Here is a 71,520-nt window from a genome sequence, read left to right on the forward strand (position 1 = left end):
GTTTATCACTCGCCTTCTTTTAAGCTAGCTCTGTGTCTTTGCGCGGCTACTCAAGCGGCTTCTTGGAGCACTTGGCCTCATCCGAGAAGGAATGCTTTTCTGCCAAAGTATAAGAATCTGCCAAGGTCAAGTTCTAGCCCATGATCAACTCTCTGAAATATGGGTGATCTGCTGTGAGCCCATTTTGGAAGGCTGAGCTTGCAATGTTATCATCTCATCCGACGATTTTCACCTTCTCCGTTTTGAACCTCTTGATGTATGTGTGGAACGACTCATTCGGTTCCTTCTTCATGTTGAAGAGGTGGTGAGACTTCTTCTTGATCGAGCGGTAGGACGAATATTCCTTAGTGAAAAACAAGGAAAGTTCGCTGAAGTTCTGGATTGAGTGTGGTGGCAGGGTGTAGAACCAATCTTGGGCTGCCGTGGTCTGTGCTTAGGTATGGGCCTCCTACCCTAGGCCCGCTATGGCAACTAGTGTGGACTGGGCCTCCTGCACGTAGCCCATTGGTGCCCTAGCAGCGCTGTGGGCCCTTGCAACACACCTAGGCTGATGCTGCTATAGTGGTCTTTACCGTGAACTGCACGGTGATGGCCACAACAGTGGGGCTCCTCCCGCCGTCGCGCGTTAAGTCTTGAGGATTGCCGTCATTGGGCTATGTCCTCGTCTTCGCTCTCTGGTCCAAATCCTTGTACGTACAAGGTCTCATTCATCGTCGTTTTCGAATTTCCTACCATTGTATCCTTTCTCCATGGATTGATCAATAAACTTTTCTAGGAAAAATTAATTGATACGACGTGTGAGAAATTCAATGTAACAGAAAATTCAAGAAACCAAATGCAAGAGGCTTCTTCAAGTATTTGAATCGGCTTTCAATGAAAGCACCAATTGGTCGATGCAAATTTTCACCATCTCTAGCTTTAACAAAAATGTACCTACAAAACAAAACCTTTGATCAATGACCTAATCCTCACGCACCCACGAGGTGGTTGGGGGGGGGGGGGGGGTGGGTTAGGCCAATGGATCTCCGATACCTAAGTTAGTTTCTCTGAGAAGAGTAAGTGTTTAGGGCTTTTTAAGGTTGTAAAAGCTTACTGAAATTTGGTAGAATAGGGGTATATATAGGGGAGTGGCCGGCCATGGCATTAAGGTTTTACTCTACACATGGCGGCATCCTACTGGCCAAGGTTTTATGGAGAAACATTCTCAAGATATTAAATATGAAATAAAATATTTTGAGATAATGGAGTAATTATCCCTAATTGATTTAAATAGGGATTACTTACTTGAATGGAGTCAATCTTTAATTGCAAAGTATTAAAGATAGGATTTGGGTAACTAATCCTTATCTTTAATGCTTTAACTTTTCCTTGCCAAAGGCAGGTGAGCTGTGGGCAATCGTATTCAACTACAGGGACCTTCCGGGGTGTAAGTTGCGCGTAGGAATAACTGAGAAGCCTGCCCATTTAATGAGGGTAATCTTATCTTTCTTGGGCAAAAGTCCACATGTCAACTCCAGAATATTTGGGATTATTTTAGGCTCCACAGCTATGACATAACTTTTTTGTTCTCACCAGTAGTCTGGGAGCCATGCTCTTCTCTTAATCCTCGACCCTGCTCTTCTCTGAATCCTCGTTGAATCCTACGGTAAGTGTTTGCTATTTCACCCTCTTTAAAATGTTATCACATTAATCTTGAAAAAGCATATATGATGTTTTGATGCTTTGTGTCAATTAGAATTCATAGATAATAACAGCATATATATAAATATGAATTCGAATTCGTTATATCACTATGTCTTCTTTTATATGGATTCATAGTCCATGTCAATTAGACTTCGAAATATCAATTAGAATTCATAGTCCATGTCAATTAGAATTTGAAATACAATTATCACTAGTCATTGCAGTTTTACTTTTGATGCTTTATGTTTATATAAGCATATGTGAATATGATTACATACTTATCCATGCATTTTTCAGTTCTAGTCAGAGAATAGATGATTTGTGTTACTGGGTGTGCATAGTTTCTACTTTTTATTTTATGAATTGGGTGTGCATATTTTTACATATTTTAATTGGGCATTGATTGATATGAATTTGGTTGTCTATTGCAAAGATCATATATGTCTATTAATTTGATTTGGTGAGCATAATTTGAATTAGTTGGTTAATTATGTTTAGGAAAAATGAGTAATACCAATGATGATTTGTCTTCCCAACCTCAATTCTATGATTATAATGCTCCTCTATGGAAATATGTTACAAAAAAATTAATCAAGTGTGGTGGAATGAACCTAAGCTTCAAGTGTAATTATTGTAAAGAAGACTTTACTGGGTATACTCTAGAGTCAAATATCATTTTTTGAAAATCAAAGGATGTGTGGGTTAGACCTTTTTGCCACAAAGGAATTCATGGAACATGAAACGAGTGGTTGATGAGGCAAGTGAGGGTAAAAAAATGTCAAAGCTAGAACTGTTTCCTTGCCTACTGAAGTCACCACTTCAAGCAAAGTTGGCTCTTCAAGTGCTACTGCCTTTGATTTGGAATTTATACATTGGGTTCCACAATGGACAATGGAGAGAATTTGGATGCTCTCATTGCTAGAATGTTTTATACAAGTGGGTTGCATTCAATCTTGCTTGGAACCCATATTATGTCGAAGCCTTTACATATGCTTGTAGGTATCTGGTTTTGGGTTATAATCCATGAGGACTACACTTCTCCAATGGGAGAAGAGTCACATTGAGATGAAATTAAATCCAGTAATGAGTTCATGGAGAGAAAAAGGTGCAAGCGTGTGTAGCGAGTGTAGCAATGGATGGTCAAATTCTCAAAGAAGACCACTTATCAATATTATGGCCGCTTGTGAAAGTGGACCTATGTTAATTGCGAAGGTGAGACGAAGAATGCTCAATTCATTGCTAATTTGCTCGATGAGTGCATTCATGAGATTTGACCACAATATGTAATTCAAATAATCACAAACAATGCAAGTGCTTGCAAAGCGGTGGGACAAATAATAGAGGCCAAATATACACACATATTTTGGACTCCATGTGTAGTGCATACATTAAAATTTAGCTTTGAAGAACATATGTACATTGACGGCAAGTTCATCTAATGATGTGTGGGATCAATGCTTTTGGATTGCCGATGTTGTGATGAGTTTTTGGCGACTAAAAATTGTATTATATTTTGAACCACCAAATGAGGTTGACCATATTTAATTCTTATTTAAAGTTAAAGCTTCTTGCAATTGCCTACACACGCTTTGCTTCCATAATTGCGATGATGAGGAGATTTACGGAGATAAAGCATGACTTACAAAGAATGGTGGTTAGTGAGGAATGGGATTCATATCAATAGGATTGTGTGGAGCTTGATGAGCAATCAAAATTCTTTGATGCCGTGTATGAGATGCTTATACAAAGATGGACCAAGAGTAGCACACCACTCCATTGCCTTGCACATTTCTTTAAATCCAAATTGTGTTGATGGTGCTCCAAATTGTGTTGCTCCACATAAGGATAAAGATATCTCAATCGGAATAAAAAGAAAAAATGTTTTGAGCGATACTTTGCTAATAATGTGGAGAGAAGAAATGTCGATAAGGAGTATGCTGCTTTTCGGCTAATCTAGATGTCTTTTCAAGTAGTGATGCTATGAGAGATAGTTTTCCAATGAAACCGGTGAAATTGTGGGTTGTTCATGGAGCTTTCACTCCAACTCTTCAAGGTTTGGTCTTGAAGCTTCTTGGACAACCTTATTCCTCATCATGTTGTGAAAGAAATTAGTCAACAAATAACTTTATAGATTCCTTGATGAGGAAAAGGATCACACCACAAAGAGCCGAAGACCTGGTATATGTTCATAATAATCTTCATCTTCTATCTAGGAGTACCAACCTTTATAAAAAAAAAGGTCAATTTAAGATGTGGGATTGGGGTGGGGATGGATTGGATTCTTTGAGTATGGAATATGCAGGTGTGCTCCAAATTGCAAACCTTTCACTTGATGAACCGGATTTGGAGGCCGTGACCTTTACTAATGACGATGATGAAGTTCAAGAGGAAATATAAATAGAGATTTGAAGATCATTGAGACTTGAATCATGTGTTGCTTTAGTTATAATGTTTATGTTTCGATTATTATGTATGGTGAATGTATTTGATGAACATGAGTACTTTATTATATTATGAATTGGAAGTATTGTTTTTAATAAGATGTAATATTTGTTATATTTTAATCGCCGTGTCCTAGCCGTGTCCGTGTCCTTATTTTTTCAGTTTTGCCATGATGCCATGTGGCCGTATCCGTGTTTGTGTCCGTGCAACCTAGCCATCACCAATGCTTATTCCAAAACAGTTGGCAATTTTCATGTACATCTTAAATTGCAATTTGCTTTGATTTCAATTCTCGTTCTTGCGGATCTTCCCTAACCATCTCAAAGCAACCAGGGGCTTAAGGTTTTGAAAGATGATTTCGTTTTCTCCTTGGCAGCATAATTAGCCTTCTTTGGCGATAACTTGAGAGCTTTGCGCAAAGCAATAAGTGTGCGTTTTCGCAAACACTCACGAACCCTGTAAGCTTAATGTGGTTCTTCATCATTCTTGTATTCATTGTACCATGGTGTGTAAACATTCTCTTTGCGATGTTTTCACATATCAGAGTTGCTCTCCGATATTTGATCATGCAAGTTCCGACAATCCAAATCGTTTTGATACTTCTCAACCACACTTTTATCCCTCACAATGCGAACATCAGAATCATAGCCTTAGCACGTTGGATTCTTCTTTGTTTTGGGTAATTTTATCGAATCCTCTAAACCCACATAAAGTCTTTGAACCACCCTAAATCCCTAAAAAACCACGGTATTCAAAGATAAGTTAAAGGATGGTTTTTGTGCATCCAATACAAGGATTTTTGAAACCCTTCTTTATCAAGCTTCCCCTCCATTCTAAAATCACATATGGTTTTGAGATTGGTGAAAGGATTGTGGGACCATGATTTTCCAAGGCCGGAGTAACGGGATTGGAATACACTTACCTCAAAAGTTTAGAATACACTTACCTCAAAAGTTTAGAATATAATTGTCTCAAAAGTTTGGTCATGGACTCAACAGCTCTAATTGAATTGACCTGCACAATCGGGCTAGCGATGCCACCACCATCCTGCGCTCCGGAAAGGTAGGTAAAGTATGCCAACTTCTATGAGATTGGCCATTCTTGTTCCGCTAGAACGGAAACCTGATCCAATTAGTTATAAGTTTCCCATATTCTTAGAGATTTCTACAATATAGGAATTGGCATGCGCCGCAAGTAATTACACTCCTAGCCTAGATATGCTTTAGGATTCTTCCAAATTTAATACGAGGTTTCATATCCTACAAGTCTCTATCCCGACTAGTATAATACCCTTAGTTAGGGCATAATAAGCTAAGAACTTTGTAAATTAGCCATACTTACCTTGTATGTAAACACAAAAATCCTTGCAGGCATCTCCGCGTCCCTTAAAGTTTTCTGCGATGGCAAGGTGCAACACTTGGCTGTAAATTTTCAAGAAATCCAACTTCTCAGCACATTCCATCTGCCTCATGAACTCACATTTGGTGCGAATATTGTCTACTTCTATCTTGTGAAGCTTAGGAGAATCACCGAATGAGAATACTGTTCATTTCCATGGTTTGTTACTCAGTTCCGAAATTAATAACCCCATTGCAATACAAACCTTTTCCTCCAATATCCCTATGACGCTCTTCGGGATATCGCATACTACAACACAATTCTGGAGTTTCCCTTTGTTTGAAAATCTTCCAGTAGTGTTTCAAGGCAATCAGAACCTTACGGTTTTGCAATGGTTGCTTCTTCATAGGCATCAGCATCGATGATGACTCCAAGGCTTTCTGCAGCGGGACAAGTACTTGTTTCCTGAAACGATCACAAACCCTTTATGCGTAATGAGCTTCTTCAACATCTTTGTACTATCTGAAACCATGTCGTGGGAAAACTCTCTTCGCTATACTTTCACATAGCAGGGTTGCTCTCGTATTTAGAATCAATTTGGCAGAATATGGAAGCAAAACTGATTTTTTTTTTTTCAATCTCATTGGACTTAAAAACTTGCGATCTGATGTCAAAAAACTCCGCAAACATCTCGGATATTCGGTCATGCAAGTTTCGGTAATCATGGTCTTTTTGGTACCAATAAACCGCGCTTTTCGATTATCATCCTCCTCTTCATCCTCTTCCTCCTTATGCTTAATTTCTTCCCCATATTTCCACCGAAACCTTCCCCATCTCGCCCTCCGGGATACTCGCCCACCATCCTAAACCCCCGTAAATTTTGACATTCAAATTCAGGTTAAAGGGTGATTCTTGTGCACCCACAACATGGCTTTGCAAGACTCATCGTTATTCCCCTTCAATCGAAGACTGCATGACCTTGAAAGTGGTGAGAGGATCAGCCATCCAGGCCTTCTTTGCATGGTCATCCACATTCCTCGATCAATCATCGTTGCTTCTTTGCATCGAAGTAAAAATTAAGGCATGGGTTTAGTTCATCAGACTGCAGATCTTGATCGCGTGGTAGGTGCTTATAGGTTGTGAATCTAATAAGGCCTTGGTGGTCTGTGGAGGGGCTAGGCCGGTGGAGCTCCGGCAGGACTAATAGGCAAAGAGGAGACATCACTGGGGTTTTGAGAATCAGGATTAGATGCGGTCTTGTTTGAGCTTTACTTATAGGATGCGGTTTCTTGGGGATCAAGGTAATCACTATGAGATACCAGAAGATAAACTTGCATCAGGTTACAAAATCAAATCATAAACCGCCCTACAGCATTCAATTTGAAGAGAATCAAACCTGGAAAATAATCCGAACACTTTACCCCACCTCATTCAGAGATTCTTTCATGCAATCTACTCATACTTCCATTGGCGTCACCAGACCATCAATATTTGTCAAATATGTATAAAGGCGAACCAGCAGCCCAAAAAGGACTTGGTGAAATAGTGACAAGAAAGTATCCCTCCATCCAATCACCACTTGCGCTAACCTCAAAGGCTTTATATTATTTTGCTTAGTTTACGAGTACGATGAAAACGCAATATTTATATTGAACAATTTACCTACCGCAAACATATGTTATGAAGGCTTTAGCAGTTTTCAAGTAAGGAAGACATCCAGCTGACCATTTCACATGCCTTGCAACTGCTGTAGGGTTACATAACACAGATTATAAGCATCCACCAGTATACAAGCCAAACAAAACGATGATGCATCGCACCCAATTTGAAAGCATCGCCATAATTTGGCAGTCGAGTTTCAAAACTTTTCCTATAACACGAGCACAAGGCAATAAAACATCTCAGTGGAAACTATGGAGTCCTTTTAGCATTTTGACCATCTACAACTATTACTCTCCGGCAGTATGGGCAGTCTCCTCGAATAAGAGCCCAGGGACTCAAGCAGGCAGCATGGAATCTATGTTCACAAGGCAAGCAAATAAGCTTATCTCCATCAGTAAAACTCTCCAGGCAAATACTACAATCTCCGGAAGCCCTTAACACCAAGCCATCAACACCCACTTCTGCGCTGCTGAAAATCTCAGTGCTCAAACAATCAAGAACCTCTTGACTAAGACCTGGAGGCTTCTTGTTCGCTTCTTGCAAGAGATGTAGCCTTTCAATTTGGGAGCCCAAGTTAGTCGAAGAGTAGGCAGTGGCTGGCTGACTTGTCAAGATTTCAGCGTCCCAATCCCTTACAAGGGGACTCAAGTCATCAACATGCAGTAGCACACCTCCGTAAAGATGCAATGCTCTATGCCGCCTAATAAAACCAAAGTGAACTAGGTAATTTCAAGAGTTGATATTAGGGGCGCAAGTTTTCAATTCAAACAAAGACTTTGTTATCATTGCTACGTGGGTAATTGACGTATCGATGGTTACATCAATCATTAGTTCAAAGTGCTCAGTGCATACGACTAACAGTTGCTAATTAGTGTGCACCAACCAAAACCGAAACCCAATTCGTAATTGGTGGTAACTTACGGAGAGTATCTTAATTTCATGTAATTGACATACACAGCTTAGAATATCCAATTTGGTAGAATTTCACAGCTAGGTGATAATTATGAATATAATCTGAACTCTGAATTCTCTGATACAAGTTTTTGCAGAAAAATCACTGCAGGCATTAATGTGAAGCCAGCATCCAAATTCACAACTCCTAATTACATATCTAATCAATCAAACTGCTAATTCAATTACTAAGCAAGTGATAAAGCCAGCTAATTTCATCAAAAGATAAACAATTTGGAGATATTAAGACGCAGAGCGGTAGGAAACTGACCTGGTTTCTGAAGGAGGCATCCCTCTCAGCCTCTCCAGCAGCCTTTCCCTGGCGAGCAAAACAGACCCGGGAAGCCTCTCGTTCCCGCTCAAACCAGCACTGCTTCCGGCGACCCCATTTCCAGAACCCTGGTGGGTCCCACCCTGCTCGAGCCCAACCGCCGCCCGATCCTGCAACCAAACCCAAACGCAAGATAAGCCTAAACCCAAACACACGATTCAATCAATTACCGAATTGAATTGCAAATTACGAAAATACCGGGAGGGACGCGCGGTGGCGGAAATGGCGCGGGGTTCGGCGGAGCAGGGGATCGCAGCCGTCGGAATTTTGGTGGCGGCGACTGTGATTGTGGTTGTGACTTCGGTCAACGGTCGGAGGAGGAGGGAGGGAGTCGAACCCTAGATCGGTGGCGGTTCGGCTGTTGTAGCGAGACCTCCGGTTGTAGAAAAGCTCCGAAGCGCTCGTCATACACACCAATCGCCTTGGTTTTTTTTTCACCTTGTCCTCCTCGAAACGTGTCTATTTGTTTCGGATTTTTTGACGAATTTACAGTGCTTTTTCGCAGAAACGGTTGGGAAGGGGGAAGGGGAAAGGGACGGGCTCGCAAAAGCTGTTACAACTGCAAAACGCGGTGGGTGATGAGCGACCGAAGTGCTTTTTCTAATAGTGGCTTTTGCTTTTTTGTTGGAATCACTTTTTTTGGACTTTCGGCTTTCTGGGCTTTTTTTAGTGCGTTTTTTCTGATTTGGGACGGATTGGGTTGAGATGTGGACGCGGACAGCGAGGATGTTGGGCGTTTCTATTTTTGGTCGAAGATATTTTCTTTGTTTATTTACGTCAATTCGTCACTCGTCAAACAGTATTTATTCTCCGGGAGAATTTATTCGGTATGTTCTGCAGAAGTTATTTTTCATTATCTTTTTTGCACGCGTATTTATTTATGAGCGCTGCGCTTCCCTTTTTTAAACGTGTTCGACAAACTTATAACGAAATTACGTTAACTTTTAATTGTTGTTAACCTTAAAAATTACACAATTTACTTGGCGCGCAAGCCGAGTAACTAATAAGCGAACTACGTCATTCGATTGAATGCGGGACGTGCCAACTCGTCGGCTCGGCCGAGGAGTAAAATTTATTGATGTTGCGTTGAGCGCGTTGCTAACTTCTTTATCTTGCGACTACGGCCGAGGAATGAACAAATCTCGGCCTCTAAATTCTCTAGCCTGAAGACAAGGCTGCTAATTCTGCGAAGTTCACAAATAGTCGACGCCCGATTCGGTCATCATGATTATATTCGTAAGAGTATAAGCACGTCGAATTGACACCAGACTATACGAACACAAATATTCAAAGGTGATGTATGTCTTGATGGTGAATGTAGTTCGGCAGTCAGAATGCCGAACTCTGAAACTCACTCGGCGTCCAGTACGCCGAATGTCGTAGCTCGTAACACCTTACTTTGCCGAGAAGGCTAATAAGATGATCTCTGCCAACAAGGATTCAAAAACCCTTCTCGGCCGAGACTTGGATAGGTAACCAGTCAGCCTCGACGCAGTGCTGTTTATCCAAACTGAAGGTGCTCCTCGGTCGGCTGATTCTATGGCAACAATGTTGTTTATCCAAACTGAACCAAACTGAAGGTGCTCCTCGGTCGGCTGATTATATGGCAACAATGCTGTTTATCCAAACTGAAGGTGTTTGCCGGTTACCTTCACAGTGCTGTTAATCCAAACTGAAGGTGTGTCGGCGAGAAAAAGAAAATAAAAATCTCAAGTTGTTTAAGAGGTTTTGCACAGGGCAGTTGTGTGTTGAATTGAAGGTCCCCAATTGTTGCATGATGTCTTGTATTTATAGCACCAACTCCTCGAGATTGAATTAAATTCATATCCGGACTGAGATTCCTTGTTTTGTTCCAACTTTGCTTCGAACAATCCTACTTCCACTAGGACTTTGAACTCACCCCTTTTCAGGGCTTTATTCATTGTTGGCCGATAATCCTAATTGCACTAAGATTTCCTCGACCCCTTTTCTTATCTGAACTACTCCTTCTTATGATAGGACTCGACTACCTCTGCTGAAGGGCTCGGAATCACCATAGCCCATAGTACTTCTGACACGACTTTGGGCCGAGCACAAATTTGCACTCGGCCCAACAATATTATTTTGGGCCTAAACATTGCCCCCTCGCTTCTGAGGTCGTCGACTGCCATCCTTTGGTCGGATCTCGACCTTGAAGAAGCGAAAACATCTTTTTCCTTTAGACTTAACTGTTCTCAATAACCACTACCATGCGCATTTATGGAATATGATTGCACGATCCTCGTTACTCCCGACGTACTGCCACATGTCAATCTTTCGATAAACCTAACAACTCTCAATCATGGCCCTCGAAAACGTGCGCCCGTCGAAAGATCTCTTCCTCATTAATGCATTAAAACCGCCGCCGCACGCAGTCGTGCGTCTCAAATCCCCGAACACCTCGATCCTATCCTTGAAGATTCCCAAAATATCCGAAATGATTGGACATTTCCAGGTTAATTTTCCCCCAAATTCAAAAATCTAGTGCTTCCGAATACCAAACGTTTAATCTTCCTTCTGAAACGCATATAAATACCTGAATTCCCTTTATTTGCATTCACATTTTCTAAAAACCTTCAAAAACTCTCTCAGCCATTTTGCTTTCTAAATCCCAGAAAACAAACTCCTGCCCCATAAATCCTCCCAAGCATTCCTCTAAATTCCAAAATAAGTTCCAGTACCTTCATTTCCAAGTTCAGCCACGAATATAGTAAATGCAAGAGCTTCATCTATCGAAACGCTATCAAAACTCTGCGTTTCGAAAGTGACCTAAGCACTACCCACTAAATCCTAGGGCCGCTCTTCAAGGATGCAGTTCCTTCGTCAATCACTACTCTCTTCAAGGTTCACTGCCTAACACCCTTGCTGCAAGGGTTCGACTAGTCAAAATAGGACCTATCAAGGCCCCAAAGAGCTTGGCCCACGACCAATGCCAACTGGGTGGCTTGGGTCGTCCGAATGGAAAACTTCTTCGGCCAAGAGTGGAAGGTTCTTGGTATTTACGACGCCATCAAGCTTTTGACCATGGAGCTAACCATGGATAAAGAGCTCCTCATGGCAGCGCTGAGTTTCTGGTGTTCGGCCACCAACACCATGGTCCTTCCTTTCGGCCCTCTCGACCCTACTATCTCTGACGTCTCGGCTATCCTCGGAACTTCTCCATCTGGCATCTCAATAGATGCGGCTCTCTTTGGGCACCCATCGAACCTCAACCTTAAAGCACTCTTCAAAGATCGCGCTGTCGAAACATTGAGTCGAGATGGTCGAAAGCCTTCGAAAGAAGAGGTTCAGAAGCTACACAAGAACTTCTTCAACTACAACACCCTCATCCTCCACTTCGTTGGCCGAGGCAAGGAGAGTCTTAGGAAGGGAGAACATGAAGCCTTCCTATTCTACTGGTACAACAAATTCATTTGTTGTACCCGGTCGAACAAGTGTTTGGTCGAGAACATGCCGGTGGCCGAGGCCCTGGCTAGTGGTCACCCCCTGGTGCTTAGCTCAGCCGTTCTCACCAATCTTTTTCGCTACCAGGCCGAAGCGACCATTGGAAAAATTGACCCAAACCAGAATGGTCCCCTCTAGGTCTTCCAACTCTGGCTACAAGTTTATTTTACCACACTTCAACCAGATGTCTCTGCCTTTCAACATACTACTTCGCTCGGCCTTCAACTGGCATCTCAGTCGTTACCTCCTCACCAGGCCAAAGAAGTCTTCAAATACCTCTTCAGCCTAGAAGTCCTCTCCGACGACTAATTTCTAGTATATCGTCGTCGAGAGCACCTTCACTCCATCAAGCTTCCATCATCAGTCTGGAATGATGGTGCAAATGCTACCCTCCGCCAGAATTGGTGGTCGATCGTGCTAGCACGCGACCTTCCCCTTGGCTGTGATCCTTGCTGAGCAAGTTGGGAAGTCTACCACCCCTACTTCATGGCCCGTCAACTTGGATACCTTCAAGGTTGTCCGGTCCCTCTACTCACTTCTCGTTCTCTCCTCAATCGAGAGCCCATTTCCGGCTCATCGGAAAGGAAGTGCAGAGATTCCGATAAGGAGTTTCAGGATCGGTGCAAAACATTTCACCTCCGACCAGCTCTCCCCGAATCTCTCGGCACAGACATCTTCGGTGATTGGTAGGAAGAATACAATGGAGCCTTCTTTGGGGTTGTGGTCGAAAACATCACTGATAGACTTTTCGGCGATCAACCGAGGAGAATCTCTGCCTCTCAATCCAAAGAGTCGACCCGAGGTAAACGGCTACCTTTTTCTCCTATTTCTTTCCTCAATTGTCACTACCCATTTTCTAATGTGACCTTGTTTTCTCAGATGGTCGGTCGTTGAAGAAAGCGGATGTGGTCGCCGCAGCGGCAGCCAAGAAAAAGTCGGTCCCCTCTTTGAAGATTAAAACCACCGAGCGAACTCTACCGACCAAACGACCCTATCAGGGCATTGAAACGGTAGATAACGCTCCTCGCCCTTCGAACGCGTTAAGAAATTAATGAAAAATAGGGAGCGGGAGATTCACGTTATCTCCAACCAGACCACGGGATAGACCGTTCCTGTCGTCTCTCTTCTCGTCCCGGTTATCCAAGCCTCGACGGATTAACTACCCCCGGCCATACCGACGATCGGGGTTACAGCCGAACCAGCCGTTGCTCCAGTTATGGCTTCGGAGCTGGTCATTGTGCCTGTCTTGGAGGAGACGGCTACACCAGTCGAGGCATCCCCTATCCAGCGACCGACGATTATTCTGGAAGAGGTATGATTCCATTGCTAATGATCTTTGTTTATCTGATTTTCAAGTCGTAACAGCTTTTTATTTTAGGATGATGAGAGCGACAAGAGCGACGAAATTCCGCTGGAGCGTCGCCCTTGACCAACCAACCTTTCTTCAGTCAATTTTCCTACTGTGGTCAAGGCGGCCGTCCATCTGGATCCTTCTATGGCCAACCGTGGGAAGAGGCCCCTGGTCGAGCCTGAGGCGACGGCCGAAATGCCGCTTCATCCACAAGATGAAAACCTCAACATTCCTCCACACGAAGTTACCTCGGCCTTTGTAAGGCTAACTCTCATTCCTTCATTAATTTTATTATGATGCATCTGAACTTAGGATAATATTAAATGTCAGGTGCCCGAACGTTCATTTCACCGACAATTTTATGCGCCGAAAGGTGTTGTCTATATTTCTTGGCCGCCTCAGTGGCCATCAAATGTAGATAACCTTCATCAGCTGCGTGAATTGCGAAGCAGTCTTAGGCACTGGGCTTGGCCATTAAGTTCTCTAGGTTCGAGCAATGAACTAAAGGGCATGGCCGAGGTCTTCTCCCGACAGGTCTAGAAACACATTCCATCTGTTATGCATTCCATCTAATTTTCCTTTTACTTACAAATTTTTCTCTACATGCAGCCTTCGTGGGAGGTCGAGCTCGATGCTCTTCTTTAAAGCACTACTGGCCTGGCCGGTTCCTCTGCTGTCCCTGTCGAACCAGTAGAGGCCGTGGCCGAAGCCCAAGCTTTTGTTAGGCTACAGGAGCTTCTATCCCTCTCTGCCTCTCAGGTCCTCCAATGCAAGGGTCTTGACTCCGTTGGGGAGTGCCTGAATGACCTTGCAAATGGCGGTTTTCTGAGCACGGAGAATATCGCTTATCTAACTACCCTTCTGGAGCGGACTCGGCAACACTTCACTATTTTTTAACAAGCTTTACGGGCCGAGGACGACCTGAAAGCGGCCAAGATTACGCATGAGGCTAGCCGGGCAGAGGTGGAGGCGATAAAAGCGAAGAAAGTGTAGCTAATCGAGTTTGATTGTCGGATTTCTGAGCTTCAGCGTCAAATTGCTGAGCTTCAACAGCAAAGGTCAGCTAATGCTTCAAAGCTTAAGAGGGACTTTGAGGCGAATAAGGCTCGGCTTACGACCTTCGCTGCTGGCGTAAAGCACATCCAGCAGCTGCAACTTAATAAGAAGACGAGGCAGGCTGAGATAATTCTGAGCGAAGTAAGGTGGCTGGAGTTGAAAGCTGCTCTCGAGACTTTCCTCCCTTTACCCCTTAGAATTTTTAGGAACATTTTGAATGTATTTGTTCGCCCTTTTCATGAGTTTAATACAATGATATTCATTCTTGCATTTCCCACGTGCCTAGATAATACTTTTTTTTTTTAATTTTCCATTAATCGGCAATTTGTGAATTAAACCGGTCCGATCTCTAAGATGATATACCCCCTTACCGAGAACTTTGTGGACGATGAATGGTCCTTCCCAATTCGGCGACCATTTGCCGAACCTGGGGTCTTTAATCCCTACAGGCAACACCGTTTGCCAAACCAATTCTCCTTCGTCGAACATTTTTTGTCTGACGCATTGATTATAAGCTCGCTTGGCAATTTTCTTCTGCACTATTAATAAATTACTCGCGTCGATCCGATTTTCTTCTAAGTCTTTTAATTCTTGTCGCATAGCTTGACTATATTCGGCATTAAACAAACTACTCTGCTCGATCACTCGTAATGAGTTTATACTTAGTTCGACTGGTAACAAAGCGTCGTGTCCGTAAGTTAACGCATAAGGAGTTGTTCCGGTGGCAGACTGGGGTGAAGTTCGGTATGCTTATAATGCTTCGTTTAACTTTAAATGCCACATCCCAGGCCTCTCTCTTACAGTTTTTTCGAGAATGCCGATTAATACTTTATTGCTTGCTTCGGCCTGCCCATTCGCCTATGGGTAATACGGCGTAGACTGCTCAAGTTGGATATTCAGACTTGCCGTGTATTCCCTAAACCTGTCGGGCGTGAAGATTGTGCCATTGTCGGTTATGATCGTTTCTGGCACGTCGAATCTGGTCACAATATTTTCCTCTACAAAACTGCAAACTTCTTTGGCTGTTAATTCGGCGTATGATTTTGCCTCGACCCACTTAGTGAAGTAATCGGTTGCTACTATTATCCACATGTGTTTTGCCGCTCCCGACGATGGTGTGATTTTGCCGATTACGTCAATTGCCTATCCCCTGAACGGTCATGGTTTAGTAACTGAGTGGAGTAATTCGACCGGGGCTCTCTGCACTGGTCCATGAATCTGGCACGATATGCATCCCCGTGCGTATTCGATGCAATCCTTTAATATACTTGGCCAGAAGTAACCGTGTCGTCGGAGCAACCAGCACATTTTGCGTCCTGATTGGTGAGCTCCACAAATTCTTTCATGTACCTCGGCCATTGCTTGGATAGCCTCATATGGGCCGAGGCACAATAATAGTAACCTATCCTCACCCTTTCGGTATAACTCATTTTGGTATGACACGTAATTCGGGGCGTGGACCCTCGTTCTCCGATCGTGTTTCCCGTTAGGGTTATCGAGATATCGTAGAATCGTTTTTCTCCAATCGCCTGATAATGTCTCGATGGCACATACTTCTACAAGGTCTCCTTGTTCTAGTAATGATGGTAACGACATCAACCTCATGCATATCATGTGATTGCGCTGGAGAATTTGCTGATTGACCAAGGCTGGGTATGATCGCAAGACTGTGGGTGTTACCCGGCTTAGCTTGCCCCCTGTGAGTTGTGCTCCGGAGGCGATTTGGGCAAGTTCGCCGGCATCAGTGTTCCGAATACAAGAAATGTGCTCAAATGTGATCCGTTCAAATATCTTGGCCAAATAGGTGGCGACCATGTGATAGGGTACCAAAGTATAACTCATGCAACGGAAAATGCCGTTGAGTTGGTTAATCACCAGTTCAGAATCACCAAAGACGAGAACATGGGTTGCTCTTAAATCGTGTAGGACGTGAAGACCGATGATAAGAGCTTCATACTCAGCTTGGTTATTCGTACAACTGAAATCTAAATTAAGAGAAAAATACCAACGGTAGTGGTCGGGCGATTGAATGGCAATACTAACACCAGCCGAGGTCGAGGTACTGGAACCATCAAAATGCATCATCGAGTGGCTGTCACGTGTTGTGATTAAGCCGATGTCGACGTCGCTGCCCCCAAAGCCATAAGGAGAAGGGTGTTAGGCCAAAAAATCGGCGAGAGCTTGGCTTTTGACGGCCTTTTGGGGTACGTACTGCAAACTGAATTCTAATAAAACCATTGTCCATTTCCCAATTCGACCTTTGACGATAAGCCGAGTGAGCATGTAACGAATAACATTTGTTTGGGTAATGACCTGCGCGATTGACGGAAGCATGTAGTGCCGAAGTTTTGATGCGGCAAAAAATAGAGCTAAGCAAAGTTTTTCGACGGGTGAAAAATTGAGCTCAGGCGAATTCAGATTACGGCTGAGGTAAAAGATAGCTTGTTCACGCCCGGCATCATTATCTTGTGCGAGCAAACAACTGATGGATTCAGCGGCTGCCAAAATGTATAGTTTGAGAGGTTTACCGTGACAAGGTGGAACTAGTACCAGTGGCATGGAAAGGGACACCTTGATTTGCGTAAAATCCGTTTAGTGTTCTTCGTGCCACTCAAACTTGTCGAAGTCCTTAAGTTTGAGGAGCGTAGAGAATGCTTTCATTTTGCCTGCCGAATTAGCGATGAAACAGCGAAGAAAATTTTTCTCGAGCAATAACTAGAGTTGCTTTTTGGTTGTCGGGGGTGGAGCGCTAATGATTGTGCGAGCTTTATTCTCGTCGACTTCAATGTCGCGATGATGTACCAAAAACCCTAAAAAATTACCGGTCGATACTCTGAAGGTGCATTTGGCCGGGTTCATTTTGAGATTATGTTGGCGCATGCAGAGGAATGCTTGCCAAAGATCATCCAAGTGTGTTCGGCGGCTTTTCGATTTCACTACCACATCATCGATATAAACTTCTACGACCGTACCGATCAAGTCGTGGAATATCGTATTCATGGCTCGCTGGTATGTAGTGATAGGAGCATATTCATGCGACTTAAATGGCTTGTTCTCGTACATTTACGTTATGTTTCTTTAGTTATTTTAGTCCTTTATGCTTCTTTTGTGTGTTTTCAGGATCATAAGACGTGTTTGACGAAAGGATGCATTATGGAGTGTTTTGGGGCCTTTTGGAGCACTATTGGGCTAAGGATGGATAGCTTATGCTTGGAGCCCAAGTGTTGGATGAAATTGAAGGCCTTGTATGCACTTGAGGACACAAAACAATGGCCCTAACCCAATTACATTCACCTTGTCGTGGGCTTAACACAAACACCATTCCTTGCCATGCAAGGGGGAGCAAATTGGGTCCATTTCATGCACTTAAACCCTAGCCCAATTACACAACATTGCAGCCACATGCACCAAAAACTACTCAATGTCGTGGCTACCCATCCCATTTCCAACATTCCACATGCTTTCACAACCCAATTCACATGCACATTCATCCACCTTTCTCCCAAAAACCGTGCATGCATTCATTATTCATTCACTTTGCATTCCCTTTGCATTTCAACCCACATGCAGCCACATATTCATTCACTTAATCATTAAGCCACACATTCACACACATGCAACCAAAACAATTCCATGTCGTGCATCCCTTTGTTCCAGCCATTTCCAACACACATGCACCCAAACAAAGCCAACCTAGCTAACCCTACATGCATTTCTTTATTCACTCTTCATCATTGCATTTTCACCACCATTTACACACACATGCATCCTGAAATCCTTGCCGTGCCTTCCCCTTAGATTTTCAGCAACTTCTCTTCATCATTACACCACAAATCACCCACATGCAATCTTAATCATTCATCCATTTCACCACAAATCCTTCTTTGCCGTGCACATGGTCTTCCCTTTTTCAATTCCAGCTTACACATGCACAACAACCTGCCATCATTCACAAAACACATTCTCCCTTCTCTTTGCCGTGGGTTTCCCTTGCCTTTCCAGCATCCCCTTTTGCATTTCTAGCTGCCACTCACATGCATTCACATGCATTTCCAGCACCAAAACAGCATTCACATGCATTTGCAGCATCATTAACACCCTTGCCGTGGCCTTCAAACACCATTCCAGCACATACACATGCACACACATGCAATTCCAGCTTTCACATGCTTTCCTAGCTGTTTTTCCACCACATTCCAGCCACAAATGCTTAAACAAACAGCCATATACACCTCCATTCTTCCTATAAATACCCTTGCATTCCCATTACAAAAACATCTCATTTTCATACACAAGATACCACAAACACATCCAATCTTCCCTCATTGCCGTGAGTCCCCTTCCATTTCTACACAATCTCTTCTCGGCTTCATTCCATTCCATACACTCTCCCATTCGCAGAAACCATTCAACCTTAGCCGCTCCACCTTCATTTACAACACACTTGGAGCACCAACACCGAAGGCAACTCTTAAGGGATTTCGACATCAGTTTTGCTTCAAGGGTTCTTTCTCCTTAATTCTATGTTCATTCATGTTGTATATTTTTATATCAAACATTCTGTAAACATGAAGTGTAACTAATTTCTTTCTAGGGATTCGATGTAGCCTTGCAAGATTGCCATGTAGTTATTTCAGAATGCTCAGTTGATTCATCTATTTCTTGTTTCATTCTCTGATTTAATTGTGACTTTGTGTGTTGATTTTAATGTTTGATCACCATTTGATTTAACCACAAGTTGTTTAGCCAAGAGTAAAGCACACATCATGCATACTCTTGGTGGATATGTGAATGAATGAAGGGAATGCTTTGCAAACAACCTGCCGAGTGTTTCCTTTGGTTTTATGAAAGTTTCTTGTGCGTGTCATGTTCTTGATTAGGGACCAAAGTTGCACATCACACTTAGGTTCATGATTAGGAACATTTGATCAAGTCCACACATCATATGGTTGATCATATCTAAGTGAAACAAACCCAAGAAATAGGTAGATGGATGAGTATAATCTGATTTAACAAGCATGGACTTGGCTTAGCAATGGTGAAACCGAATCCCTAGCTTCATCTCCATTTGTGCTATCTCATTTTATTAGTTGTTGATTCATTTATTTGTGTCTACTTCATTTTCTTGTGCTTTCAAGTTACAACAACAAATCTGCCTAAGTTGATTAGTTTTATTTCTCTTATAGAGTTCTTGCAAAACAAGTAGTTGTATAGGTCCAATTAGTCCCTGTGGATTCGACACCCTTACTTGTGCCATTATACTAAACATATTCTAGCACGAAGAAGGAAAACATCAATCAAAATGGCGCCGTTGCCGGGGACTGATTTCAGTCCCTTATAATTGCTTGTTTTGATATTAAACCTTGTTCTTTTCATTTTAAGTAGATTTCTGATTTTTATTCAAACTTGTTTTATCTTGTTTCAGGTAGTATATGTCAAATAGACTTGCTGAATTAGGCCAAAGAATTGAACGGTTAAAGGGCAACACTTTGGAAAGCTTTGTGCCAACAAGTTCCTCCATTGTCCGTGAAGATGAGGAAGGGAAATCGTCTAGTCCAACAAGTGAAGGATCTGAGCACTTTAATTGGGAAAGAGAAGAAGAGATGGCGGGCAACCAAGATGATCTTCGAGCTTTGGAGGATTTTGCTCAACCAATCATACCAAATTCACCTTCATGCATCTTGCTGCCCACAGAAGCTAGAAACTATGATCTTAAATCTTCACATTTCCATATGTTTCCTTCTTTTTATGGCTTACCTAATGAAGATCCTTTAGCTCATATTAAAGAATTTTACAATGTTGTGAGTGGTTTACCTTTACAGGGAGTAAGTGAAGCAAATCTGAGGATGAGAGTGTTCCCTTACACCTTGAAAGATAGGGCCAAGGGTTGGTTAATGACTCTAGTACCTGGTTCATTCACCACATGGGATGCCGTGGCTAAGAAGTTTTTGGAAAAGTTCTTTTCCACTCAAAAGACAGCCACATTAAGGGGACAAATCTTCAACTTCAAACAAGATGATGGAGAACCTTTCAATGAGTGTTGGGAGCGCTTTAAAGGCCTTTTGTTGCAATGTCCACACCATGGGTTACCTCTTCACTTACAAATGCAAATTTTCTATGATGGACTAACCCAAACATGTCAATCAACTGTTGATAATGCAGCAGGTGGAGCTTTGAAGAAAAAGAATGCTCAAGAGTCATATAACATTTATGAGATGTTGGGATCTAATGCTCAACACAAAGATGTAGGGGTAAGAGAGTTGGAGTATATGAAACAAGCTCTAATCATGATCTTTCTTTGCAGGTAGCTAACCTAGAAAAGAAGCTTGAATCCGTGCTCAACATGGTGCCAAAAGCAAGTGAAGTGTGTGCCATTTGCAACATACCAAGCCACCTTACTCATCAATGTCCATCTAGGGAGGCTTGCCCCGAGTATGTCCAAGAGCAAGTGAACCTCATGAATTCTTACAATCAAAGGCCAAGGAATGATGTGTATTCCAATACATATAACCCAAGTTGGAGAGATCATCCCAATCTTTCGTGGAAGAACAACAATCAATTCCAAAACTTCCAACCAAAACCTACTCTTGAGGATACGGTTAAATTGTTAGCCCAAAATACCTTGCAATTCCAACAAACCACCAATAGCACTCTCCAACAACATTCGGCGGCTCTAACCAAAATGGAGACACAATTGGGGCAGATTGCAGATGCCTTGAGCCAAAGAGAGGTTGGAAAGTTTCCAAGCCAACCTGTGATACTCCAAAGGAACCAAGAGCAAGCCAAAGCAATCACTACACTTAAAAGTGGTAAGGTTATCAATAATAGAGTTGGCAATGAAGTTACTAATAAATCTGATCATGTGAATGCAGGGGTTACTCAAGGAGAAAATGAGAAACCAAATGAGGAACCAAGCCATGCTACTCCCTCGTTTGAAGCACCAAATCTTCACAAGGCCGAGAAACCTTACACTCCACCAATACCATTCCCTGGAAGACTTGCCAAGAGCAAGCAGGATAAGTCATTTAAAGAGATTTTTGATATTCTAAGTAAGGTAAATGTTAACTTACCTTTGCTTGATGTCATTAGGAACATGCCAGCTTATGGGAAGTTCTTCAAAGAGTTAAACAACTACAAAAGGAAGTATGGACCACATGAGAAGGTAGTGGTGTCCGAGAATGTAAGTGCCGTGTTGCAAAGAAAACTTCCACCAAAGCTCAAGGATCCAGGAAGTTTTTCTATCAACATCACCATAGGAGACAAGAAGGTAGAGAAGGCGATGCTTGACTTAGGTGCTAGCATCAACTTAATGCCTTATTCCGTATACCTTCAACTAGGTTTGGGGGAATTGAAAGCCACAACCATCTCATTACAACTTGCGGACAGATCCGTGAAATATCCAAGAGGTATAGTAGAGGATATTATAGGTCAAATTGATAAACTAATCTTGCCTGCGGATTTTGTAGTGTTGGACATGGAAGAAGCTCCTATACATGACCGAGAATTGACTATTTTGCTTGGGAGACCGTTTATAGCCACGGCCAAGACCATCATTGATGTACAAAATGGACTCCTCACTATGATAGTGCTAGGAGAGACCGTTCAATTCAAAGTGTTTGAGTCTCTTTCACATCCTTCTTCATCTCTTGATTGTTATGCCATTGATGTGCTTGATTCGCTTGTTTTCTCTAAGTTCTTGCAGGCACAATCTAATGAACCATTACAAACTGTTTTGAGTCAATCTCAAGATGAGTTTGATGAAGAAGATGCACTCATGGAAGAGGTAGCTGCCTTGGAAGCATTGGCACCGTATCCTTTGAATATTTTACCTCTTTTAGAGCCTTTAGAACCATCGAGGTCACATTTAACCCCTTCCACTGTTAAGGCACCAAAACTTGAACTTAAACCACTTCCACCACATCTAAAGTATGCATATCTAGCTGAATTTGAAACTCTTCCAATTATCATAACTTCTGACCTCACCCCAAATGAAGAAGATAAACTAATTAGGGTGTTAAAAGAGTTCAAATCAGTTATTGGTTGGTCTATTGCAGATATCAAGGGAATAAGCCCTACCCTGTGCATGCATAGGATTCTTTTGGAAGAAGGAGAAAAGTCAACCCGTGACCCACAAATGAGGCTCAATCCACACATGAAGGAAGTTGTGAGGAATGAAGTGTTGAAGTTGTTAGATGTGGGGATTATATATCCCATTTCTGATAGCAAATGGGTGAGTGTTATTCAGGTGGTACCTAAGAAGGTGGGAATCACGGTGATGAAGAATGAAAACAAAGAGCTTGTGCCCACAAAGCCCACGGCTAGTTGGCGTGTTTGCACCGATTACAGGAAGTTGAATTCTAGCACTAGAAAAGATTACTTTCCTATGTCTTTCATAGATCAAATGCTTGAGAGATTGGCAGGTTACTCACACTATTGTTTTCTTGATGGTTACTCAGGTTACAATCAAATTGCAATTGCTCCGGAGGATCAAGAGAAAACTACCTTTACTTGCCCGTTTGGCACATTTGCATATAGGATAATGCCTTTTGGACTTTGCAATGCTCCAACAACATTCCAAAGATGCATGTTGGCAATCTTTTCTGACATGGTAGAAAGATTTATTGAGGTATTTATGGATGACTTTTCAGTGTTTGGTTCCTCTTTTGATAAATGTCTTAACCATCTCTCTTTAGTACTTCAAAGATGTCAGGAAACAAATTTGGTTCTCAATTGGGAAAAGTGCCAATTTATGGTGAAACAAGGAATTGTGTTGGGGCATGTAATCTCTAGCCAAGGAATGGAGGTGGACAAAGCCAAAATTGACATCATCACCAATATGGCAGCTCCCACAACTGTGAAGGGAGTAAGAAGTTTTTTGGGACATGCGGGTTTTTATCGTCGTTTCATTAAGAACTTTTCAATGATCACTCGTCCATTATGCAATCTGTTAGCTAAAGATGTTGTATTTCATTTTGATAAAGCTTGTATGGATGCATTCAATACTTTGAAACATGAATTAACCTCGGCCCCTATTATTATGGCACCAGATTGGTCTTTACCTTTTGAATTAATGTGTGATGCCTCTGACTATGCTATTGGTGCATTTTTAGGGCAAAGGGTGAACAAACTCCCACACGTGATCTACTATGCAAGCCGGACTCTAAATGATGCTCAACTTAACTATTCCACAACTGAAAAGGAGTTGCTTGCTATTGTTTTTGCCTTAGAGAAGTTTCGGTCATATCTTGTTGGATCTAAAGTTATTATGTTTTCTGATCATGCAGCCCTTAGGTACTTGATGAAAAAAAAGGATGCTAAGCCACGCTTAATTAGATGGATACTCTTACTACAAGAGTTTGACTTGGAAATTCGAGATAAAAAGGGAAGTGATAATGTTGTGGCTGACCATTTGTCACGGCTCAATGAAAACCATGGAGTTAGACAACCTTTGCCTCTAAATGAATCATTCCCAAATGAACAACTCCTTGTTATTCAAGAAAAAGAACCATGGTATGCTGATTTTGTTAATTATCTTGTTTGTGGTATAATTAGAAATGACCTTTCTTTTCAGGAAAGAAAGAAGTTCCTTGCCATGGTAAAGCACTACGTTTGGGACGAACCATATTTGTTTAAATATTGCCCTGACCAAATCATTAGGAGGTGTGTCCCAGAGAGTGAGCAACAAAGCATTCTAACGTTCAGCCATACATTGGCATGTGGAGGACATTTTGGTGCCAAAAAGACATCTCTAAAGGTTTTACAATCTGGTTTCTTTTGGCCTACTTTATTCAAAGATGCTTTTGATTTTTGTTCTAAGTGTGATAGGTGCCAGAAAATGGGGAACATTAGCCGAAGAAATGAGATGCCATTGAACAACATTTTGGTGGTGGAGCTCTTTGATGTTTGGGGAATCGATTTCATGGGACCATTTCCATCCTCTTTTGGTTACTTATACATATTAGTGGCAGTAGATTATGTATCCAAATGGGTTGAAGCCATTGCTACAATAACTAATGATCATAAGGTTGTTTTGAATTTTCTTAAAGATGTGATTTTTTGTAGGTTTGGAACCCCAAGAGCTATTATTAGTGATGGTGGCAGCCATTTCTGCAACAAACCCTTTGAATCCTTGATGAAGAAGTACAACATCAACCACAAAGTGGCAACCTCGTACCATCCTCAAACCTCAGGACAAGTGGAGATTAGCAATAGGGAGATCAAGAACATTTTGATGAAGACCGTAAGCCCTACAAGGAAGGATTGGTCACTGAGGTTGAATGATGCACTATGGGCATATAGAACAGCATATAAGACCCCCATTGCCATGAGTCCTTATCGCCTTGTGTTTGGGAAAGCTTGTCATTTGCCAATAGAGCTTGAACACCGTGCATATTGGGCCATCAAGAAGTTCAACTTTGATTACAAGGATGCTGGAATAGCAAGGAAGCTCCAACTTAATGAGTTGGAAGAACTCAGAAATGAAGCATATGAGAATGCCAAAATCTACAAGGAACGGACTAAGCTCTATCATGACAAGGCCATCCTACGGAAGGAGTTTCACCAAGGTATGAAAGTACTGTTATATGACCCACGTTTGAGACTTTTTCCAGGTGAATTGAAGTCTAGGTGGGTAGGACCATTTAAAGTGCTGCAAACATTTCCCCACGGAGCTGTGGAGATAGAGAACATGAAGAATGGCACCTCTTTTAAAGTCAATGGGCAGCGATTGAAACCATATTTGGAGAAAGTGGAGGAAGAGCAAGTTTATCAAGTTGTAGATTTTCTTGAGTTTACAACACCGTGAACAAGCTACCATGTCTTGCCTAGACATTAAATAAAGCGCTTACTAGGAGGCAACCTAGTGTGGTTTGTGTTCTTTCCTCATTTTGTGTTTATGTTGTCACCATTCCATATTCTTTGCCTACTTGCATTACATACAATTTTAAGCATCGAGGACAATGCTTTGGTTAGGTTTGGTTGTGGGATGGAAGGTTTGTGTTTTTTTTTTTGTGTTAGTTGTGTTGGTTTGGTTAAGTGTGTTTTTGCTTACTAATACGAATGTATATGAGGGCTATGTTTGTAGACAAACTATTGGGTTGCTATGAAAAAGGGTTTTATGACACGGGACATGTCATAACTTTCGAAGGGGTGTTTATTTTTAAGTTTATGTCGGAGCGCAAAGGTAAGCCGCCTCCCCGAATTTCAATTTTCTTTTATACTAATATGTTGTTAATGATTCAGGCATCCACTCTAGAATTTAAACCATTACCGGATCATTTCAAGTATCACCCTCCATTCAAAGATCAATTCCATGCCATTTTATTTATGTAAAAAAAAAATAAAAAAAAAAAAAACGAATAAAGGTCTAAACATGGAGAAAGATGGAGCCTTCACAGAGGTTGTTTACGTGAAGCCCCACTACGAGGCGTCGGAGCGGAAGGCATAGAAGCGGGAGGCATCGAAGCGGGAGGCATCGAAGCGGGAGGCATAGAAGCGGGAGGCATCGGAGCTAGAGCATTCCAGACCTCAATACTTGGCCAAGCGCTGGATGACCCAGGAAAAAGGTGCCTCTGGAGATAAGCCGCAAGCCTTTGACGGTCACTGTGAATTCGACCCTCAGATTCTTGCAGCTCATCAAGCTTCCTCTTCATGCCCGACGAATAGTTATTTGCAAGCACATGCAAACTTCTATTCTCGTACTTAAGCTGTTTGATCTCCTGCTTAAGACTTTCCACCTCTGCCATCAACGATTCCACTTGGCGGGACCGAGCAAGCAGGCGTTGGCCCATGTTGGACACAGAGCCTGCACATTGAACGCTGAGAGCGAGGGACTCTTGAACGGCCAACTCATCGGACCGTCCTGAAACCAGCCTACTGTCCTTAGGAGTAAGGAGGTTCCTAGCTACTATCGTAGCTGTTGTTGCATCTGTCATCATGGAGTCTTCACCTGAAAGAGGACCATTAGAAGATAAAAAAGAAGGGCGTCATACATTACCTTGACGGGGCGCAACCGGATCGCTGCTGAGACTCAAATCTAAGCTAAGGTTCGATGAGTTAGTCATTTTTCAAAGGTGTTCAATGAGAAGGGGTGGATGGAGTTAAATCTCAAAAGGCCGGAGTTGATTTTCAAGAATGGGAAATCTTCAGAGTGTGTATGTTGGGGTGATTGATACCTCTATAAAAAGCCAAGGCGACGCGTCCATTGATTCAAAAAGCCGGAATTTCCGGCGTAAGTTAGGCGACGCTTTCTCGGCTTTTCTGAAGACGCGTTCAACTTTGTCAAAAGATTTCTTCTTTTCAGAAAACACGTGGAGGCCATCATCGCAACTACACATCTTTAGCCGACAAGCGCAAAGTTCGGCGATGCTTTCTCTGCTTTTCAGAAAACGCGTGCAGCTTTGTCAAAAGAAGCCGCATCTGCACTACTACGTGTCGTTCAGAAAGCGAAGGGGCATCGTTCAGAAATCGAAGAGGCGTATTCAGAAATCGAAGAGGAGCTCACTATTTCAAAAAGCCGGATTTGCGGGATCAAAACGTTTGTCGACAAGGGTAAAAGAACAGTACTACCACTTGATATTATCTCTATATATGTCGACCTTCATCTTTTATGGCAAGGCAGACCTGAAGAAAATGCCCAACTCTTTCTCACCTCTGAGGGCGCACTCCCAGCAAAGCCTTTCGAACTACTCAATTTTTTCTTCTTCCCCAAAAATGATACCAGATGCCTGGAATACAGATGACCCAGGAGGAAACGGCGAATTGAAGCATGTGTTGATTCATTCACCGCTTCTTCAAAAGCAAAGGTATCTCATATCATCAAGGTCAAAAGCAAAAGTATCTCATATCATGCTCTTTCCCTGTCTTTTTCTTTGTCCTTGTTCTTACTCGCATGGCAAAGTGAAAGAAGCAATCAGCCGGCACTTGGAGTCAATCTTCTGTTCTGGAGCCGATTGCCTGGAATCTATTCCTGGTTGCTTACCTAGCGTTGCTCTCGAGTAGTCATCTTCAACGGTTGATACACTTCCAAAGAAGGGACCACTTCTGCAAAGATTGAACAAAGAAACAGACAAAAAGAGTAAGCTCAGACCTTCGGGGAAGACCAAAAGAATCCTGCTGCCCAGTTCAAGAGTAGCACAAAGGAAAATCAATGATGGGCGGAAACCAGTCCAGTTCAAGAGTAAGCCTGTGGAATCACCAAGATCATGCCTCAATACAATCACCAAGGAGAAGAGGGAATATACACTCCATAACCAGATTTGCGTCCCTAAACTCTTCTCTTTGTTAGTTACATTCTGCCATGTTTAGTATGTTTAGTTGCTTTTTGTGTGTTTACTTATGTTTTGTGTGAATCTATCCTTAAAACATTGAGGACAATGTTTGATTTAAGTGTGGGGGGGGTAACTAAGTATATTTAATGCAAATTTGTTGGATTTTGTCGCCCATAACTTCGAAATGTTGTTCCTTGCTGTTTTAAAGTGTTTTTAGTGTGTTTTGATGTGTTTTAGTGTCATATAACAGAAAACCTTAGAAAAATGCGAAAAAGTTTGAAAAATACCAAAAAGAGTCGTTTTTGAGTCATTTTTGTGTGTTTGTGTCTTAGGGTACCTTCCAACATAAAAATGACATGGATTTGGTTTGTAATTGCATGACTGTTAAAGAGAGTTATAAACATGGATGAAAGTTTGATTTACTCTTGGTATATGCTTGGTTATGGTTATAATGTATGACTTCACATGCAATCATAAAAGAAAAATTCGTTTTTGTAACATGCTTGAAGGAAGGAACTCAAACAAACGCTACAACCCTGTGAAACTCGAGCCATTACCTTATTTGGAGAGTTATTTTCTGTGATTCTTTGTTTTCTAAAGTTGTTGCATGATCTCATTATTCCTTGCTTGGTTGCTACTTAGAATGCAATTGTATCATGATAGAACTAAATGCTAGAACTTATATCCGTTTCATTCAAAGCATGATATTGAATTGCATAACATATGTTAAGATGAAGTTGTGTAGTTGCCACCATAGCCAAATAGCCTTACTTCCCATATTTCGTATTTGTTGTAAGTTTTAACCCCGTTGAGCCTCGTTTAGCCTTTATTCTTTGTTAACCCACATTATCCTTACCTATCCTAGTTTAGGACAATCCACACCCTTATTCTTAAATGATAGTGAGCATGACTTAAATGAATTCCTTTTGAGTTACATTATGAAAGAAAATGAGTGTGGGGGAGAGAATGTTTTGTTCTTAAGTGTTTATGTATGTTTTGAGAGTCAAAAGAAAAGAAAAAAAAAATTTGTGAAAAACATATGAAAAAGAAAAACAGAAAAGAAAAGAAAGAAAGGATAAAGAGCTTAGTCCCCCTTGTTGTTCAAAAGATTGAGTTTTCATTCAAAAGTGAATTCTACGTTAATCCAATTGCTTTGCTCGCTATTTCTTTAAGAACCTTTGTTTTCCATATCCCTTCTTTGTTAGCCAAACACCTTTAGCCCCGTTTCAACCCTTATGCTTCTATCTTGATCGTTATGTGTTCAATAATGTGGAGTTTGGAATTGATATGAGCTTATGGTGTCACTGGTTCTCGCATCTAAGTAGTAGCATTCCATTCATGAGATCATATCTAAACATGCTTATTAACTCCAGAAATTGCTTCCTTTGAAATACATATATGTGAGTGTTCGTTTTTATGTTCACATCAATCTTCTCACATATAACTAGTTTAGGGTGTGTAGTCAGAAAATCTGAATGAAAATTGAGTGCATAACCAGTGAGGAATTGAGGGAATTCTCTAAGGCATGTTACTACATTCAAAACATGGTTTTAAATGCTTAATTGTGAAATAGTATGTGGTGACTATGATTAAGAATGTACTTAAGTGTGAAGATGACTAAAATCTATGGGAATGATGATTTTTAACTTGTCATGTGCATTGGAAATCCCTAAGACGATTGTTGGAAGGTTTAGGTTGTGTTTTACTTGTTTTGTTTCGTTTCGTTTTGTTTTGTTTTTCTGTTTTGCTCGAGGACTAGCAAAAGCTAAGTGTGGGGGTATTTGATAGGAGCATATTCATGCGACTTAAATGGCTTGTTCTCGTACATTTACGTTATGTTTCTTTAGTTATTTTAGTCCTTTATGCTTCTTTTGTGTGTTTTCAGGATCATAAGACGTGTTTGACGAAAGGATGCATTATGGAGTGTTTTGGGGCCTTTTGGAGCACTATTGGGCTAAGGATGGATAGTTTATGCTTGGAGCCCAAGTGTTGGATGAAATTGAAGGCCTTGTATGCACTTGAGGACACAAAACAATGGCCCTAACCCAATTACATTCACCTTGCCGTGGGCTTAACACAAACACCATTCCTTGCCATGCAAGGGGGAGCAAATTGGGTCCATTTCATGCACTTAAACCCTAGCCCAAATACACAACATTGCAGCCACATGCACCAAAAACTACTCAATGCCGTGGCTACCCATCCCATTTCCAACATTCCACATGCTTTCACAACCCAATTCACATGCACATTCATCCACCTTTCTCCCAAAAACCGTGCATGCATTCATTATTCATTCACTTTGCATTCCCTTTGCATTTCAACCCACATGCAGCCACATATTCATTCACTTAATCATTAAGCCACACATTCACACACATGCAACCAAAACAATTCCATGTCGTGCATCCCTTTGTTCCAGCCATTTCCAACACACATGCACCCAAACAAAGCCAACCTAGCTAACCCTACATGCATTTCTTTATTCACTCTTCATCATTGCATTTTCACCACCATTTACACACACATGCATCATGAAATCCTTGCCGTGCCTTCCCCTTAGATTTTCAGCAACTTCTCTTCATCATTACACCACAAATCACCCACATGCAATCTTAATCATTCATCCATTTCACCACAAATCCTTCTTTGCCGTGCACATGGTCTTCCCTTTTTCAATTCCAGCTTACACATGCACAACAACCTGCCATCATTCACAAAACACATTCTCCCTTCTCTTTGCCGTGGGTTTCCCTTGCCTTTCCAGCATCCCCTTTTGCATTTCTAGCTGCCACTCACATGCATTCACATGCATTTCCAGCACCAAAACAGCATTCACATGCATTTGCAGCATCATTAACACCCTTGCCGTGGCCTTCAAACACCATTCCAGCACATACACATGCACACACATGCAATTCCAGCTTTCACATGCTTTCCTAGCTGTTTTTCCACCACATTCCAGCCACAAATGCTTAAACAAACAGCCATATACACCTCCATTCTTCCTATAAATACCCTTGCATTCCCATTACAAAAACATCTCATTTTCATACACAAGATACCACAAACACATCCAATCTTCCCTCATTGCCGTGAGTCCCCTTCCATTTCTACACAATCTCTTCTCGGCTTCATTCCATTCCATACACTCTCCCATTCGCAGAAACCATTCAACCTTAGCCGCTCCACCTTCATTTACAACACACTTGGAGCACCAACACCGAAGGCAACTCTTAAGGGATTTCGACATCAGTTTTGCTTCAAGGGTTCTTTCTCCTTAATTCTATGTTCATTCATGTTGTATATTTTTATATCAAACATTCTGTAAACATGAAGTGTAACTAATTTCTTTCTAGGGATTCGATGTAGCCTTGCAAGATTGCCATGTAGTTATTTCAGAATGCTCAGTTGATCCATCTATTTCTTGTTTCATTCTCTGATTTAATTGTGACTTTGTGTGTTGATTTTAATGTTTGATCACCATTTGATTTAACCACAAGTTGTTTAGCCAAGAGTAAAGCACACATCATGCATACTCTTGGTGGATATGTGAATGAATGAAGGGAATGCTTTGCAAACAACCTGCCGAGTGTTTCCTTTGGTTTTATGAAAGTTTCTTGTGCGTGTCATGTTCTTGATTAGGGACCAAAGTTGCACATCACACTTACGTTCATGATTAGGAACATTTGATCAAGTCCACACATCATATGGTTGATCATATCTAAGTGAAACAAACCCAAGAAATAGGTAGATGGATGAGTATAATCTGATTTAACAAGCATGGACTTGGCTTAGCAATGGTGAAACCGAATCCCTAGCTTCATCTCCATTTGTGCTATCTCATTTTATTAGTTGTTGATTCATTTATTTGTGTCTACTTCATTTTCTTGTGCTTTCAAGTTACAACAACAAATCTGCCTAAGTTGATTAGTTTTATTTCTCTTATAGAGTTCTTGCAAAACAAGTAGTTGTATAGGTCCAATTAGTCCATGTGGATTCGACACCCTTACTTGTGCCATTATACTAAACATATTCTAGCACGAAGAAGGAAAACATCAATCATGTAGCGCCGGCATTCTTGAGGCCGAAGGGCATAACAACCCATTCGTAGGTACCGAGTGCCCCCGGGCAACGGAAGACGGTCTTGTGGACGTCAGCCTCAGTGATAAAGATCTGGTTGTAACCAGCATGGCCGTCTATGAAGGACAGCATTTCATGATTGGTTGCGGCATCAATTAGTAAATCCGAGATTGGCATTGTGTACTCATCCTTGAGAGTGGCCAGATTTAAGTTACAGAAATCGATGCAAATGCGGAGGGCTCCACTTTTCTTTAACACTTAGACGATATTAGCCAACCATTCAACGTACCGGGCGGTCTGAATAAACCTGGCTTTCAGAAGCCGAGCTAATTCGTCGTTTATGCTGAGTTGTACTTCTGTCGAGAACCGTCATGGGGGTTGTCAGAAAGGCTTACACCCTTCTTTGATGCGTAACTCATGTTCGACAAGGTTTCGGTCAAGGCCTAGCATCTCATGATAACTCCATGTGAAACAATCTTTAAATTGATGAAGCAACTTACAAAGCCCGTCTTTCATAGAAGGTGGTAATAACGCACTGATAAACAGTGGTCGAGGCTCATCGGCTGTGCCAACATTGATTTCTTCCAATAGGTCCTTTACCTGGGGCCGATTGTCTTCGAGTTCGGCCGGTGCGGCCTGAACTTTGTCGAAAGATAGAACGGGGCCGTTATCCGCTTTAGCCAGAAATTCGATTAATTCTATGCCGGAATGTAGTTGCTTGGTAATGGCATACCAATGGGCCAGCAGACGTTCCATGGTCAACGAAACCGCGGCCCGACGCCTTTCTTGTTTGGTGGCGTCAATCATCAGCATTGGTAATTAAATATGCCAAGCCAAGTTTTGCCGAATCCTATTGTACAGTCTCGGCGCCTACCTCAATAGCTTTCTGAACCAAAATTCTGGTCGGCCGTCCATCCTCGTTAAAATCATGGAGGGTGATATAGCCGACGTGATCGTCATAATAGCGAGCCTGAATCATGTTGGTCTCAAATGGTTGATTATCGGTTTGGTACACTACGACCGATTTGCCGTCCCAAAAGATGAGAACTTGGTATAGTGATGAAGGAATGCAACTGGTTTGGTGGATCCAATCGCGGCCAAGCAATGTATTATAGTCAGTCTTTGAGTCAATTATAAAGAATACCGTCATGTGGGGATAACCGGCAACGCTGACTTCTAACGGAAGCACTCCTTTGGTTTGACATTTGTCGCCAATGAAGCTACTCATCGTTATCCCTATTGGGATAAGCTCGTCATTGGAACGGCGTAATGCCTTCATGGCGGAAATTGGCATAATGTTGACTGTGGCTCCGCAGTCGACAAACACCTTAGAAATAAGATATCCTTCAATATGAGCCGTGACGTATAACGGCTTTAGATGTTGGAGGTTAACCGAGGGGTAACGGGGAAATAATTCGGCCAAGGCTGCCTTAAGGTTGTCGTCTTTACTGACTTCCTCATCGTCGTCAATAGTGACGAAATCCACTTGTGTTGCTTCTTCGGCAACGACATCCCCATCTAAGAAATTTGACTGATGGGTGCTTGGTTAGAACTCAGCCGGTAAGACATGGACCATATTGATCTCCATATGCTCGAGGACCGAGGGGCCCATCGAGTCTTGGTCGTTGTCGTCTTCCAAGGGGGTAGACGTAGCATCAGTCATTAGAACATCTTTAATTGAGCTATTTAGCGCTTTCGGTATGAACCTGCTCCTGAGGCGTATGGATTGAATCTATCCTATCCTGGTTATCTTCCTCGAGCGCGTTTACTGCCGAAGATTTATTTCGTTCTTGTAGTATGTTACGAGCTCATTCTTCGTAGGCGATGCGGGCGTTCCTTGTGTCCAGGAATGCATCTAAACGCGCCACATGATTTTCCTCATCGGCCATAAGGCCGAAAAAAGGTACGGCTGAGAAAACTTTGAAATGATATCACAAATACTGAAGGTCTTCGAGTGAAAAGGGTAATTCGGCGGTGTCGATATCTGTGTAGGGGTCAACCTCAAAGCCGAGGACCCAAGCCTTACATATATGTTGGAACCTAGCTTTCATTGCTGGATCGGAAGTTTTTTGGATAATTTGCTCGGCATCAGGGCAAGTTATTGCTAGGTCGAGGGCTTCCTGACATGCCTTGGGTAGTCCATATAAGTCATTGGCAGAATATTTCTTATGAAATTCCTGCATATACTACAAGGATTCACCGAGGAATGGAAGGTGCAAATTGCACCGTACTTTGACTAAAAGTTTCGGCGGTGGTAGCGGAGAAAGTTTCCTTTCGGCCTCTTGTCTAAAATGCTCAAGACGAGCTCTCATCTCCCCAAGCCGAAGAATGAGCTTGATGCGTTTCTCGGACTCTTCAATGGTGGTTTCAAAGTCGCGAGCAGCTGCCTTTTTTCCTTCAAGTAATTCGGTCATGATAGTCGGGGTCGGCCGATCGTCAACGTTTCCTACTGCTTCTTTTGGCTGCCCCCTGTAGCCGAGTTAGCCTGCACTTCTTGTCATCGAGCCATGCAATCTATCTGTTGGCGACAATGTTTTTGAGACTTAGATAACGCCGTATATAGGCCGATTGGAGAATTGTAACTGTACCAACGTTGGTCTCGTGGACTGGGCGATTTGAAGGTTTTTCTATCGACCAACGAACCCGAACTGCTGGCAATACGCAAGTAATAATCCTCACTATAGAATGGTGCGTCAAAGTCAAGACGTTGTTTGACTGGGGCCGAGTCTTTTGCTTGTACCTGTGGGCCAAGTCTCTCAAACACTTAGCGTCATGGACCGTCACTGAGTTCCTTTGGCAGTTTTATAGTGGTCATGGATGGTGGGCCTGAAGTTGGTGTCAAATATGTCCTCTTTTTAGGTTCAACTTGTGTTTTACAGTGGTCGCATAAAACCATTGATTCATGAGTTTCTTCGAAACTAAAACTTGACATAGGTTCATCGATGGCCGGCCCTGAGGGCTCCATAGATGGTGCATTTGAAAATAAATCAATCTTCAATCTTGGTTGACCATTCTGCTTACGGACATACTGCACCGGGACGTATTCGGCCTTCCCTTTTCCCTTGTTTTCAGGGAGATTTGCATCCACCTTACCAATTGTTGTCGAGGGGAAAGGATTGATGTCAACCGCCATCTGTTTCTCCGGGAATTTTAACTTACCCTTCTCGATCCAATTTTGAATCGCATCTCGGAACACAACGCAATTATTGGTAGTATGCTTGTTTGAATTATGGTACTTGCAATATGTTTTGCCCTTTAATTATTCGGCCTTAGGGATGTTGTGTCCTGGCCGAAGTTTGATGATATTTGCTACCAACAACTGGTCGAAAATTGCATCGGCTTTGGTGATATCGAAAGTGTAAACTTTCAATGTTTTACTCATCTCATCGCGGTCGAGCGGGTCCTAGCATCTTTGGGACTAACTTGAGCTAACGCCTTGTAAACGTATGGTTTATCTATCACTATTTCAGCCGCGTCCACACTGGCGTACTGAGGGTCCTCGCTTTCGGCCAATGCATAACTAACCGTGGGATTCTTATATAATGTTCCCCGGGATGGTGACTTCGATATTTTTTCCTCTCGGAGCAAATAATCATACTGCTCAACATGTTGAGCAAGTTCGTACATATCTCAAATATTCGCCCCCAGAAACTTCTTTTTGTATTCCACGTCCAAGCCATTCAGGGCAATTCTGACGAATTCAACTTCAGGAAGAGGTACTCGGCACCAATTCCTGGCCAACTTGAACCTTGTTAAGTATTCTATTGGGGATTCGTCGGATGCTTGAGCCATCCTAGCCAACGATGAAACAAACATTTCCATCCCTGGTCGATAGAATTGTTCATGGAATTTCTCAACCAATTCCTCCCAACTCTAGACGAAGTTTGGTGGGAGATTAATGTACCAAGCGAAAGCTGACCTTGACAGTGAAAAGTTGAATAGCCGTAGTTTATGGAAGTCACTATTGACGTCTCCACATTACGCCGTGAACCGAGCCACATGTTCTAACAAAGATAAGGACAATTCTCCGGCGAACAGACTGAAATCGGAGATCTTGAAGCCTCTAAGGTATTCGAACCTTTCTACATAAGCTGGGCACGGGTGGATGAACTTTGGAAACTTCGGCCCTTTTTTTAGGGTCGAGTCGATCGTTCTTTGGACCTCGGTCATATTGACGGATGATGTTCTTCTCCCTGGTTCGGTCCGTCAGATCTATTGCCTGATCCGCCTCTTTTCTCCAAGTCGATTGGTTGTAGCCGAGCGGACCCTTTCTCAGCTTATACTGGAACATTTGTAAAAGAAGGCTGCCGAGGTTGGCCGACATGGCCATCTTCGAAGGCTTTACTGACCAACAGTTCAAGCATCCTGGTCTGTGTATCACTGTTGCTTCGTATTGCGTCTAATAAATCTTTCATTTTCTAGCCAATCGACTGCTCGACCTGTCGATATTGTTCATCGAGTCGTCTTTGAAAAAATGACCTAATTGGCGAATCGGAACCCTCCCCACCATCTTCATCGCAATCTTCCACTATTCCTTCAACAAAAATTCCTGCCGTTTGGTTGGGAATTTCTAGGTTGCGAGGCTGTCCACCGAGACAAATTTCCTTATCTCGGCGCGTCCACTTGTAGCCTTGAGCAGTGCAACAATGATCAGATTTTGCACCTGAGGTAAATCTTGCTCAAGGCCTTGCACTAGTAAGTCAGTTGTTGACTTTCCCATGATTGTTTTCTTTTTTACGGACTGTGTCTCAATGGTCATAAACTCCGAAGATCTAGCACAAGGTCCCACTGGGCATGCCAAAATGTTAACCCTAAAAATTACAAAACCTACGTGGCGTGTAGGTCGAGTAACTAATATGCTAACTACATCCTTCGGTTAAATGCGGGACGTGCCAACTCGTTGACCGAGCTCGGCCGAGGAGTAAAATTTGTTGATGTTGCGTTGAGCGCGTTGCTGACTTCTTTATCTTGCGACTAGCCGAGGAATGAACAAATCTCGGCCTTTGGATTCTCTAACTTGAAGACAAGGCTGCTAATTCTGTGAAGTTCACAAATCGTCGATGTCTGATTCAGTCACCATGATTATATTCGTAAGAGTATAAGCATGTTGAATCGACACCAGACTATACGGACACAAATATTCAAAGGTGATGTATGTCTTGATGGTGAATGTAGTTCGGCCGTCAGAATGCCGAACTCTAAAACTCACTCGTGAGTATCTAATCATAAAATCACTCGGCGTCCAGTACGCTGAATGGCGTAGCTCGTAACACCTTACTTCGCCGAGAAGGCTAATAAGATGACCTCTGCCAACAAGGATTCAAAAACCTTTCTCAGCTGAGACTTGGATAGGTAATCAATCGGCCTCGACGTAGTGTTGTTTATCCAAACTGAAGGTGCTCCTTGGTCGGCTGATTTTACGACAATAGTGTTGTTTATCCAAACTGAAGGTGTTTGCCGGTTACCTCCACAGTGTTGTTAATCCAAACTGAAGGTGTGTCGACGAGAAAAAGAAAATAAAAATCTCAAGCTGTTTAAGAGGTTTTGCATAGGGCAATTGTGTGTTGAATTGAAGGTCCCCAATTGTTGCATGATGTCTTGTATTTATAGCACCAACTCCTCAAGATTGAATTAAACTCATATCCAAACTGGGATTCCTTGTTTTGTTCCAACTTTGCTTCGAACAATCCTACTTCCACTAGGACTTTGAACTCACCCATTTTCAGGGCTTTATTCACTGTTGGCCGATAATCCTAATTGCACTAGGACTTCCTCGACCCCTTTTCTTATCTGAACTACTCCTTCTTGTGATAGGACTCGACCACCCCTGCTGAAGGGCCCGGAATCACCACAGCCCATAGTACTTCTGACACGGCTTTGGGCCGAGCACAAATCTACACTCGGCCCAACAATATTATTTTGGGCCTAAACAATTGTACCGCGTCGATTACATTTTTTTTCTTCAAGTTGTTATGACCAAATAATGATGATATGTTTTAATACATTGGTCCAAAACGAAGATGAACAACATCTACATACAAAAACATAAAGTTACTTGTAATGTGAAATATCGGTACCAAATCATGGTATCTTTAATCACGGATACTAATTTTCAAACACAACAAATTTCCTTCTTAATTGAAAACCCAAATCTGCTTAAAATAAAACAAAATGACATCACAGGCCATGAGAAGATAGAAATGTCTTCAAAAGTTTGAGCTACACCACTCCACCTATTCCTCTTCCGTTGGGGAAGCCCTGAATTGGAGTTATTTGGTAGTTCTTTTCTTTCTTTTTCTTGGGTTTCTTTTATTCTTTTTAAACACAAAATGCTTATCTACTGGCTGTTTTGATTATTTCATACTTGCTAAAACATTTTCTTTTTTCACCTACAAACCGAATTATAATTTTTGGAAAAATGAATCAGGCCTCACCAACGTGCAAACATAATGTAAAGAAGGAAAAAAAAAAGTTAAATTCAACCCCTTGCGAATTTCAGAAAGTCCATTTAAAGTCAATTTTAATTGAAATAAAGGAAAGAAGAGCCGAAGAGAAGTTGTACTCGAGAAAGAACGTAACCTTGTCCACTGGGATGAACCTACTATACTCTACAGTTTCGCTAATCTGAACAGTTGCAACTTAACAAATTCCCTAGTATACAAACAACATACAAATCAAAGGGCGAAAAACTGAATGTTAACAAATATACAATGTTAAAAAATCGAACCTCTGAATGCTTAGAATCCATGTCAGAATCAATTATATTGACAATAAGAAAATCGAAAATTTAATATGTGGGAGAACCGAAAATTCGAACAATCAAGAGAATTAACCTGCCAAGATGACTGTTTTGACAAAGCTTTGCGGAGTCGAAGATAGAGCAAACCTACATCAAATTAGACAAATAATACAATAAAAATTAGCTCAAGCACACACTCTTATAAACAAAGTAGCAAAAGCTTGATGATAGGCAAGCGTTCATGGTTGCGATGGTTATAGTTGCTTGAGCTGGTGATAGTATTGAATCATATTTCTCCATAGTTGCTTGAGATGGTCCTCCTACATCTGCTAGCTCACTTTGAGGAAAATTTTCAAACCACAAGTTCATGAACCAAGTTTCAATGCTCACACTCGTGCTCTTCATCAAGTTTGTGAAGAATCATGATGCACAACAAATACACGTGTTGATTCATCCACATTAAAGTCGAAGACCACTAGCCACATGCCACTACTCGTGGTCCCGATTTTTTCAAGATCAAGCATCAACGACCCTTAAAGAAACCACAAGTCTGATTCAAGATCACGTATACACCATCCTTGAATCAAATTTGTCTCTAGAGAAAAGAAGTAAATCCAAACCTTTGGAGGAAACCAAGAAGCAAACACCAAACACTTGTGTTCTTTATCAAGCTCGTGGAGACTTAACAAGTGCAATAAACACGTGTCGATTCATCTACCACCAAAGCCGAAGATCACCCACCATGTGAAACCATTTGTGATCCCTACAACCCTTCAAGAAACTTCTAGCTTAATTCAAGATTTAGTGTTCATCACCCTCGAATCGAGTTCTATGCATAGGGACCTCAAAGCACAGTGGTTAGAGTACATTCATTGTGCGGAGGGACTTCAAAACGCACCCTCTAAATGTGACAAGCACATGTATATATCGTGCCTTGAAGTTGAGGCATTTGTAGACAATGAATTCAGTGAGTAAATGTTCATCAACATATTAAATTTCGACATGTCATGGCTTACGTGATATGCACCGTGTATCTCACAATTTATACATAGGACATGTGACTCATTAAAGCCGGACGAGTCATCAAGAGTGACACGTATCAATATTTGGTGGATTAACTATAGAAGTATCTTTATTAATTCTTTGATTATTTTTAATTCAAATCAAACAAATTAATTGATCAAATTTAAAATGTGATTAATTGTTTGATTTATTTGATGAAGTCGAATCACGCAACAAGCCCAAAATCAAGTCTTGATTCTTTCGTCAATTAAACAAGTCCACAATTAAGGCCAGATCCAACCATAGGCAAGACTTGGTGAGCCTATAAACATGATGCTTCAAGACAAAGAAATGAGTGAGAAATTCATCCTCACTCACACCTAGACGCTCAAACTCTCAAGCCCTAAACACTCTCAAACACTCAAAAGACTCAGAAAGCTCTCTGCATTCTTCGTCACATATATGAAGAATCATCAAGCACCACTACACGTGCCGACTCTTCCATCCTCACAAGCCGAACCTTGCGGCATCTGTTCATCCAAGATCAAGTCATCGTGACCCTTGGATCGACAATCATAGACATACATCCTACAAACCTGGAGATTGAATCAGAGGATTGAAACCTCATAAACAGAGAATGTAAACCCCAATATTTCTTTAATACAAAATCATTTATTTTATACGCGTGTTCTTGTGTTATTGGTCGCAGGAATTTTGCATTTACAATGATATATGATATAGTTTGATATTATTCATTAAAAAATAAATTTCACATATCAATAGTTCTGGTTGGAGCTCTGTTGACCCCAAAGATGGCCTTATCCAATAAAAACTTGCCACATGGCAAGTCTTAAATATAATATTTTATCATTATTTTTCTATATTTAAAACTCTCATAAGATTTATCTAATGGTCCTTTTTTTTTTCTCTCTTTTCCTCTCTCTCCTTTTTCTTCCCCAATTTTCTCTACGGTCTTCTTCTCCACTCTTTGTCTTCCCTTTCTTCATAAAAATATAGGGAAAAAAATTAAGCCATCCCCTCCAACTATCATGAAATGAAAAAAAAGGAAAAATCCAACGTATATTTCATTTTGTACAAAAGTTGTTTGTTCATTTTTTTTCATTTCTGAGCAATATTTCATTGCCTAGCACGTCACTTGCATATATTCTCAAATAATTAAAAAAAAAAATTACTGATACATTTTTTTGAGGCTTTTTATCTAAAATGGTCCATAAGATTTGTATAACTCCTTATTTTGGTCCCTAAGATTTGAAATCGATAGAATTGGTCCCTGAAGATGTCCATCATCAATCATTTTAGTGTCTCCATTAAATAAGAATGAAATGGCAAAAGTACCCTCAATTTGGTGAGAGATTGTGGCATTGAACAGTACGAAGAAACCTAACGGCGCCATTAAACTTTCATGTTAGTTTAATGGGTAATGTTAGGGGGACAACATTTGCTAACTAAATGATGTTTCACCAATAAGAAATAAACACGTTAATCAACGCTTAAGTAATAATTCAATTATCAACTTCCATGTCATTTGGTTTACAAAATTTAGTCTCCCTGATATTACCCTAGTTTAATATGGAGTTCTTATCTTAGATATAGGAAAGGTGAAGTGTCAACTCCAAATCCCTTGGATATAAATTTTAATGGAGTTGGCGTGCACATAAGAAAAGTCAAGCAGATCTGGCAGAGAAAAATCAATTAACACTAGATGCAATGGGGAAAAAGACGATTAGAGAAAATTTGGGAGGAAAATTTTAATGGCTTAATTTTATTTTTTTTTTTCTTATATTTTCTATATATATACAAAGGGAGCACACCAAAATGGTGAAACTTTCAATATCCCCAAAATACCCTTCTCTTTTAAAATAGAACAATTTAATTTATATAAAAAATATAAATTACACACAAATAAAATTATAAAGAATGGTCATTTTGGTTCTATTCCCTAGTCAACATAATTGTTAGAATGAAACCTTATTTATTTAAATAATTTGATTGAGGTCACTAGCATTATTTCCTACAAATTATGAAAGTTAAACAAATTCAAATAATAGTTTTATAATAAAACAATTATTATGATAGGGTAATATTGTTATTCACATAGTTCTAGCAAAAAAATAATGATATATTTTAAAACATAAAATAAGTACAGGTACATTCATAAAAAAAAAAAATATGGGTACAAATACAAATTAAATAAAAAATATGGGTAAATATTAAAATTCAAAATTATGGGTACAAATTATATAAATTAAAAAAAAAGTACAAATTATAAATAGAAATATATGGAGAAAAAAATAAAAATATATATGTGGAAATTATTAATAAGTTTTTCATTTTTTTTTAAATTGACATATGATTACTTGTAAGTAATTTAACATTCAAATAATGACATGGAGAGAAGTTAAGGGACATTGATAAAAAATGAAAAATAAAAAAAGTTTCCAAGTAAGGGATGAGAACCTAATTCATCCTATAAAGAATAAGATGTAAACGAGCAAAGTGCTTAAAAATGCAAATTAAACATAAATAATAATTACAAATAAATAATAAAGAATAAGATGTAAATGAGCAAATTGCCACACGCTCATGTTAGTAAATTTCGGAAGAAAGAGGAGAGGGATGTGAAGTGGAAAAAAAAGTTAGTAAATTTCGGAAGAAAGAGGAGAGGGATGTGAAGTGGAAAAAAAAATGAACCGTTTGATTAATCCCATGATATATATTAATTAGTAGAAAAGATAAGTTTTTATTAGATTATAATGTCAGTCAGAAAAGTTTAATGACAAGCAAAATCCTACGTAAGTTTTCCTCCAAAAAAAGGGGGGTGAGGAGGGGCAAGCTTGGCCAGCCCCATACCTTTTTGGCATGATGAGCTATATATATTTTTTATTTATGAACAAACGATAAGTGATTGAAATTCATCTTTAATAAGAATCGAATATGAATTATAAGACAACAAAAAAGTATACTACTAAATCGTAGGATGGGTTCAAAAAAACTGAAAACTGAAAAAAAAAAAAAAAAAAAAAAAAAAAAAAAAAAAAACCGAAAAAAGAAAAAACTGAACTGAACCAAACTTTATTGGTTCGGTTTCAATTTTGGAGGTTCCTCCTCTGCTCCCTCTTCTTCTTCGCCGGCTTGTTCATCTCCACCCTCCTCCCCCATGCCTCCGTCTCTCTCTTCCTCTCCGGCTCTCGACCCGTCTCCAGAACGCTGGAATCGGAAGACGACGAAGATCACTGTCCAATACTGCAGGGTGACACCGGAGACAGCTTTATCCCGTCGATTCCATTCCAGGTGATCAGTAATATCTTTTTTTTGCTTAATTCGATCAATTGGTTTTTTTGTGACTTGTTGGATCGGGCAGGTTTTGAGTTGGAGACCGCGCGTTCTGTATTTTCCGAGATTTGCAACTGCGGAGCAGTGCGAAAGGGTGATTGAGATGGCAAAGATGAAGCTCCGGCCTTCCACATTGGCATTGCGAAAGGGAGAGACTGCCGAGAGCACAAAGGGGACTCGAACAAGGTATCTTTTTCTTTCGTTTTTCGAGTTGTATCGTCTCAACACGGTGAGCACTTGAATAGGTATAATGATTGAGAATTTTAGGTGGGGAAAAAGAAAGGGAGGGACCAATTCAAGGTGTTGGATGAGTTACTATTTGGTAATCACAAGACTGTGGGGAAGAATAACTTTCTCTTTAATTATTTCTCCATTGCTGCACAATCCTTAAGCATCTTTACCATTAAAAAATTAAAATCTTTAGATTTGAGTATCTGGGAGCTCATGATGTGTGTTGACAAAAACAATTTTTCCCCGATAAGCGGGGCGGTCCCATTGACTCTAAAGTTATAATTGATGGAGAGGAATGGTTGAAAGAATGTCTACTTAATTCATTTTCTTCCACATGAGTTTGTCATCCTAGAATTTTAAAAACACAGTTGATCCCTGATCCAAATTATGTACAAGAAAGTGATATCATACCTACGGTAATATGATGGGGTCGTCATAGTGCTGTGAGATGCTCTAGATAATACATTATTATGATTATTTTCTTCGGACTGAACCTTCGTTTTTTAGTGTACTTGACAAGTTGAGACTCTTATTCTCCTATGAGTCAGGGCATGTTTTGTTCTGTGACTTGCAAAGTGAACTACAATATCATTTGAGTTCATGTTTTATGTTTCTTCAAACTACCAGTAAAAATTTCTAGAATTCTGCTATACTAGCTTATGTAAGTGCCTTCATCTTTGTAAAGTTTGTAAAACTATCAGTTTAATGTTTCCTGAAACCCGTTGACAAGAAAAAAAATTGGCAGGGATGTCATGGAAGATGATTTCTGAAAGGTCCTTGCCACTTCACCTTCTGTATCATAACACTCTCATACCTTCTTTCATCAAGTTATGTGTTGGATGTTGCATTGGTTTTATCTCATAGAACACAACAAATCGCCATTGGTTGGACTTTTTGGTGATGATCAATGTTGCATGTGCTAGTTTTAAGGTACTTTACAGAGAACTTTTCTCAGCTCGTTACATTAACTGTCAGTTTATACTTGATTATATTTCAGGCACATTTATTAGCGCATCAGAAGACGATAGTGGAGTCCTGGATATTATTGAGGAAAAGATAGCCAGGGCAACAATTTTACCAAGAACCCATGGCGAGGTATTTTTTTTATTAACTATGTATTCTTTGGGGTAATGCATAAGAATGAATTGGAATTTCAAAGCCATTAAGCAAATGGTTTTCATTGTTCATGTAGGTTTGAATGCTACTTTTAGCATTTTTCTTTTTATAGAAAAAAACAATTATTTTCTTTTTTGCAAAAAGAAAATGGTGTATCTAATAATGTTTCTACTTTCACAAACTTTGTATAATGTTAACCTTTCATCACAGAGCAAGTCTAAATTAATATGAGTAATGTGGCAGTATCATCATATTGCAGGCATTCAATGTTTTGCGGTATGAGATTGGCCAGAAGTACGATTCTCATTATGATGCATTCCATCCAATGGAATGTGGCCAACAGAAAAGCCAAAGAGTACATACTTAACAAGCATCTCCTTAATGTTTTCGGTTATGATCTGTATCATATTCCACCCTGTTTTTTGCTGGTTCCTGTCAATTAGAAGATCCCTGGTATTTTGATATGATAGTTTGCTTGTTTATGCACCTAATAATGACCCCCACCAGCCAAAAAAATAAAATAAATGAATATATGAAAAAAGAACCAAGTGATTTGTCATCAGAATTGTGGACCTGGACAGTAATCTCTATAGTAGCATACCAATAAGCAATCTTCATGAATTTACTTGAACGTTATGTCATGTTCATAACATGAGTTTTTATTGGCAATAATGGGTAACCATTTTACTTCCGAAGAAATCAGTTGTGCTTGTCAACTTATGGCTTTTTTGTATTTCATCTTCAGCAATACATATTTTAAAATGAGGCTTGTTTTGTTTCACTTGAGGTGATGAACAAACTTATAATGACGGATTATCAAATGGTATTTCCATTGGAAACTTTTCTAGTTATGTCATTGGAGTATATTGCGTCACACCAAATTGTTTGAAACAAATATATGATTATAGGTTAGGCGGAATTTCCATTTTTTTAGCCCGTGATTTCACCTTTCTGTAGATATTGATGTTGCTTCTTTATTAAACCAGTGACACTTAATTGTTGCTCCATCACACTCAATTTTGCAGTTTGCTTCCTTCTTGTTGTTTCTGTCTAATGTTGAAGAAGGTGGAGAAACCATGTTCCCTTTTGAGGTTGGTTAATTTTAACACTTACTATTATTTTCAAATGTAAGTGATATATTTCCAGGTACTCATCCTACCACTGTTATTCGCAAAATGGTGCAGAGATGGGTATGAGCTATGATTACAAGAAATGCATCGGTTTAAAAATTATGCCGAAGCAAGGGGATGGACTTTTATTTTATTCGGTGTTTCGAAATGGCACAATAGATCCGGTAAATTCCTTATCTTAAATCAAATCTCTGATGCTTTTTTCCATTTGTGAATTATGTGAACGATGTGAAGTGGGATGGGAAACATGTTTCCATTTCCTTTGGCATACATATTATTTGGGGAAGTTGTCCGTATACAGAGGATCAACAACTGTTGAGGGCTTGAAAATTGGAACGGTCATTTTGGTTCTCTTTCTTTCTCACACTCTTACCGGTGATTAAACAAAGAGTCTCTTGTGGTGCTTATCTTTCGTGGTTTATTCTCCTCATCTCGAATGTGTAAACAAATTGCAGACATCTCTTCACGGAAGCTGCCCTGTAAGCAAAGGGTAAAAGTGGGTTGCAACAAAGTGGATTAGAAACCAAGAAGATATGGATTAAGAGTTGTTTTCGGAACTGGTGATTACGACAGTCCATAGTGTAGTCAGTGCTGGACAATGAACCAGGTTCTTGCAGTAGCACTACAATTGGTCTTGGATGTACAGGTCGATGATCGGGTGCTGCTTGAACTGCCGGATGCCTTGAAAACCATGTCACTTGTAGAAGGATTTTTGTGTAGCTTTACAGCTAAATAATGAAAAGGCCAAAATGTAAAATGGTACTTTGAATCGTGAGTTCTTGGTGAAAAATCGAAATTTTGAGTTTCCTTATAAATATTGGCAAGACATAGGAATCATGTTCATCTTCCATCATCCCACCAAAAAAACCCACAAAGGTAGATGTTTATACTTTTAAACACTATAATTTGACCCTTTATATTAAAAATTACAATGTAGAACCCTTTTAAAACTATAAGATGTTGTATCTCAGTCGTGTTTTACTGTGTCTGAAAATAAAATGTTTTGACAAACAGTAGGCTAAGTTATACTAAATTCATGAGAACTTTTGAAAGGGGGAGGGTTTGAACTACGTAGCGAGTTCAAGAAGAATACCCTATTTCACCGTGTTTGAAAATCAAATGTTTTGACACTGCATATTCCATAAAGTTGAAAGTGTCTACTACAACAAGAACAAACGAAGTATTATAGTTTAAGAACAGAGTCGTCCTCATGTTCACGAGAAGCTCAAGTGGGGTTTGAGTCGTTTGACGGGTAGTGTGAGATTAGAGTGATTTCCCGCGTATCCTCCACACAACGGCACAAATAAGGCAACTTCATATTAAAAGGACCGTTGGCCCCTAGACTGTAACGGCTACTTCCCCATTTGAAACACGATAAACCCCTCTCCTCTCTCTCTCTCTGCAAAATTGCATCTGAAGCAAAATCTTCCCATTTCTAATCGCATTCTTCTCTCAAATTCTACAATTCCCTATCGAAATTCTCGTCGGTTTGGACTCCGACTCTTGATCCCCGTTCGTCTCCTCAGAGATTATTGGCCATGGACCTCGGCTGCTTGGACTTGGGCTGCATCACCGTGTCGGACAAGCACGGCTCCAACGAGGTCGTGCTTGATACAGACAACAAAGAAAACGCCGGCGGCGAGCCAGTCTCCGCCAGCCCCAAGGTCGGAAAGGTATAATTCTTTCGACTTTCCGTTCAGATTCAAGACTCTTGGATATGATCCATTTCTTTGTTTCGGTTTATCGATTCTCTGTTCGTTTTTGCAATTGGATTGGCTTGGATTTGAAACCCTAGGACCTCTCCAGCAAGCAATATTATTGTTCGGTTTTGATTTGGTACTTTAATTTCTGGTTTTCACTGATCTAGAGCCCTACACCCGTGGCTTTTTCCCTTCATTGTTGGGATTGAAGCCAATTGAATTTCCAAAAGCCCTAGAAATTGCGCACTAATATTTTGTTCAGGTGAAGGTTGGATTGGATTGGCCATGAAGAAAACTTCTCCGTCCTAATCCTACCTTTTGTTGGAGCAATATTAGAAAATATAAAAAATAACAATATAATTCCAATGATAATAATGATAAAGAAATTCACAACATCAATTATATATGAGATTAATATAAACAACTAAAGAGAAAGTTAGAAAAACTAACAAACTTAGAGATTGAGGCTTGCATAAATGCAATGTCCTAAAGACAGAATTTCGCCCTACTCTTGTGCTTGTAATTCGGTAGGCGTCCGTCTCCCAGGATTCAACAATCTATAATCTGAAGTCAAAGCACTTCAATCTTCGGACTCTAGCGAACTTTATATATTTTGTACTCTCAAGACTCGACTCGGAATTTGACTCATAAAGCATGAGAGAAACAAAGTGGGGAAACCCTATTTCTCAAAAGTAAAAATTAACTCTAATTTTTTGTATATAATACCGATGGTTTCATGGGTTTATAAAGAATCCAATTTCTACTTATTAAAGAGATTTAACTTTTCATCTATAAGTATACATCACTTATCATGGGAATACACCTAAACAACATAACCTTTCTAAGAAATTGGTTAGCAATATTTTTCATTCAATTATTAAAATTATATATTATAATATTTCATATATAATATATAATTTCCAACAATCCCCCGCATGAATGTAAAATTTGGAAGAATTTGAGAGTACAGGCGGACAAGAGATGCATCGGATGAGATGTCTTTTGGACTTGAACCTACCCTAGTGAATACTTATCGGATTTACTTGGTGATGCAATGAATATAGAATCTTGAACTGTTTACTGCAGTAGTAAACCGAGACAATAAGCAACACACATCACTAATCCTAATATATTCATGTTCATACGGTTGTGTTCATTTTGGTCCTGAACAAATCCCGGATTCATGAGAGCTTTAGAGAATTTAGCCATCTCATACTCATAGAAGCGACCCATTTCTACTCTCACATAGGTGACCACTGATTAAGAATAGTTTGCTCTATTCCTCTTATTTATAAGATATCATTGTCATTAAGTATAAATATACATCCTAAAACTTCTGTAAACAACACACTTCTTCCACCATAAGAATGAGGTATATAGTGTGTTAACTTCTTTGAATCATGCTCAACCAGTTTGCCTATTAAACTTAGACCATGGGATCTCCAATCAATTAAGTTAGGTTTCCGTCCGGCTGATTCATTAGTTATGTTGGCTTTAGCCTCATTCCCCTCGATAATCAACTTACTCTCTAATCAAACCTTTAATAATTGGATCCACTACTAGGTTGACTATCTTTAATGGTGTGCACAATCCATCTTATGAAATTATATTTCATACGAGAGTAGTTTTTTAACATTGTTTGAGATGTCAAGTCCTCAAAATTATATTAGGACTTAATTACTAAGTAATTTACTAACACTTGGGTAAACTCCCCCACATTTAAAGTACTTTGCAGTAGGTCTCTAATCTTTCAATGCCTTAAAATACCATTGTAAGAGATAATCTTTATCTCTTTCTATAAGCAAATTACTTTGTCATTCTTCTTAAGTTGACATATTATCCAAATATAACTATGTCACTCCCCTACAATTTACTCACATTGGGTTCTCTCACTAGCCCTTATGTAGAATCTTTAAAGTTCTTATGGCTAGTGCCTTACTATAAGATGCTTTATCCTTACGAAGTAAGTCTTGACACTCATGATTCAATCGTCAGCGTTTCAAGTCAGACTCTATGATTTGACAAAGAACCACCACTTTTTCTGTTATACAACCCAAGTCAAATTCATTGACTTTCCGATTACTAACATAGACCAGGACTTTTCAGTCTACAGGCATTGCATATTTTTATCAGAAAATATAGATAACTATATTTTTGTCAGTTGAATATGAATGTGCGTTACTGCAATGTTGTGCAATTACTTGCACCATCTCATAAAGCAATGTACTCGGGATTTATGCAGCCCTTGATTTCTGCATACTAGTTTCCCTCCAAACAGAGTTGCAATTCTTTGCACTTTCTGGAACAGCTGCCATGTAGTGGCCTGATCACACCATTCCGAACGGAACCACATTTGTGATGGAATGGTTACACTATGGAAATAGCACCAAATGATACACACGAAGTGATCATGTCTTTTCATTAAATCATTATGAAACCACCGCTCCTTGATACTTTCAGTTACGTGAGTACCAAAGAGTCTAAGCATCTACACGTGCACTTTGGAAGATACACGACTGTTGCTTACAAACTAAATCCAAAATTTTATGTGTCTGCTTATGACTAATAAACTTTTTGGGAAAACTGAAATTTCCAGAAATCGATGCAGGAATCCCAACAACACTTATGTGGCTGAGATAATTTCAAAGTCTAAAACAGTATATCAAATTGATTTCATAAGCCATGTTTGCATGCCTTCCAAGGGACAGATCTTTCCAAATAAAGAGTTCCAATAGCCGTATCCGGTGTCCCACCAACTATCCCATTAGTTTCATGTTGATATTAAATCACATATAATAACAAACTCAAAGATATATACGGATCATTATATTGATCACAACAGAAATAGATGAAAACTGCATCTCACTGCAGCCAAACATGTTGCATATGCAGATCAATCATCAATCCATTTGATTGGTTCAAAAATTTTTCTTTCTAAACTTGACGATACTACTTCGCAACATATATTCTTTCAAATAAAGAGCCACGTGTGGTTTCGATCAACCACCAAAACTCACCAATCAGAACTGATTGTGTTGGTTAAGGGCACCGAATCCCATTTCATTTTCTTTTCCAGTAAAAATTAAACACCAGCCAAACATTAGCCTGGAATATCAAGCCCATATATGGCTTCGTCAAAATATATGCAGTGTTTTGCATCTCCCAATCAAGACATGCCTTTCCTGATCATAAGGCCACTTCATCTTCCATTTTTAAATAAATGGGATATATTCATACTAATAAACTAATGAAATACTGCATATCAATTTGATTCTGTTATAGAAATCACTTCATAACAACGTGGTTAAGAAAACATATTTTAATAGCCACAATGGTTAGCGATTGGACTACAAGTCATCAAAATCAAACAATCATACAAATTAAATACAGTCATTTAAATGCATCAAATCGTTGGCAACATATCAATTAAATGCATCAAATTCAAATGAATTTCCTTCCTTATAAAGGAACTAATCCCACGGACTAGTACTAGTATTCTGTGCTATGAACTACTATACCATATGGCGCATATTTATGTTCGGTTTTATCTGTTCATCTATGTCTCTTATACCTGATTTGGTACTGAGGTGATTCTGAAAAAAGCTGGTATCAAAAAAAGCTGGGAGCTGTTTTTGTGTTTGGTAAACACTTAGCTTCAGCTTTTTTTCACAGTTTTGGGTGAAAAAAGCCAAAAACAAGAAGCTGCAAAACCCAGCTTTGGAAAACCGGCTTTTTTTCACATCTGTTTTATATAAAAGTATACCAAACACTCTAATACTGTTTTTTTTTTTTCAAAAGCACTTTTACAAAAAAGTTTACCAAACACTCTGCTGCTTTATTTCACAGCTGCTTATTCTCACAGCAGAAGTAGCTTTTTTTCAAAGCACAGCAATACCAAACCAGCCCTTAGTCATTCTTTGACAGGAGACACTTACTTCTAGCCATAATAACTGTCAAGTTTTAAACATCATACAATGCAAAAGGCACGAATCAAGTAAACACTAATGCTTACGTTTTCCCTCTGCTTTTCTCCTATACTGCATAAACATCTTACAAACACATCATCACATTTTCTAATTATTGCATAGAGATAAATTTTTGTCTTTAGATTGTTGGAACAATATTAGAAAATATGAAAAATAACAATATAATTCCAATGATAATAATCATAAAGAAATTCACAACATCAATTATATATGAGATTAATATAAACAACTAAAGAGAACGTTAGAAAAACTAACAAACTTGGAGAAGGCTTGCATAAATGCAATGTCCTAAAGACAGAATTTCGCCCCTACTCTTGTGCTTGGAATTCGGTAGGTGTCCGTCTCCCAGGATTCAACAATCTATAATCCGAAGTCAAAGCACTTCAATCTTCGGACTCTGGCGAACTTTATATATTTCGTACTATCAAGACTCGACTCGGAATTTGACTCACAAAGCATGAGAGAAACAAAGTGGGGAAACCTTATTTCTCAAGAGTAAAAATTAACTCTAATTTTTTGTATATAATACCAATGGTTTCCTGGGTTTATAAAGAATCCAATTTCTACTTATTAAATAGATGTAACTTTTCATCTATAAGTATACATCACTTATCATGGGAATACACCTAAACAACATAACCTTTCTAAGAAATTGGTTAACAATATTTTTCATTCAATTATTAAAATTATATAATATAATATTTCATATTATAATATATAATTTCCAACACCTTTGTGTGGGGATTGGGAGGGATATGATTTCTTCATGGATAATCCATCTTCTACCTTCGCTCGGACAAGATATGCAAGTTGGCATCCCTTTTTCATTCAACATTTATGGAATCTATCCGAGCCATTCCTAGACACCAAACGAGGCGTCCAGTTTTAGCTTTATTTTTATTTTGACTTAAAGTTCTAACCGTCATTTGCTTAATTTCATATGGCTTGCACTTGGTAAGATATCTTTATCATTACAATCATACAATGGATGTTGTAAAGAAAGAGGTAAATATTTGTTTGGCTGAAGAGTGAAGAGATGAAATGATTTACCGTGCAGGTAAATCTCTCTACATTTTTGTGATGCTGAATGTGTTTATTTGTTTATTTAACTTGACATTTGAGTATGTAGGCCTTACAAATTGGTGTTTGTGTGTCTATATTTCGATGTTCTTATGTCTTTTTTCCGATACCAAATGGCGATCTTGTTCCAAGTCCTGTTGTTTCCGTTTCGTTTAGCTTTACATCCCTCTTTTCTTCATTTTTTTCAAAACTGCAGATTAGAAGTCTGAAAGAGGCTAGCCTATCAACCCTGAATTCTGTTAACAAATCCACATTACAAATCAAGAAGCCTTCTCATCGTAGAACCTCCCCGCTGAACTGGTTCCTGGGAAAAAAAAGCGGACTCCTACCTCAACAGGAAGATCAAAATGCTGCAGGTTTCGCTTCTCTCTTTAATAAACACTCGCATTTTATCTGGATTAACTTCCATGTTAATCAGATTACTAATTATTGTCTTTTCACAGGAAGTAGATGCGATGAATTTAACTCTCGATGAGACTCTAAGCAATTCTAATCCACATTACTCAAAAAGTCCTAGGGGAGAAAATGGCAGCAAAAGAAGCTGCACGAAAAGCCGCTTTGGTGGAAGCATCTTGGTGTCGAATACTTAAGGCAGCAAGGTGATTGTTGGGTGGATTGTAGACATGAGTATTTGAACTTTTAATAGGTAATTTCGTACTTGCAACTTTTTGTGTTTTTCATTTCAGGATCCAAAGCAAAGAAGCTGAAGCGCAGCCGTTGGAAGTAGATAAAGCTGAAGCTGAAGCTTTTGAAGAGGCAACTGCCGTGGGTGTTATCATGTATGACAAGCCAAATTGTCCTCGGAAGCCCTGTAAAATAGAAACATCCATTGTTAATGGCGGAGGGTCTACTACTCACACGTTCACAGAATCTTTTGAGACTGCATTTGAGGTTGATAAAGAAGTAGCTGCAGCTGTAAAGATTGCACTAGTACGGCTCGGAAACTACCCATCTTTTGATAAAGATGAATTTAAAGAACTGCTTCAGAAGATTAGCGAGAACCCTGATACCGATACAGTTGAAAATAATCATGAATCGTCTGAGTTTACTTCAGAATGTGAATCAGAATCTGGATCAGAACTTAAAGCAGTGTCTCAGAAAGATAATACCATTTCCAATGATTTGAATCAGAAAAAAATGGCAGATTTAGAGGCGAGACAGAGGAAAACAGAAGGCAGTCTTTTGGTAAACTTAATATGGCAAAGATAGTGGACATGATGCTCGAGAGACTTCAATGTTTGCAAGAAGATGAACTCTCTTCTCTTGCCACTATAATTGCTACTTGTGGTTTAAATGCTGCCTTAGCGGAAAGCAAGCTGCATGATTCAGGCTCTACTGCTGAGACCCTTCCACAAAGAATAGCAGTGGCGAAGTCTGAGATTCGAAAGAAGCAACCTGCATCAGAACTCCCAAGTCTAGACAAGTTTTTGGTTAAGCACACGACTAAATTTGAATGAGAAGTGCAAGAAGCCAAGGATAAAAGGAATAAGTCAACAGAAGGAGCTGCAGAAAATTCTGACAGAACTGTTGATGAGAAGGCCAGTTCAGAAACCATTCCGGGCTTGGGAAGCATCCTTCTGAAGCATGGTTCAAAGTTTGAGAGAGAGATCGAAGAGGCAAAGAAAAATTCAAGAGGAAATTTTGAGATGCTTCAAAAGAATTCACAGGGACACAAAGTATCATCTGAGGCCATCCCTGACTTGGAAAGTCCACTGATTAAACATTTTTCGAAGCTTGAAAAGGAAGTTGAGGAGACCAAGAAGAACTTTGTGGAAACATCTGCTTTGAATCGCAAAAAAGAGAATGACTCAGAACTCCCCGTCTTTGATAAGTTCTTAGTGAAACTTGTCTCGAGACTTGAGAAGGAAGTCCAGGAAGCAAAGAACAGAAGGCAAGCTGACACACATGAAGGAGTTAGGTTCCCTTAGTTGAAGAAGAAAGTTGAATCATCTGCTTCGGTTGCACAACCAAAGGAAAACGCTAGTTCTTGTTCTGACGAAGGATCAGTGGGGAAACAAAATATCGATTTAAATAAGGATGTTGAAGAGAATTCTAGGATGGAGCAAAATGGAACTGGATCTTCATTGCAGGTTGGAGAAGTGAAATCTAGTGCAGTGGAAACAAACTCACTTCACAATTTGACGTCTGAAGCTATAGAGACTGAAGATGGCTTAGACAAGATCTTTGTCAAACCAATGCACACGTTGGAAGGGGTGAAAATGAAAGCCTTGGAAATGGGAAACAATTATGAATATCGTACATTTGAAAAGAAAAAGGGGGGAAACAGTGATTCACAGTGCGAGGGATTGGACAAAGTTTTGGTAAAACATGTTTCCAGACTGGAGAAAGGGAAGATAAAGTTCTGTGCAGAGGAACAAGCAAGTGAAGTGAAGAGAAGTTACGCAAAATTGCATTCACGTGCAGACGAAGCATGTGGTTTGGACCAAATTCTAGTTAAACACAAATCAAGGCTCGAAAGAGAAAAGGATGGTGCTGGTCAGCAACCAGAAGATCAAGTTAGATACTCGGTAAATCGCAAAGAAACAAGGAGAGAGAACTGCAAGAACAATGGGGAGGTTTAAGCTTAGGAAACTCCATGAGACCAAGAGAGAAGGCAGCTGCTGCTCAGCAACCAGAAGACCAAATTAAATTCTCTGTGACTCGTAAAGAATCAAGGGACCGAGAACTGCAAGAACAATGGGCTGGTTTAAGCTTAGGAAACTCCATGAGGCCACATGTTTCGAAACTAGAACGTGATAAGGTAAGTTCTCCAACTCTTGTACTTATTGTATTGTTTGCAATGCAATGCTTTGTTCCTGCAAAAAGAGAGTTTAATCATTTGCGTAGGCCGCTTGGATTAAAGCTGAACATTAGGAAAAGAGGCAAGCTACGGTTTTCTCTGATTAAAGCCGAAAACTAGAAAACGAGTGAAGATTTGGAGAAATTACGGTTATTTTCATTTTCTGTTCATTGAATGCTCTTGAACTTTATAAGAATCAAAGCAAGAACCATTGGCAACAAAATGGGTTGTAGAATCAACATTTTTAATCTTTACTGATCGTAGTTTGTACACGATAGAGTTGAATTGCACAGGATGTTTAAGAAGAACACAGAGAATCTTTACGGATGCTACAAATTGATCGACCAACAAACGGAATCCCGTAGATTACTATAATTGTATTGCTCAAGTAACTAAACCCTCTCAAGCTCAGTGTTGTGCTTGTCCAATTGGTCGTTCAGCTCCTTTTTCCACCCTTGGATCAACCTTTCATGCTTCTTGATGATCTCGGTCTTTATCCTCAACTCCTCTTCCATTGCATCAATCTCCTGCAAAAATGAAAATGCACCAACTTTAAGGAAACAGTGATAAGTAGTCCAAGGACAAGCTAAAACAACACAGCCTTCAGATGACCTTTCTTAGTTGTTCAGCCTTCGTTGGCTGATCCTCACGTTGCAGACTGATAAAGTACAGTTGAAGCTTTTTGGCAGCTTCCATAAAGTCTCTGGCATGCCGCTCCACATCAACTGGAGCAGTAGCAAAATAAACGCCATTAGACGAAATGCAAAAGAGAAGGCAATAACACTGGTGCACCGTGTGCAAGTCAGGATCAGAGAAGACGCTTCACCTTCGTTCACTAATTTAGAGAGAGTGACAGTCATAAGGATCGATAAAATGATTGAATAAAAAAACTCTGCTTATGCATGTGACTACTTGCATCTCAAACATCAGGTCACGTCAACCCTGTTACAAAGGTAAGATTAAAGATCCATGGAACTTTGTAGCCAATGAAAAAGATGACTTTTTCAGGTGGGTATACAAGATTAAAGGAACAGAATGTTTCATCGAAGAGAAGGATCTCATGTACAGACAGTATTCTTGAACCTAATTTTTCCATCATAAGATATGCACAACAGACAGAATTGAAGCTCTCGCGGTACTCATGAGTGAATTTTATTCCGGGCAGAATTATATTATGTTATCTTCAAGTTCTATCGGTATTTAGAACTAAAGAGCAAAGGCTAACACTCAGTTATCTGAGAGTGATTTCACCTATGGTTGTTAAACAAAATGAAAGTTTTCAAATACCAAACAATTGGAAATCCTGCATCACAATTATTTGAATAAACTATCCACCCTTCTCTTCCAATCACCCAACTCCTATGTTTCAGTATAACTCAAACGCTCCTATGCCAAAGCTGAAGCAAGATACTCCAAAACCGAGTGAGCCAACCAGTTTAATACATACGATATTCTCCCCCAGGGCCAACACAAGATACTCCAATTCTAAATCGTTACACAGCTATCTTACAAGGTTCATTTTCTCCAAGTTGATCAATGTAGAAATCAACAGACAAAAAGTAGCCGAAACGAACATGAATGCACCCAAAAAGATAACATTTCATCAACACAGCTTTAAAAAAAAAAGGGAAAAAAAATCCTCAGAAAACTTGTAGAGCTAGGTATTGGTACTGACTCTGATGAGACGGGTGGGGAGAGCGGTCAATCGCTTGAAGCTCTCTGGCAGGCAAGCATGGAAGCAAAGCCGCCTCCAGCGCCATTACACACGAAACCATGTCTTCCCTCGGAGCCATTTGAGATTGCATCTGTGCATCACTTTGGTGCTGTTGATCTACCACTTGTCTCTCAGCCATGTCAAATTACAAAACAAAAAATACCCAAAACCTGCATCATACCCACAAACCAAAACAGCAAAAGAAACGAAATTTAAGCTTCAATTAGATATGTAAATAAGTACTTTGAGTAAAAAACCCAGGAAATAAAAATCAAATGCAAAACAATTAGAGATGATTTGGTGGGAAAATAAGTACTTTGAGTAAAAGTGTGCGCCTTTTTCGAATCAATTCATCATACAACTAAGCAATGGTGAATTGAATTATATAATACAAGAAATTTAGAAGGAAAAAAAAACCCAAAATGCGTAATTCTCAATTTCAATTTCAGACAAATTATTCGAAATTTCTACCTGTAGACTTGTGTGAGACTGAAAGCTTCAATCAGAACTCGATTCGACGAAACAGTCTTTCGTTCAGTGTAGAAGTTGAGCCTTTCACGTCTTCTTCCTTCTATCAATTTTGAAAAAAATTGGAGCAATATCCTTAATTTTAATTCAATTAGAACAACGGTGTTTTAATCATTAATTCAATTGTAATTATGATCATTTTTGTTAATAAATTTCATCAAAATGAGTTATATTAGAAGAATTATTGTTATAATTGGGTTAAAGTTAAGAGAACTTTACTTCAATTTAGTTAAAATTAAGAGAGTTGAGTTAAAGTTGAGCAACCATAGCTATAATTTTTCTCATTTGATTTTTTATATTTACCACTCAATTCAGCCTTATGTGGGTAACAAGTTACTCGTTTTGATAGAAGTTCTAAATGAATTAAAGAAAAATAACATAACTGCACGTTTTAAAGAATTAAAGAACTTATGCTAATAAATTTTTAATTAAAAAACTATTACTTTAATTTAGTTAAAATGCAGAACCATTACCACAATTTTCCCATCAAATTTTGTTCATGTATTGGTTTCACTCCTATTTTCCTCTCTTCTACCCTGTTTTACTTTTGGGTCAAAAGCGTAATTACAGTCTAGGACTACAGATTCAGCAAGACCAGCCCAAAACGGGAAACAGCGCAAAGCTATCAAGAAGCCCAGCACACCAACAGTCAAACATCAACCAATCCCTTCAAAACAATTGGTTGTATGAGGCTGTTGAGTTTGGTATTAGACCCTATAATTCGATTGTAACATGACAAGTTTGTTAAACCCTTTCTCAGAATGATCACTATATAAGGAGGTCAATGAGAGAAAGTGTGCACACCAACCATAGCCAAAAATCCCATTCCTTAACTCATACTTCCTTGAAATCCAAGTGATGATGAGATCACAATTGTCAGATTCTGATTTCGACATGCATTAAAGGTACTGAATTGAAATCAGACGAACATCATCACTTCACTATATTTTGAGGGAATTTTAACATGCACCAAGGTATAATACACCAAAATATTTAACCGTTAAGATTTTTATTCATTAAATCCTTAACCAAACGAACATCCATTACATTGATTAATCCGGTGTATAGTAGAATTTTTGTAATTTAAGTTAGCACATTAAATAGCGCTAGGGATGGCAACGGGGAGGGATGGAGATGGGGGTGCCACCTCCATCTCCCGCGCTCCATTGGTGATTTTTTTTTTCTCCATAACCGCATGCATAATCAGTTCTTTTAAACGGGGAATCCTCATCCCCACCTCCACGGGGAAAGGTACCTTCAAACCTGCATCACCAACTTGCCTATTATGAAAGAGAGTTTGATACTAATATATAAGCATTAAGCAGCTTAAGTTGGATACCTATAATACTATTGCCAGACTAGTGTGTGTTTAATATATTGTATCAGATTCGTGAGTTTAATATATTGGACTCATGAGTCCAAAACATTGATATCACACTTACTTTTTTTTTACTTACTATGTAAAAAGTCTTGTATCTGAGTGTGATTATTTCAAATTTTGAACTTTCTGATCAATTGGGTTTTCCTTTTTTGTTGATGTTTCATTGTGGAAGCCAGCTCGAGGCCAACAAGAAGGCGATGAACATCCAGGTAGTCTCTTTGCAATGCTTGTCTTTGAATTGTTTTAAATTAGATGGATTTTTTTCTGCTTTATTTATTATTTCAGCTACATTATTTTGATGCTTAAATTTCGTTTGGAACAAGGATTTCATTGAAATTGTGTTTTAGTTTTACGCCATTTGGTTAAGAGTAATGAATAGTTTCATGGGATAGATTAGATTTAATCATTTAAGATTTAATGTGTGTGCTTAATCAAATTTACTTTTCTGAATACACGATACGCGACCTAAACAATGTATAAATGCTTTGTAGTTTGAGATAAAATTTTAAACTCAATAACAAAGTTTGTGTCTTAGTTTGCTCTTGATATGTTTTGTCGTTGGTGTTATCACGCGACAACAATGCATTTTGGTGAATGCAGTGCAAGGTATGCAGACATTTATGTGTACCACATCAGAGGTGAAGTGCCGGGAACATGCCAAAGCAAAGCACCCTAAGGCTGATGTTACGCCTCTTTTCCTCATCTGAAAAAGTGATCCTAGAAGCTGAAGAAGTTGCAGATTGAGACCGGTTGGAGATTGTGTTTCATATCGTGTGTATTTTGTTACTCTGTTGATGAACTTCTTAGTTAATGAAGTTGTTTATTCAAGCACCCAATATGCCAAAAGAAAATAATGTCTACTGATGACTAAGAAAACGGAGTTGATTTCTGAATGATGAATTGTACTCTTTGAAGAACCCATTTTGGCGTCAGTCACGCGTATTGACGGCTGTGTGACTCGTAACTGACGCTAGCTCCCGTGATCCTTGTGGAAAGTTTGTGGGACGTCATCATGACTGAATGCACTTATTGCATTAGAGCTAGCCTTTGAAGCCAAGTCTTGTACTACTGGTCAGGCAAATTTGTTGGAAATATACTTAAACCAAAGGACAGTACCAAATCAAATAAAGAATAAACGGGGCAAGGATTGTCTACCCTTCCACTTCCGGTGCCCTCTCATGCCCTTCTGTTTGTGTGGTCACGGTTAAATCACGTCAATATTTTATATTACTATTCATTTTTGTCTTATTATCTCTAAAAAAAAACAATATAAAATGTTGACGTGGCTTAACCGTGACCACATAAAACAGGAGGGCACGGGAGGGCACCGGAAGTGGGAGGGCAAACAATCCTTGTCCGAATAAATTTCCAACTTCACTCAAGTAGCCTTTTACCATAGTTATGAAAAGGTGTTGAGCTCTTACATCCAGGTGTGGATTTGAAATCTATCTGTGAAGCCAAAAATAATCTCAAAAGTTCTAGAGGCGACGCGTGGATTTTTGCTCAAGAAAGACAAGATTGCCCTCATTAAATGGGTAGGCTCCTAGATACTCCCACACGCAGCTTACACCCCTGAAAGTCTCAGCAGCTGAATACGATTACCCACACCTCACCTGCCCTTAGCAATGAAAAATCAAAGCATTAAAGATAAGGAGTAATTACCAAAATCTTATCTTTAATACATTCCCAATTGAAGATTGACTCCAATCAAGTAAGTAATCTCAATTTAAATCAATTAGGGATAATTACTCCATTATCTCAAAATATTATTTCCTATTTAATATTTTGAGAATATTTCTCCATAAACATTAGCCAATAGGATGCCACCATGTGTACCCTAACACTATGGCCGGCCCTATCTCCTATAAATACCTCATATTCTACCAAATTTCAGAAGCTTTTATTATCCCTAAAAAGCCCTAGACACTTTACTCTCTCAGAGAAATTAACTTAAGCATCGGAGATTCATTAGCCCAACCCCCCTCCCCACCTCGTGGGCGTGTGAGGCTTAAGTCCTTGATCAAAAGTGTTAATTGTTTTGCAGATGCATTTTCGTTGAGAATGAAGACGGCGAAAATTTGCATCAACACCATCGGCGACTAATCTAACATGTTATCTATTTTTTGAACCAAAAAAAAAAAAGTTTTTGAATGAAAAGGCGCTTGATACTAGTCGCTACACCAACATGCCCTTTTAAATTAGAGATATTTGTTGATTTGTCCCCTGAACTTGTATGCAGCTGCCAATTTCCCCCTAGAGTTTAATTTTAGTCGATAACCCCCTTGAACTTTTTTAATTAGCCAATCCCCCCCCCCCTTTGAACTTGAATTTTAGCCAATTACCCCCTTGAACTTTTATAAATAGTCAATTCCCCCCTAACATTAGATTTTAAAACAATTTCATTCAGTTTTTCATCCATCCAATTTTTCATCATTTTTGCCCTCATACAATTGTTATGTGTTGTTTCCGTGATCAAGATGGATGGAAAATTGGATGAAAATTTTTAAAATCTAACACCAGGGGAAATTGGCTATTTATAAAAGTTCAAGGGGGTAATCGGCTAAAATTATAGTTTAAGGGGGATATTGCCTAATTATAAAAGTTCAAGGGCGCTAAAATTATAGTTCAATGGGGAAATTGGCAACTTCATACAAGTTCAAAGGGTAAATCAACAAATATGCCTTTAAATTATGATAGTTAAAGACGTTCAAGACGTTTGTAATGTAATGAGAAACATAGTTGTGTCCATCCCATTGATCATGTAATGGAGACAACCACATACTGATACAATCTGATGTGAAATTTGACATGAAAGTTATATTTTACACGGTGATTAAACAGACGTGAGATGGAAAATATCATAAAAATTGGGTTATGTGATGCATTTAGAAAATATATAGCATTGTTGAAAGGAATATACTTGGCATCTTTCTTTGGAAGTAGCCAGTCTTACTTACCTACGAACCACAAGTTGAAATTGCATAAGTTTATAATTTTTTTCGTATAAATTATTTTTTCATAGGTATCAAATTGTGTGAAAATTATCATATGCTTAGGTTTATAGCATACACCAAAGTAATGGATGGTTGGATGTGCGGTCAATAATCTAGTAGGAATTCAACGACCAAGAATCCTAGTGTGTACCAATGCATGCTAGGATATTCCAAAACTGTGATTTACTAGTACGCACAGCTACCATGACAGTATATGTGTGCAATATATATAGCCATCATTTTCAAATAGGGCACTTATAAGTAGGGGTGTGTTCGGTTCATTTCGGTTTGATTTTTAACCAAAACAAAAAACCAAACTGACATCACGATTCTGTTTGGTTTTTGCAATTTGTAAAGGGAAACTTGAATTATTTTGGTTGGGTTTTTCAGGGTCATTTTTTTTTTTAATTTTTAATTTTAATTTATTAAACTTAAAATTTGGAGAGAAAATGAAGAAGAATTAAGTTAATGGTTGATTTGGAATTGGGCTTGAAAAATGAATACCCAAACATAAATAAATAAAAAATATTAATTATATCTAATTCAGTTTGGTTTAGTTTTCAACCACCAAAATCGGAACTAAACCAGTAGTTTTGGTTTTGGTTTGAGTTTTTTAGTTTCGGTTCCATCTTTTTATCGAATCAAGATCCTCTTTGTGAGGATTCCGGAGATCCATGAATCATATATGTTCATCGTACATCGTTCGATAAAAAATCGTTTTAATTTGTTTTTAAAATTAAATACAAATAGTATATGACAAAAACTTCCAAGAGATACCACGAAGTATAGCATGTAATCTTTGAATCCGAGATACCAAGAAGTACAGCATGCAACTCCACTGTGTGAAACCTCCCCCCAGGCAATACATTATGTTATCCACCCAGTGAACAGTAACTGCCCTAATGAACAGTAATCGCCTTTTGCATCTCCACCGTTGCACCTATAGCCCTGGCAATATGCAATAAAATATTAGTATTTTTTTTATTTATAAAATAATACAAAAAAATTTTAATTGTAATTTCGGATAAGATTTTTAATCGTTCTCGTTGCGCCACATGTCATTATCGGAAAAATTATTAAATAATACAAAATAATTTTATTTGTAATTTCGGATAAGATTTTTAATCGTTCTCGTTGTGCCACCTGCATCAATAGTCATTTTGTTGAAAAAAATTGGATTGAAACTTTGAGAGAAAGATAGGAATGTGATTGAAAGTAGTTGAGAGAATATGAAATTGCGGTGTAAGGTAGATGATAATGAGAAGGTTTTATAGATAAGTAAAAATAATTTTTTTAAAAAAAATTTCAGATTTTTTTTCGGATTTTTACAATTTTTTTTAAATTTTTATTCAACTAATTAATATCCACCGTTGGATATAAAAAAATTTGAATTTCAACACTCTAGATTGTGCCACATGTCACAATAGTAACTTTTCTTAATTTTAAAACTATTTTTTCTTTTATTTATTTATTTATAAAGCATATTAATATCGACCGTTGATCTCAGATCGAACGGTTGATATTAAATAAGATTTTTTTTAATTTTTTTTACCGTTGAGATCAAATGGTCCAAGTTAAAGAGCCATTGAGATCGAACGGACCGTGGGAAGCCACGTGGCTTCCCAACGGTAAAATTTCAATCTAAAAAGTTGGCTGCTTTTTCTGAAATTATGTCGGGCGACGCACCCCCACGCGCCTGACAGAAAAAAATAAAAAAAGGGCCTGATGCCGGGCTGACGTCAGCCCTGGCGTCACATCCACTCGGGCTGGCAATTCTTCACAAGCCCGAAGCTCGAGCCTCCACCTCCACTCGGGCTCCTTCACGCTGAAGCGAATCCACATAGCCTTGGGCCCTTTTCTCTGGCCTGTCCCGCGAGCAATCCACCACGGTGGAGTTGCTCTCAGGCATGCCGAACATGGCTAGACATTATAGGTCCATCCCCTAACTTTCTCACTGTATCCACCCACGATTCCTTCTCCTTCTAATTTCTCTTTTTTTTTCTCTTTTTTACTTGCGGTTACTATTAAACCAAAATAACATTATCTCACCCAATTTCCTAGATTCCCATCATGTGGGCCCCACTCAACCCTGCAAGTCAGACTCCCCCAGTCCGCAAGTCAGCCATGACCATTGCATGAGTTTCGCACTTGTTTCCAATTGCCCTTCACTTCACGTCCCCACTTTGTTTAGTATGGACAGGTGTAACTAAAGTCTTAACTAAAGATTAAGTAACTATGAATCTGGATTTATGTTATGGACCCATCTATTTCAAAATTTTTGCATATTTTGTATCAAATTACCAAAGAAACGAGTCAAAAGTCCAATGCCAACAATACCGATCTTATTTTTAATTTGATAATTATCACCTGCACAATCGATACTAGTTGGAATAAGATTGCAATATTTAAGCTCTTACTTTTTTCGAGATACGATTGATATGGGGTCTTTTAACATTCTAAACACTCACGAGTCACAAGACTAGAAATGCTATTGCGTCATTCAAACCAATGGCGTATCATTATATGTTGTAATTATTTGCCTACAGTGTATGAATAATTATTTTGAAACTTGTTAAAAACTACAAACAAAATAGCACTAGTGGTTGCACGAAAGTCCAACCGGAGCCTCTCTGTTCCCAGTCTGAAGTCAGTAAAATATAATATTCAAAGCGCACACCGCAAAGGCAAAAATCATATTTGACTTGACTAAACTTTGAACCAAACCCACTTCCACTTCCTCTTCTCTCTCTTGTTTCTTTGATTTTTTAGGCTTTAATTTTAGCTGATTATTCCTTTGAACATTTTTAATTAACCAATTTTCCCTTTGAACTTGAATTTTAGTCCATTGCCCCATTGAACATTTATAAATAGCCAATTCCTGCCTAACGTTAGATTTTAAAAAAATTTCATTCAGTTTTTCATCCATCCAATTTTTCATCATTTTTGCCTCCATACGGTTGTCATGTGTTGTTTCCATGATCAAGATGAATGAAAAATTGAATGAAAATTTTTAAAATTTAACACCAAGGGAAATTGGCTATTTATAAAAGTTCAAGAGGGTAATCGGCTAAAATTATAGTTACAGGGGTAATTGGCTAAAATTAAAGTTTGGGGGGGGGAATTGACAGCTCCATACAAGTTCAGGGAGTAAATCAACAAATATGCCTTTAAATTATGATAGTTAAAGACGTTCAAGACGTATGTAATGTAATGATAAACACAGTTGTGTCCATCCCATTGATCATGTAATGGAGACAACCACATACTGATACAATTTGATGTGAAATTTGACATGAAAGTTATATTTTACACGGTGATTAAACCGACGTGAGATGGAAAATATCATAAAAACCGGGTTATGTGATGCGTTTAGAAAATATATAGCATTGTTGAAAGGAATATACTTGGCATCTTTCTTTGGAAGTAGCCAGTCTTACTTCCCTATGAATCACAAGTTGAAATTGCATAAGTTTTAAATTTTTTTTGTATAAATTATTTTTTCATATGTATCAAATTGTGTGAAAATTATCATATGCTTAGGTTACAGCATACACCAAAATAATGGATGGTTGGATGTGCGGTCAATAATCTAGTAGGAATTCAACGACCAAGAATCCTAGTGTGTACCAATGCATGCTAGGATATTCCAAAACTGTGATTTACATGGTACGAACAGCTACCATGACAATATATGCGTGCAATATATATGGTCATCATCTTCAAATAGGGCACTTATAAGTAGGGGTGTGTTTGGTTCATTTATGTTTGATTTTTAGCCAAAACAAAAAACCAAATCAAAATTACTATTCTGTTTGGTTTTTACAATTTGTAAAGGGAAAATTGAATTCTTTTGGTTGGGTTTTTCAAGGTGATTTCCATTTTTTTTTTAATTTTTAATTTTAATTTATTAAACTTAAAAATTGGAGAGAAAATGAAGAAAAATTAAGTTAATGGTTGATTTGGAATTGGGCTTGAAAAATGAATACCCAAACATAAATAAATATTAATTATATCTAATTAAGTTTGGTTCAGTTTTCAACCACCAAAATTGGAACTAAACCAGTAGTTTTGGTTTTGGTTTGAGTTTTTGAGTTTCGGTTCCATTTTTTTATTGAATCCAGATCCTCTTTGTGAGGGTTCTGGAGATCCGTGAATCATATATGTTCATCGTACAAATAGTATTTGACAAAAACTTCTAAGAAAGATACCAAGAAGTACAGCATCTGTAATCTTTGAATCCTTTAGACATGATTCGGTCCGTCTCTCAGGCATGCCAAACATGGCTGGACATTATGGGGGCGTTTGTTTGCCCTCACTAAGTTGGACTAGATTGGACTGGACTAGCTATTAGTCCAATACTGTGTTTGCTCCATGTTGGGACTAACATTAATGAGACTAAAGGGGACTAGCATGGACAAAACCCTTCACTAAGAGGTCTTAGCGAGACCCCCCAATAACCATGGGACTAGCTAAGACTATCCTCTCTTTCTCGTCCTCGTCATGCTCAACGACCACTCCCGACAGACTCCTCGTCATCTCCGGTCACCTAGATCAATCATTAACTTTCCGACTCTCTTTCAGATCCATTTCACAACCAACTTTCATATAAAATATACCAAATTGAAGCTGGGAGTGACAAGATTACGATTTTACCTAAATCGAGGCTAAAATGTGGTCGAATGTGGCCGGAAAATGGCCTGGAAATCTCGGCCTGTTTGGGCTTCTTCAAATCCATGACAGATTTGAGCATTCAAAGCTAAGATCTCGGTCCAGGGATGGTGATGAATTTTTTGGCGGTGCTAACTTCATCCAATTTAACGAGGGTTGGCCAGAAAACACATCGGGAAACCTGCAACTCGTCGGGAAAATTGAAGCCGTGAGGTTCCGTTCGAACAACGCATAGCTAGAGAGGGAGGGAGGACAGAGAAATATAGACTGGAATCAATAAGGAGTTTGACCAGGAATGAGAAAGAGACATGAATTGAGAGGTCTAAGAGGAAAAAAAGAGGGAGAGGGTGGGACGATGAGAGAAAAGGAAAAGAGTGGGACGGAAATCGTAGGACAAGATGGAGAAAAAGATAAGATCATAATAAAATATTAATAATTTATATATTAAATAATATAATATTAGAATATGTTATTATCCAGTTTCTTAGTCCAATACTGTACCAAACGCTTCACTAAGTTAGTCCAGTTTAGTCTAGTCTAAGCCAGTCCAGCTTAGTCCTTGAAGCTAATCTAGTCCGAGATAGTCTGGCGCAACAAACGTCCCCTATAGATCCATCCCCCAACTTTCTCACTGTATCCACCCACGATTCCTTCTCCTTCTCATTTCTCTTTTCTTTTCTCTTTTCTTCTCTTTGTCACTTACGGTTACGATTAAAATACAATAACATTATCTCACCCAATTTCCTAGATTCCCATCATGTGGGCCCCACTCAACCCCGCAAGTCAGACTCCCCCAATCAGTAAGTCAGCCATGACCATTGCATGAGTTTCGCACTTGTTTCCAATTGCCCTTCACTTCACGTCCCCACTTTGTCTAGTATGGACAGGTGTAACTAAAGTCTTAACTAAAGATTAAGTAACTATGAATCTGGATTTATGTTATGGACCCATCTATTTCAAAATTTTTGCATATTTTGTGTCGAATTTTCAAAGAAACAGGCCAAAGGTACAATGTCAACAATACCGATTTCATTTCTAACTTGATAATTACTACTTGCATAATCGATACTAGTTGGAATAAAATTGCAATATTTAAGCTCTTTTTTTTTTCTCGAAATACGATTGATGTGGGTTATTTCAACATTCAAAACACTAGTCACAAGACTAGAAATGCTATTGCGCCATTCAAACCAATGGCGTGTCATTATATAGTGTAATTATTTGCCTACAGTGTATGAATAATTATTTTGAAACTTGTTAAAAACTACAAGCAAAATAGCATTAGTGGTTGCATGAAAGTCCAACCGGAGCCTCTCTGTTCCTAGGCTGAAGTCAGTAAAATATAATATTCAAAGCGCACACCACAAAGGCACAAATCATATTTGACTTGACTAAACTTTGAACCAAACCCACTTCCACTTCCTCTTCTCTCTTTGTTTTTGTTTCTTTGATTTTTCTCTGCTCTTGTCAAAGTTCTTGGCATTTCCTCTGCTTATCATTTCTCTCCAATGGCTCCTCTCCCCTTACAAACTTTCTCTCTTACCTTCCTCTTCTTTCTCTCTCTTGCCCTCTCCACAAACTCCGAAGGTACTTCCTCCTCCGACCCATCTTGCAGAATCTTTTCTGGGTTTCAAATTTCCCCTCTTTTCCTCCACTGGGTCCATCTCCGTTTGGCTGCTGAGAAACCAGAGAGGAAAAAATCCGGGAAAATTCCCCCAAAACCCATATTGTATCAGTTTCGGCTTCCAATTTCTTTCCCTAATCTTTTTTTTTCTGATTTAATTTTCTTTCAGGAAATGCTTTGCATGCTCTGAGAAGCAGACTCGTCGATGTCAACAACGTTCTGCAGAGCTGGGACCCAACGCTGGTCAATCCCTGCACCTGGTTCCACGTTACCTGTGATTCCAATAACCATGTGATCCGATTGTAAGATTATTATTTCCTTAATCTTTTTTTTTTTTCTGGGTTTGTTTAAATTTTGATTTCATGAATTGGGTTTTTTTTTCTTTCAAATTGGCTCGATTAACTTTCTTGTTTTGGGTTTCAGGGATTTGGGTAACTCCAACATTTCTGGGAGTTTGGGGCCAGAGATCGGGCAGCTGAAGCACCTGCAGTACTTGTATGCTTCCTTTTCTTCTACCAAGTTTCTCTTATTATGTGTTTGGTTGCTCAGAAAATCCCGGAAATAAAAAGTTTCCATGTTTTTACTGTTTAGGCCTAATTAAGTGATTGTGGAGAAAGATTGATCCAATTTTGACTTAATCAAAGTATTAGAGAAGTGATTGTTAAATTTTTTGAATGAATTTCAGGGAACTTTACAGAAATGACATAAGTGGTAAAATCCCAGAGGAGTTGGGGAGCTTGAAAAACCTTGTTAGCATGGATTTGTATGGCAATAAATTTGAAGGGGAAATTCCGAAATCTTTCGCCAGTTTGAAGTCACTCACATTTATGTAAGTACTTTTAAATTGAGTTTCCAGAACTTTTCAGCATTGACAATTCACAGATAGTAACTAATTTGCATTGAATATGGTTAAATTGATGAGGCAGGCGACTAAACAACAACAAACTAACAGGATCTATTCCGAGGGAACTCGTCGGCCTCTCTAACCTCAAAGTTTTGTAAGTCCTAATTTTCAGATAATTCGAAACGAATATCTGGAATCTGAGTTTAATGTTCAATCTAAGATACCCTGTTTTGTAGTTTACTGTTTTATTAGCAGTCTTGTTATGAAATTTCAATGTGGCAGTGATGTATCCAACAATGATCTCTGTGGAACAATTCCGGTCGATGGCCCATTTGGGACTTTCCCAATGGAAAGGTACCACTTCTATCACTCTCTTCCCTTTGTTCCCCTCACTCATATGCAGTATGCATCGGGTCACCTAAACAAAGTGACTTATTACCACGTCTCTTACTAATTTATAGAAATCAATCGTTGACTGAAGATCAACAAAATGTTTGTAAATGAGTTTTGAGTTTCCTAGTTGGTATATAGGATAGGTTTAGCCGTCTGGGGACGCACTCGTTTCAGCTTTCGGAGAACGTGGCCATGGGAAATGTGTTGTGTGTCTAGTAGGTATTATGCATTTTAGATGTTCTCCGAGAAAACCAAAGATACGCGAAACCCATGGCCATCTCATTCAGGTCCAACATTACGAGACAGGACAGATGGTAAACGTTTGCCTAGACATGGTCTTCATGAGTTTGGCCAATTTTAATGGCACACGAAAATTATCATAGTTGTGTATTTACATAGCAAATCAATGGTATGTCTTAGAGCGATTCTGGAGCGTGGGAGGCACGATGATTTGAATGAATACTCGTAAACTTACTCAAACTCTACTTGAGAGTGTAGATTATTTTACAAAAGTAGTTCCATGGTTCTTTTCAGAAACCAATTACTCATTTACGAATCTTGTGAGAATTTATGTTGTGTGTAACGGTGATTTTCCATGTCCCCGAGTCTTTAACAAACAGGTCCTCGAGTCTCATGCTCGATAAATCATTGTTTACCGCATTGCAAGTTCTAATGTGTTTGCGTCGTGATATTCTGTTTCAGTTTTGAAAACAACAGACTTAACGGCCCAGAGCTGAAAGGACTGGTATCCTACGACTTCGGGTGCTGAAGAAGAAGGGTCGATTTCGTCGATCATCCTTTAAAGATATAGTAAAGATTGTATGATAAAGAAGCAGAGCATTGTATCTCTAATTATGTTATGTATCTGAAAACAGCCCACCCTTAATGTTATGGATATTAAAGTAATCACACTAGCCAGCAAAAATAAAATGATTCTGAGATTGGAACCTTCACTTTTATCCCTTGATTTTGATTTCCTTTGTATTAGGCAACGGTATATTTCTTTGGCCAGATCTTGTAAAGCAAGGCAGCTGCTGAGGCTCCATATTACAACGGCCAAAACTATTAATTCTATTTAAAAAGCGCGTTGGCAAGAGGCTTGTAGACTTGTACTTCAGTTGATTAACAGATTTTTGCACCTCAAGTCCAAAGTTTAAATCTCTTCCTTAATATTTTCAACTTCAGCAACAAGTCGGATGAGCCCGAAGGTGTGTGTACGGATTTACCCATTTATACTCATGTCGTGTCCATCTTAACATGTTGAAAGATCAACATGCAAAGCGACATAAAATAGTCATATAATAATACAATAATTTATGCAAGTGGTGGAATCGCTCTGGTGATTAGAACTTTCCTATTCAACTCATTGCATGTAATATCCATATTGTACAGGAGAAAAATGAAAATCGTTATAATTTCATTAGAATAATATTATTGATAGTATTAATTGTGTTTTAGTAATGTACACATAGAGTTATATACTCGTACGAATTTCAAATCATATAGTATGTTGTATTCATAATGTCATATATCCATAACTAGACATCATGTGATGCTACGATACCTATGGTTAATGATATCAAAATATGTGCAAGTGTACCATATGACATTGTACAATTAAAAAACGTTACAATCGTAATATAAAACTCATTCGAGAGGGCCTGATGGTCTTAAAAAGGTTATGGTGGGGAGGGAGGGGGGTTTCCTTAGGAATAAAAAAGACATATAGATCAAATTCATATTCATACTAATAGAAGAGTAGATCCAATACCAGAAAAACGACTTCCTTCTCAAACAAGAAGCTTGTAGGAGAAGCTGCTACAAGCCATACTAAAGTGACTGAAATGAAAATAGGCAGATGTCCAAGGGCATCACTGCAAGAGTAAAGGCAACGGGTAGAATTTCCCGCACGTGGCATGACATAGAAGGACGTGTCGGCAAGTCCGCGGAACACCTCACTTTCTGGAAATTGATCCTATTACATTTTGGTGTTAGGGAAAGGAAACAGCCCTTCAACAATGTCGGCCACGTCTGTGACGTATGCGAGTGCGACGCTCTTCACCTACTCCCCGCTTTTCTGGGAAATGATAAACTCGCATTAACGTTGTTGCTCCACGTGATTCTCTCAGTCTCTCTTCCCTTTTGTTAAAACCCCCCTCTCTCCCTAAAACCCCCACGTCACAGCCGCAGAGTCTCAGCGACCAAAGAAACCACCAACCGCCACCATGACGGCCGCTTTCCGCCGGAGCACCAACCTCACCCGCCTGTTACACAAGAACTCCATCACGGACCCGATCGCGGCCCCGACACTGCTCCAAACCCAAACCCAGACCCAGACCCCCTCCAAAGCCTACCTCCGCTTCCCTCAAGTCTTCCGCAAAGCCAGAGACTACGACCTCTCCCCCTCCGTCTTCTCCTCCGCCTTCTCCTCCTCCAAGTCCTCTGTCGAAGCGCCGTCGGCTTCCAAGTTCGGGTTCGTGGGATGGTACCTGGGTATGATCCAGTGCCGCCCCATTTTGACCAAGAGTGTGACCGCGGCGCTCATTTACACCGCCGCCGATTTGTCCTCCCAGGTGGGTCGAACTGTAATTATATCGTCACTTTTGGGCA

At 39.4% G+C, this 71,520-nt stretch overlaps 5 protein-coding genes, 1 non-coding gene and 3 pseudogenes across 9 annotated transcripts in view; 6 read left to right on the forward strand and 3 right to left on the reverse strand.

Moving 5' to 3' along the window:
* Positions 1 to 2,566: 2,566 nt before the first annotated feature.
* Positions 2,567 to 3,367, forward strand: LOC148693562 (uncharacterized; annotated as a pseudogene).
* Positions 3,368 to 3,373: 6 nt separating this feature from the next.
* On the forward strand, positions 3,374 to 4,080 carry LOC148693563 (uncharacterized; annotated as a pseudogene).
* Positions 4,081 to 7,088: 3,008 nt separating this feature from the next.
* Positions 7,089 to 9,039, reverse strand: LOC137729294 (putative E3 ubiquitin-protein ligase RHY1A). The gene is made up of 3 exons (XM_068468186.2): positions 8,606 to 9,039; positions 8,348 to 8,517; positions 7,089 to 7,825 (listed from the first exon to the last, which is right to left on the reverse strand). Exons 1-3 carry the CDS (start codon positions 8,813 to 8,815, stop codon positions 7,375 to 7,377), a joined length of 831 nt encoding a protein of 276 aa, XP_068324287.2. The 5' UTR covers positions 8,816 to 9,039; the 3' UTR covers positions 7,089 to 7,374.
* Positions 9,040 to 20,253: 11,214 nt separating this feature from the next.
* LOC148693564 (small nucleolar RNA R71) lies at positions 20,254 to 20,364 on the reverse strand. The gene has a single exon (XR_015952806.1). It is a non-coding gene; the product is annotated as a small nucleolar RNA R71 (small nucleolar RNA).
* Positions 20,365 to 42,546: 22,182 nt separating this feature from the next.
* Positions 42,547 to 46,014, forward strand: LOC137729376 (putative prolyl 4-hydroxylase 9). Its single transcript, XM_088678052.1, is given in 7 exon segments — positions 42,547 to 42,680; positions 42,841 to 42,908; positions 43,951 to 44,048; positions 44,329 to 44,424; positions 45,095 to 45,160; positions 45,244 to 45,363; positions 45,655 to 46,014. Coding segments are annotated over 7 exon segments (669 nt in total). The 3' UTR covers positions 45,742 to 46,014.
* Positions 46,015 to 46,571: 557 nt separating this feature from the next.
* LOC137728181 (uncharacterized) lies at positions 46,572 to 54,872 on the forward strand (annotated as a pseudogene). The gene is made up of 6 exons (XR_015952530.1): positions 46,572 to 46,872; positions 52,162 to 52,321; positions 52,409 to 52,564; positions 52,652 to 54,455; positions 54,584 to 54,726; positions 54,813 to 54,872. The product of XR_015952530.1 is annotated as an uncharacterized LOC137728181 (transcript).
* Positions 54,873 to 54,992: 120 nt separating this feature from the next.
* Positions 54,993 to 57,103, reverse strand: LOC137729936 (mediator of RNA polymerase II transcription subunit 28). 3 transcript variants are annotated; one of them, XM_088678309.1, is made up of 5 exons: positions 56,951 to 57,103; positions 56,441 to 56,649; positions 55,592 to 55,600; positions 55,378 to 55,490; positions 54,993 to 55,292 (listed from the first exon to the last, which is right to left on the reverse strand). In XM_088678309.1, exons 2-5 carry the CDS (start codon positions 56,616 to 56,618, stop codon positions 55,158 to 55,160), a joined length of 435 nt encoding a protein of 144 aa, XP_088534435.1. In that variant the 5' UTR covers positions 56,619 to 56,649; positions 56,951 to 57,103; the 3' UTR covers positions 54,993 to 55,157. The 3 variants fall into 3 exon arrangements, with proteins under 3 accessions (XP_088534435.1, XP_088534436.1, XP_068325086.2); XM_088678310.1 differs by lacking the exon at positions 56,951 to 57,103 and adding an exon at positions 56,796 to 56,944; XM_068468985.2 differs by lacking the exon at positions 55,592 to 55,600.
* Positions 57,104 to 67,294: 10,191 nt separating this feature from the next.
* Positions 67,295 to 69,863, forward strand: LOC137728890 (leucine-rich repeat protein 2). Its single transcript, XM_068467682.2, has 7 exons — positions 67,295 to 67,636; positions 67,843 to 67,975; positions 68,097 to 68,168; positions 68,359 to 68,502; positions 68,600 to 68,671; positions 68,800 to 68,871; positions 69,613 to 69,863. Exons 1-7 carry the CDS (start codon positions 67,558 to 67,560, stop codon positions 69,677 to 69,679), a joined length of 639 nt encoding a protein of 212 aa, XP_068323783.2. The 5' UTR covers positions 67,295 to 67,557; the 3' UTR covers positions 69,680 to 69,863.
* Positions 69,864 to 70,902: 1,039 nt separating this feature from the next.
* LOC137729886 (protein SYM1) overlaps positions 70,903 to 71,520 on the forward strand; it is a 2,547-nt gene continuing 1,929 nt past the window's right edge. The window contains exon 1 of the mRNA XM_068468936.2: positions 70,903 to 71,483. Within this exon, the coding sequence (XP_068325037.2) occupies positions 71,136 to 71,483 (348 nt within the window). The 5' untranslated portion in view covers positions 70,903 to 71,135. The remainder of the gene's footprint in view (positions 71,484 to 71,520) is intronic.

This window comes from Pyrus communis, chromosome 10, assembly GCF_041283825.1.
Source record: "Pyrus communis isolate YQ-2024b chromosome 10, ASM4128382v1, whole genome shotgun sequence".
Lineage (NCBI taxonomy): Eukaryota > Viridiplantae > Streptophyta > Magnoliopsida > Rosales > Rosaceae > Pyrus > Pyrus communis.

Bases quoted from the DNA above. Each gene is read 5' to 3' on its own strand.
- LOC137728890 (XM_068467682.2), top strand. From the start codon at position 67,558: ATGGCTCCTCTCCCCTTACAAACTTTCTCTCTTACCTTCCTCTTCTTT. The intron at 67,976-68,096 runs GTAAGATTATTA...TTTGGGTTTCAG, and splicing joins AATAACCATGTGATCCGATT to GGATTTGGGTAACTCCAACA. The intron at 68,503-68,599 runs GTAAGTACTTTT...TTGATGAGGCAG, and splicing joins TTGAAGTCACTCACATTTAT to GCGACTAAACAACAACAAAC.
- LOC137729936 (XM_088678309.1), bottom strand. From the start codon at position 56,618: ATGGCTGAGAGACAAGTGGTAGATCAACAGCACCAAAGTGATGCACAG. The intron at 55,293-55,377 runs GTCATCTGAAGG...TCATTTTTGCAG, and splicing joins AGGCTGAACAACTAAGAAAG to GAGATTGATGCAATGGAAGA.
- LOC137729294 (XM_068468186.2), bottom strand. From the start codon at position 8,815: ATGACGAGCGCTTCGGAGCTTTTCTACAACCGGAGGTCTCGCTACAAC. The intron at 8,518-8,605 runs GTATTTTCGTAA...GTTTGGTTGCAG, and splicing joins GCCACCGCGCGTCCCTCCCG to GATCGGGCGGCGGTTGGGCT. The intron at 7,826-8,347 runs GTCAGTTTCCTA...TGGTTTTATTAG, and splicing joins ATGCCTCCTTCAGAAACCAG to GCGGCATAGAGCATTGCATC.